General features: G+C 40.5%; 1 protein-coding gene and 2 pseudogenes across 1 annotated transcript; 2 read left to right on the top strand and 1 right to left on the bottom strand.

Annotated features, from left to right (window-relative positions):
* Positions 1-11,740: 11,740 nt before the first annotated feature.
* Positions 11,741-45,919, bottom strand: LOC127673217 (zinc finger protein 431-like; annotated as a pseudogene).
* A 7,133-nt stretch (positions 45,920-53,052) lies between these two features.
* On the top strand, positions 53,053-60,601 carry LOC127672667 (uncharacterized). Its single transcript, XM_052167967.1, has 2 exons — positions 53,053-54,038; positions 60,562-60,601. The coding sequence occupies exon 1, from the start codon at positions 53,059-53,061 to the stop codon at positions 53,947-53,949; it is 891 nt and encodes a 296-aa protein (XP_052023927.1). The 5' UTR covers positions 53,053-53,058; the 3' UTR covers positions 53,950-54,038; positions 60,562-60,601.
* A 4,909-nt stretch (positions 60,602-65,510) lies between these two features.
* LOC127673216 (E3 ubiquitin-protein ligase RBBP6-like) lies at positions 65,511-68,168 on the top strand (annotated as a pseudogene).
* The last annotated feature ends 3,921 nt before the right edge of the window (positions 68,169-72,089 follow it).

Genomic DNA, 72,089 nt, shown 5'->3' with positions numbered 1-72,089 from the left:
ACAAGGCTTGCAAAATTGCTTAGACTTAAATAGCATATGTTTATACTGTATCTTAGGGACAGAGTCCAAATGGTGACTGCATGGGAGCATGAGAAAAAAGCAGAAGGATCTGTTTCAATCACAACACAGTAGACACAAAGAAAATAATTATCTTGTCCAAAAGAAATGCAGGAGGACACATGGAGCAGAGACTGAGGGAATGCCCAAGGGAAACTTGCCTAATAGAAAAAATATCTTATGGGCAAGCTCCAATCCATGACATTATTATGGATACTCTGCTATGCTCACACAAATGAGCCTTGATAATTATCCATTGAGAGGATCCACTCAGCAATGGACTGAAACAGACGCCGAGATACAGAGTCAAATATTGAATGTACTGGTGGGACTCGTATGAAGGAGTCGGAGTAAGGAATGAAGGAGCTGAAGAAGATAGGAACTCCACAAGAAGACCAAAAATCTCAACTAACCTGGATTATTGGGGACACAGAGAGACAGAGACATCAACTAAATAGCACCCAAAAGCTGGATGAAGAGCTCCTCGCACATAAGTTGCAGAAGTTCAGGTTAGTCTCCATGAGGGTCCTCCAACAACTGGAACATGGGCTGCCCCTAAAGCTGCTGCATATCTTTGGTATCTGGTAACTGGACTCCAATGTGTATCCTTTAACTGTACTCCAAAATCTGGCCTCAGTGGGAGAGGATGCACTTAACCAGGCAGAAACTTGAAACCCCACGGTGTGGGTAACCCAGGGGACCCAATCAATTCCATTCTGATCCGGGATGCTATACACTTATGTTCATCCCTTGATGAAAATGCATTGAGTCTACAGTGATCCTAATAGTTTGCAGGAGCTCCTACACAGTTCAAATGCCAAAGTGTCAACTGACACTCAAGGCAATATCTCGAAAGTCAAATCTTATAAAATCAAAAAGCAAGTCATGTCTTTGTTAAGTACAATGGTTCAGAATACACCTTCGCCTTACATTAGCCAGGAATATACACTTCTTGTTCAAACATATGACATGCCTGCCAGGAAACAAGGTATGTTTCTATAAAATTTACAACACTATTTTTATCCCACATGCAATTTACACAGTTGTCCCTAACAAATGCCAGTGATAGCTTACCCTCTCTCCTGACTATGTCTCCTGGTGGATTGCTAAGATCATATCTTCCTGCCTGACACTTCTCCCAACTTTCAACATTATCAAGCATTCCCTCTTGAACATACCCACAAAACAGGTCAGTAAATGGGGAAACAAACAATCAAACAACATCCAGTAAAAATACAGAGAACAAAAAGTAACTCAGGAATAAGATTACCACCCAAACCAGACAAACCCAGAGGCCAGTATCTAGACCTATAATCGCCCCCAAACAAGGTACTTATACATCAGCATTGTAACATAATAAAGACAGGGAAATATGTCACTAAGTAATCCAATGTGTCCTGTCTCAGCAGATCTTCAAAAACTAAAGCATGCAAGAGATCTGATACAAAAAAGGTTGTTTTATGGAAAGGACAGGAGTGAGAACCTGGGGAAGGGATAGAGGTACACAAGAGGGCCTGCAGACTAGAACACAGATAAGGAGCAGAGAAAACATGATGAGAGTAGAGAAAGACTATAGATGGGGCTTGTGTAGAGAACAGAAACAGAGAATAAATATAGAGAGCAGCTGAAGTTAGTGCTCCATGTATATAAAGCACACCTGACAACTGCAGCAGTTAATGGAGGCAGGTAATGATTTAAGCAGGTGCTAAGTTCCTGAGTGCAGACCATTGAAATTGCTAGCACATGGAATACTACAGAGGCAAGTTTCACACACCCAACAGGGAAAGGAAGATAAATAGTGTAACTGTACTTATTGGTCAAAAGAATTTTTGGAATCTAAAAGATTCGAGGCAATAAATAACCAGGAGCACTGCAACAAACCAAAAGCAAATACTACAATTGACTGTAATAGAAAAATAATATCAGCTCAAAGGTCAAGAAAATAGTTGTAATGAAATCATAAATGAACAATTTCTAAACTAAAGACAAAGATTCCTATTAGGGTACATGAAACATCCAAAATATCAAATAGATTGAAACAACAACAACAACAAAAAAATAACCTTGCCACGCAATATTAAAAACACTATACATGAAAGAAATGTTAAAACTGCAAAAAAAAGCCACAGGTTAAAATGGGACTATTAGATTCATACCTGCCCTCTCAATGTGCCATGTAAAACACAAAATGTTTTGGACATGTGTTTCAGAATCAAAAAAAAAGCAGCCTTGATGTTTCTACAAGCAAACCAATGGTCCAACTGATTTGGGAAGATTTAGCCATGATAGTGAATATATTCAGAGGACACTGCCTTATTGAGAAAGTAAGAAGCATCACTAGAAACCTCACACTCAGTCACATCTAGCTTATGTTTCCCATCCAACCCCTGATAGGACCCTCCACCCCAGCACCCACTGCTCAGCCCCCTGTTCCTCTCCATTGTGGGCAGATATCCTGTGCTTACCATGTCTCGATTTCAGAGCTTCCTTGAGGTCCCCTCACAGCACAGCATGGAACAGAAGAGCTCAGAGCAGGAAACAGTGAACTATCCTGTCCTGCACAGCCACAGTGAACTTTCAGAAAGGTAACCGGAAGATCACGCGTTTTTCTGTGAATGGCAGATCTGTGTGGAGGTCTGGATTGGCCAGTAAGCCTTACCACTCCCCAAGGTTAAATTGTGCTTGTAGTCGAGGGCCAAACTTTTTTCCAAACCTTAGGAGTGGTTTGCATTCCTTTAGCATCTGTGCCTGCCTTACAAGAAGGCTTTCAAACCAACCAGCCCTAGGGGACAACCCACAACTCCAGCTCAGGCTGCTCACCTGACTGCTCCTCCCCTTGTAAGCAAGGAAGCTGCACTTCCCAGGACCTAAATTCAGACCTTGCTTGAGTTTTCCTCACAGCACCTGCCTTCCTCTTCCTGTAATCAAGGTGAATAGCTTGCATAGCCCATTCCTCAGGTGCAGTGGAGGAATCAGTCTGACCCACAAGGGGAAGGGTGCTCCGGCTATTAACTTTAAAGAGTATCTTTATGAAACAAGAGTTTTGTTTTCTGGCTTCATGGTGGGCTCAGGAAAATTGCAGCTTCTTTCCCCGAGAAGATAAGTCCTTGAATTGAAGTTTCTCTTGTCAGACAGCCATTATTTGAAGAAGAGGACAAATTTCTCTGGGACATTATAATAAATCCACTTTCTACACACACAGACAATTCACTCACTCTATGAGATCTGTTGATTTAGAGAACCTTTGCTACCACAACTGTGGGTTTTTCCGCCACATTGTCATTGAGAAAGAAGTGCTGACAAACTATAGTGCTCCACAGTGTTTCTCATCTGTTTCCTGGTTTTCTTCTGGGGTTCTTTCATACCTATCATCTGGTGGAAGGGACTTGTATGAAGCCACAAAGCAAAACATTTGTTTCCTAAAATCCCTCTTTAATGTTAAGAGCCTGGGCTCCTTCTACTGATGGGCCAGCTTTATACCTCCACTGCAATTCAAGTAACAGTTTATACACCTTGGTTTCAGAAGATGAAGGGGAAGTGCTGTGAGGAATTCTCAAGCAAGCTATGAAGACAGGTCGTGAGTGCAGGATCACTGCCCACAAAGGGGAGGAGAAAGCAGCTGAACAGATTCAGTTGCAATGGTGTGTCGTCCTCCAGTGCTGGGTGTGAGTACAAATGGAGAGGTTCTTGGAGGACAGGCACAAATGTGATAGGAGTGCAAACCTGACCATTATGGGCAGTGATCCTGTACTCATCATGTCTGGATTTCAGAGCTTCCCTGAGGTCCCCTCACAGCACCCAACAGCAGAGCTCAGAGCAGGACACAGAGAACAATTCAAGTTGCAATGCTACAGTGAACACACAGAAACACATCTGGGAGATCTCGTCTCTTTGTCTGGCTGGCAGGTCTGCCTGGCAGCCTGAATTGGCCAGTGAGTCTTAGCCATCCTCAGGATAAAGTGTGCTTCAGGTCTAGGGCCAGACCATTCCAAGATCTCACAAGTGGTTTTCACTCCATTAGCATTTGAAATAAGATTCCAAGATGAATCTCACCTCACCCAGTCCTGGGGGAGGACTCAACATTCCAAGACAGGCTGGTCATCTGCCTGTTCCTCCTCTCTGTGAGCCAGGAGACTGCACTTACCAGGGCCTTACTTCTGACCTTGCCTGAGCATTCCTCAAAGAACTTGTCTTCTTCCCATAATCACGGTGAACAGCTTGCAAAGCCCACTGCTAAAGGTGCATTGGAGGTATCAGTGTGACCCAGGAATGGATGATCCAGTGGATGACCCAGGCTATTAACATTAAGGAAGTATTTTTACTAAAAAGAGTTTTAGCCAGGCAGTGGTGGTGCATGCCTGTAATCCTTGCACTTGGGTGGCAGAGAGAGTGATAAACTGAGTTATACGCCAGCCTCGTCTACAAAGTGAGTTCCAGGAAAGCCAGGGGTATACAGAGAAAATCTGTCGCAAAACACACACACACACACACACACACCTCAAAGACTGTGGCACAGTTTTACATAAGGCTATCTGCACTGGGCACAGCCTAAAAAAAACCTTGTGCACTGCAGCAAACCTATCAGCCTCAGCAGACACTGCACATAAGGCTATCTGCTTTCCTAGACTCTCGACTTGCCCACAGTGCCTCACCCCGTAGTACAGAGCCTTCCCATTGGCTGCGAGTGGCGGGGGAGGTGGGGCCTTACTTACCTGTCACTGCGGTGAGCATGATAGGTGTTATGGTCCTTATATAGATCCATGCTAGAAATTGTAGTCTTTGAACCCCTAATGGCTGGGCGGGTGGTGGGGAGGGGAGAGATGCAGGCATGTTCCTCTGGACCGGAGGGCTTCTGGGAAGTGTGGTTTGCAGTATGGTTGCTGTTTTAACAGCTACTGTGACTCTGGGCAGTTGTAGTGAATGCCTTTAATTCCAGCACTTGGGAGGCAGAGGCAGGCAGATTTCTGAGTTTGAGACCAGCCTGGTTTACAGAGTGAGTTCCAGGGCAGGGCAGCCAGGGCTACACAGAGAAACCCTGTCTCAAAAAACAAAATAAAATAAAATAGAATAGAATAAAATAAAATAAAATAAAATAAAATAAAATAAAATAAAATAAAATGAAATGAAATGAAATGAAATGAAATGAAATGAAGTAAAAAGAACTGAAATGAAAATATCTAGTACTCACTTTTGATTGACTTATTAAACGGGTAGACAAAGAGACTCATTTCAAATATCCAAAGCATGTCTTGGTGTTTACTTAACCCATTGCAGGATTTAAGCTACTGTTGTGTAACATCAGTTTGCTTTCTGTCACCATCTCCTTCCTAGAGGCTGGAAGCGCGGGCTTCAAGCCGCACTTTGGATCTGCAGCTTTGGACGCCCTGGGAAAGGCCTCGGGTCTGGTGGTGTTCTTGTTATTGCTATGGTTTGAACAAATTGAATTTTTTTGCTTGCTTGTTTTGTTTTTTAAGACTCGGTCTCACTCTGGAACTCTGGCTGTCCTAGAACTCACTATGTAGACCAGACTGGACTGAAACTCACAGAGATCCACCTGCCTCAGACTCCCACCAGCTGAGTTAAAAGCGTGAGCCACCACTCCTGGCCTGTGTTGTTGCTTAAGGCAGATTCTAAAACACTGTGTGAACTTTGGTCCCCACACAATCTGAGTTGTTGCCCAGTGTGCAGTTTAACATGGATCTTTAGATCTTGAGTTCACTGTCCCAGGTACCCACACCTGCTCCAGTTTCTTTCCTTTTTGCCATCTGCCCCATGTAACAGACCCAGAAAACTGTACTGCATGCCAACTGCTTCCAGGCTTCTGGTGAGTTTGATCCATGGAGGACCCTGAAGAAAACAAAAATGGAGGACCTCTTAGATGCCTTAAAATTGAGGCTATTTAAGCCTCTGCAAAGAAAAAAAGCCATACTCTGCCAACTTCAGGTGACCTTTGTAGACCTGTGTACTGCATACTCAGACCAGGAGTCCTGGCGTTAGCCAATGGCCAATGTGTAAACAATTGGCACAAGCTAACAACCACTCCATTTAAACCTCAGTCACAATGGCTTCTGGGTAAAAATGATGCCAGAAGGACTCATTACCACTGACCCTTCTTGAATCTCCCCAGAGTATCTACTCAGCTGCCCTGCTGTTGGACCCTGACCTCGCTAGATGGGCCTCTGTATGACTGCTCACATAGATGTAGGGGTAACAGGGTTCACCAATGGAAACTGCCTCTTTCAGGATGGACAGGGGTAAGCTGGGGCAGTGGTGGTGTCAAATACCGAGATCACATGTGGAGGACCACACGTGGCAGCCCAGGAAGTTGAACTGGCAGCTCTGAAATGTCATTAGAGCTGAGAAAAGACAAGACACATATGGCTGGTGTGTTATTGTTACTTCTCATATCTATGGGGCCATTTGTAAGGAGAGGACTGATCTGATGGGGAAGGACTAAATTGCACCCCAGAGAGCAACAAGAAAGCCCAGTGGGTGGCCCCTAGAAATTGGATTCCTCATGTCCTTGATGGCACCAGACCCAGGAGTCCTCACACTCTGATGAGACAAAATATATGATCTGGGCCAAAAACCTGTTGATGTCTCAGTGTTGTAAAAGATGAGGGAGGACAGCTAACTGACTACAAACTAATGTTTGAGAGAAAATGGGTCTACACAGAAAAAAGGAAGAAATCAGAGACTTTCTAGAGTTGAATGGAAATGACTATGCAACATGCACAATCTCATGGAACACAAAGAAAATGAAAGTGGAGCTAAAAGAAAGTTCACAGCACAAAATGCCTACGTGAAAAAATTGGAGAACTCTCATGCAGGCAATTTAACAGCACGTTTTAAAGGTTACAACAGAAAGAAGTGAGGGAGCAAAGAAAACGAGGAGGAGGCATCAAGAAAGTTTCACGTTGGGGGATGAAATCAATAAAATAGAAAAAGAAAAATTCAAGGAATTAATGAAACATGGAGTTGGTCTTTTGATCCTTTTATTAGACAAGATAAATTAAAAGATTTATCTTATTAAAAGATAAATAATATACAAATTAATGAAATCTAAAATGAAATTGGTGATTATATAACAAAAAATGAAGAAATACAGAGAATGGTAAAGATATAGTTTTTAAAAGGGTCTACTCCATCAAATTGGAAACTATAAAAGAAATGGATAATTTCCTCAATAGATTCCACATACCCAAATTAAACTAAGAAAATCAACTAGAACAGACATAAACATAAAGGAAAACAGAATTCATTAAAAATACGCCACCAATGTGAGCCCACATCCGTGAGTTTTAGGGTAGAATCCTACCAGATTTCCAAAGAGGATTTAACAAGAATTCAGTGTATTCAAAAATAAAGAAACAAAATAAATATTAGTCAATTTATTTTCTGAACCACTGATTACTCATATATTCGGTCAGGAAAGACTGAGCAATTAAAGAGAATTACAGACCAATTATCCTTAAAACCACAGATGTAAAAATACTTAATAGACAAAACAAATAAAATATAAAACACACCATGATCAATGAGGAAGGCTTCATTCTAGAAATACAGTGATGGTTCAGCATACTGGGATTAATGTGTAAGAAAAAACAAGAATTGATCACCTCAGGAGATAAACAATTCTCTGAAAATATTCAACACCACTTTTTGATAAAATTCATGGAATGATTAAGGATATAAGAGACATGCCTAAACATAAAAATGTCACTTTACAGAAAGCCTAGAGCCAACATTAAATTAACTGGAGATAAATTCAAACTAATTCCACTAAATCCAAACTAGACAAGGTGGACCATTCTCTCTATAACTATCTATTCAATATATTATGTGAAAGTTTAGCTCGAGCAATAAAACTAAAGGAGAGGAAGGTGATATAAATTAGAATGGAGGAAGTAAAATTATCTTTCTTTGCAGATGTTATGATAGTTTGCATAAGTGAACCAAAACTTCACAAAGGCAGTTCCTAGAGCTGATGAATACTGTCAATAATGTTGTTGGATGCATGGTTAGCTAAAAAAGAAAATAAAAATTAGTGGTCTTTGTAGGTAAAAATGAGTTTGCAAATACAAATAAAATAGAGAGATATTATAAAATTTTAATTGATTTTTGACCCTTGTCACATTTTTCTACATGATAAATAACATTGAGTAACTCAATATAGGTGTGTTGGCAAAGAACTTACCAAAATCAATTTAGTCACAGATTACTTTTGGTATTCCTGGAAGTTCTCAAAATCTACTGTGATATGCAAAGGCTTTAATGATTAATTGCATGCTAAAGAGTTTACTCTTGTATAAAGATATTAGAAAGTAAAAATTTTAACACATTGCCTATGTTTATGAGGTTTCTCTGTATTATGGCTTTTCCTTATGGTTTCTATGAGAACTGCTACATGCAAAGTCTTTCTTTACAAAATGGCTTAGTCATAGCATTTCTCTCCAGGATGTATTTTATGCATTCATAGTTAACTATTGTAAAATATTTTATCACATTGATTGCAATTATAAGATTTCTCTTCAATATGTGTTCTGTTATATTTTCAAAGATGACTATGATATACAAATATTGGGAACAAGGAAAAAAACTTGCTCTAAGGACTGCCTTTTGGTTGCCAACCTCCATTTATTCATGAGTTGTAACCAAGTTCATGTACCAGGTCATAGGGGACCTGCATACTTAAAAATATTTGGCAAGGTTTCATCATTTGATTTATTCCCCAAAACATAATGACTGTTCTTAGCCATAATTTCTGTTATCCATGTTTTATTACTCAAAATAAAATTCCTGTTCCTAACTACGAAAAAACCAATGGGAGTGATAAGCTAAAAAATAAAACCTACATTCTGTATCATTTCACTTAGAGTAACAACAGAAGAAAATCCTGATTGGTGAGAAATATAGCTGTAACTTAGCATGGAAATTTGTGGTTTTCAGGTTTGAAATCTGTATCAAACTCTGGCTCAGGGTAGGGACAGAATGGGGTGTTTCATATAAGCTTCTTAATATATTTTTCAAGAATGCATTAATCAGTAATGATTTGACTACAAAAGCTTCTTATCATTTGCATTGACCTGGTGTATGAATTGTGTTGAAACTCAGTGAATCTCATAACATAGAGGCTTTACCACATTGCTGCCATTCATAGAATTTCTCTCCACTATAAATAGTTTCATAATGATGAAGACTATAGAGGTGTGCAAAGGTTTCATTATACTAAACACATTCATAAAGTTTCTCTCTAACACACATTCTTTCATGAAAATGAAGACTACAGAATTGTGCAAAGTCTTGACCACATTAAAAGAACTCACGGTGTTTCTGTCTTATCATGTCCATTGCTATGAGAAGTCATAATGAACAAGGCAACTCCTATAAAAGCAACCATTTAATTGAGGCTGGCTTATAGTTTGAGAGGTTTATTCCATTTTCATCATATAAGGAATGCAGAGAGTCATGATGCTGTAGAAGCTGAGAGTTCTCCATCTTTATCCAGTGGCAACTAGGAAGAGACTGTCTTCCAGGGACCTAATATGGGGGAGGGGGTCTCTGCAGCACTGGTAGGAATTCCAAAGCTCACCCCACAATGATGCCCTTCCCCAACAAGGCCACACCATGTCATAATGACCCTAACTTAGCTTAGCATATTTAAATTACTATATTCCACTGCCTGCCCCCCACATGATTGTACAAACACATGAGTGTATAGGGATCACAATTAAACATGAAGAATACATGAGCTCTTACTTCAAATGTCTCCATCCTCTAGAACAGTCTCAAAAAACGTTAAGAGTTCTAAGTTCAAAGACTCTTCTGAGATTAATTGATTCATATAATAGTAATCACATATATTTTCAAAAACAGAAACCACATCATATGTCTTCATATAAACAAGATACAGTTCACCATTCCTAATGGTCATTCTGTGGAAATCCTGTACCTAAAAGAGACCAAAAGCCAGCTGAGCAATCTCTAAACTCTGCAAGTCCAGGTATGAGGTCAAAGCATTATTCTGATCTATAACTCCTTTGTGCATTGTTTACTGAAGCACAAGTGTTTCACTTTGAGTGGTTTTATTCCCTTAAAGCAGTTTTCCTGAGCAGGTAACACACAGTTCTAACATCTCAAAATCTGGTCTCTGTCTCCATGGTTATTTCAATATCAAGTTTCTTGTTTAAATGTCTGGGATACACACATGATCATCTCTGGTCCTCTAAAGAGACTGGGTCACTTTTCCAGCTCTGCCCTCTGTATCACTCTAAGCTCTGGTTAACTCCACTCTCCTGTTCCTGCTGTTCTTGTTGCTCATCCCATGGTACTTGTATCTTTAGGATGCTGTGTTCTCCTCCTGCAAAAAATGCTTAACCCATAGCCTTCGTATGATCACTCAATGATGCCAAGCCTCAGCTGCTCTGCATGACAACTTGATGCATTCAAAACCAGTACATCTTGGGTGATTCTTATACATTAACAAGTCCAGCTGCACCACTAGGTCCAACCTTGATTATCTCTGGAACACACCCTCTTTTTCACTCAGAAAACTCTACCCAGAAGATTTTACCCCAGTCATGCTGATTTCTTCTCCATCACCTCTAATTCTTGAACTACAGCTACCCAGCATTAATTGTCTAATTAGTCCCTTCTATTCTTGCCTCTAAATCCAGATCTGCATAGACTAAGCTGCTGAGTTCTGTCACTTGATGTGGCTGAAACATGGTCCTTCCATTACATTATCACCCACATTCTATTTTTCAAAAACTTCACTGCCTAAGATTGGCAGTCCTGGAACTTGCTTAGTAGAATAACCTTGAACTCAGAGATCTCTAGGTCTCTGACTCGTGAACTCTTGGATAAAAGTCATGTAACACCATTCCTGGACCTAAGCTTTTCCTTTCAGATATTACAATGAAAACCCAGAATAGCAATCAAGTTCCCTTCTCAGTTTGACACATACTGGTATCATTATATCTCCACATGAAAACAATAGCCAGGTAATAATAATTCTTAACATGATATACTTCACATTCATATAACTGCAAATCCTTATGTTTAACTGGATGGAATCTTGCCCTATTGGAACCATTCCTTTAACACCATTGAATATCCTAGATCAGAGGATTTAGCTTCCTTCAACTTCCTGATGATGCCTTGCATTTTGAACCTTATGTTTTGTATTTTTCATTTCTTAGTTTTCTACACATGTTAAAAACTGTAAGGACAAATTCTATGTGGTGATTTTCATGACTTACTTTGCCAAAGCAATCTCTTTCACATAAACTCAAGGAACCTCTTCAGACAAGGGTAAAAGGCAGCAATCTTCTTTGCTAAGGCATCAAAAGGAACATCTCCAGAGTGGAAATAATCCCCAGCACCAATGTCTATCATAGTCCAATATGATAGCCCCTTAACTCCTACTTAATTCATTATTATATTCAGTAGATTTTCCTCCAGAACAGAGAATTTGCAGATATCTCCCTTCTGAATATACTTTACCACATTAATTACATTAATAAGGTTTCTGTCTGGTATGTGTTCTTTGATCATAGTGGAGATGAATGGGAGTTTCAATGTTTTTACCACATTGATTATATTTGTAAGGTTTCTCTCAAGTATGTGTTTTCTTATGTCTTTGGAGATTACTGTGACGTGAAAAGGCTTTAAAACATTGATTACATTCATAAGGTTTCTCTCCAGTATGTGTTCTTTTATGATTTTGGAGATTACTGGGTCTTGCAAAGGCTTTACCACATTTGTTACATTCATAAGGTTTCTTTCCAGTATGTGTCAGTTTATGTCTTTGGAGATCACTGTGACGTTAAAAGGCTTTAAAACATTGATTGCATTCATAAGGTTTCTCTCCAGTATGTGTTCTTTTATGATTTTGGAGATTACTGTGACATGCAAAGGCTTTACCACATTGATTACACTCATAGGGTTTCTCTCCAGTATGTGTTCTTTTATGATTTTGGAGATTACTGGGTCTTGCAAAGGCTTTACCACATTTGTTACATTCATAAGGTTTCTCTCCAGTATGTGTCAGTTTATGTCTTTGGAGATCACTGTGACGTGAAAAGGCTTTAAAACATTGATTACATTCATAAGGTTTCTCTCCAGTATGTGTTCTTTTATGATATTGGAGATGACAGGGTCTTGTAAAGGCTTTACCACATTGGTTACATTCATAAAGTTTCTTTCCAGTATGTGTTCTTTTATGATATTGGAGATGACAGGGTCTTGTAAAGGCTTTACCACATTGGTTACATTCATAAAGTTTCTCTCCAGTGTGTGTCAGTTTATGTCTTTGGAGATGACTGCGCTGTGCAAAGGCTTTACCACATTGATTACATTCAGAAGGCTTCTCTCCAGTATGTGTTCTTTTATGTCTTCGGAGATGACTGTGATATGAAAAGGCTTTACCACATTGATTACATTTATAAGGTTTCTCTCCAGTACATGTTCTTTTCTGATATTGCAAAGTACTGTGCTGTGCAAAGGCTTTACCACATTGATTACACTCATAGGGTTTCTCTCCACTATGACTTCTTACATGCCTGCAAAGATAATGAGCAAATGTGTAATCTTTAGTACATTCATTACTATGATCAATCATGTAATCAATATGAATTATGATTACAATTTGGTCTAATGGCAAGGAAGCATCAGATCTTAAGGTTTTAGCACTTTGTATGTTCATGGTGTTCTCTCTCATCATGAATTAGTCAAGACACATGTGATGGTTATTACATGACTCATATTTATAGCATCCTCTTTTAATATGGGATTTTTATATAATGTATTTCAGCTCTTTTAATAAACTTTGAACAACCTTGATCTTTATAACACTGACTGTATTCATAATTTTAACTGTACTGTGAAATACAACACATTTGACTGTGAACCAGGACCCACAGAATTTCCAAATTCCTACTACCCATCAACTTTTTCTACACTATGAGTTTGGGGCTGTTCCCCATAAAACTAGAAAAACAATTAATTGCAAATATATATCATATTCCTAATGTCTATCAAAAGAAGAATACTACATATATTCTCATTGCTTTAGGAAAAAAAAATTATGTTGCTTCTTACAATATCCCTATGCTCACATGGTTTCTATCCATCAGGACACATGATATACCTAATTAAAAAATGACAAATGAAAGGTTTACACATTGCATTTACACTATTTGGTTTTGTATTCCTCATAACATGTGCAATATAGATTAATGTTTCTCCACAACAAAATTCTTGATTCTCATAAAATGCCCTCTCACAAAACTTAATCATATTACTACAAGAATATGAGTATCACCAATTTTACTATGGACTATTTGTTTACTAGAATGTTTAGGATATAAATTTTCAATATTCAATGTGCAATATCTAAGTACTATGGGACTATATAGATTGCCAGGTCCACTGCACAGCTCTACCGTAGCTACTTATCAAAGGGATACACAAATCAGATATTGGATCTTATAATCATAGTTACACTTAAAGGACTGTTATTTCATACTCTTGCTTTTCGTTGGAGATTCCAAAAGATATGAAAAATTCCTCAGAGGCAAATTTGTATCATCTTTCACATGAAAATTACCTTTCATGTCTTGTACAACTTTGAAAATGTTCTTCAAGGTGATCGTCTTCCCCATTATAGCCTAAAACACAATATAAAAAAATTAAATGATATTCTATTGGAAATTAGGAAAAATTCAAGGTACTGTGAATTTTCACTGCACCATGAATGTTACAGTGAAAATTTAGTGAAATTAAATTTTTCAGCTCAATCTTCATTATTCACAATTAAAATAGTAAAAGACTATCAATATACAACAAACATTTGTTTCCTTTATAAAAAAAAATAAGTCTTACCAATAGCTTTGAGGTTCAGGTAGTTTTCCAACATCACATCTTTGTAGAGATTCTTCTGGGAAGGATCCAGCAAATTCCACTCTTCCTCAGTGAATTTCACATGTACATCATCAAAAGTCACTGCATCCTATATTTCCCATACATGTATACAACACAAAGTGTGGTACTAACATCAATGTAAAGGAAATACATGCTTTTTCAAAAAAATATTCATATAATTTTGGCAATTTCTGCACTTATTTTCGGACTCAGAATTTACAATCACTGTGCCATTTTAGAAGGAGCGTTAATTATAAGATTTACCTGTGTTGCTTTTGAACACATTGTATAGGATACAGCCTTGCCAGAGAAATGCCAAATGAGAGGGAGATACAGGATAAACAGATCCACAACACTGAGCACACATCTGAAAAATTGTATGAACATATACTAACTACAAGAGTGATGGGCAAGCTGGATGTATGTGCCCATGACTTCAATCACAGATATACAAACAGGTGTATGTCAGTGAGGTGGATGGCAGCATGTCATATGTATCATGTTCTAGGAGATCAAAAGTTATATATTAAGAACCTCAATCCCTACAAAAATCCACCAAGGAAATAAAAATGATAGAGAACGCAGAGTTCTATACTAAAACTTCCCATAACGAATTATACATTCACTTCAGATCCGTATCCATCTTGTAGAAGCATGAAGTGCAACAGTTTAAACTATAAAATTAATTAAATTTTACTAAAAGGGAATGCATGCTTAACCAGTTACAAATGAACAGATGAAAATATAGTAATTTAAATGTTGATCATAAATAAGCAATATAGGATAGGAGAGAGAGCTCAGCAATGGAAAGCTCTCATAATTCCACATTGTGGTTGTCAATTTCTCACATACAGATGGAGACCAACAACTCCTCATTACTTCAAGATCAAGAGTTCTGAGGTCATCTTATGACAACAGTAAAGAAGAGACATATGATATTCATATTCATACACATAGGAAAATACTATTTATTCAAACATTTCAGAACAATCACAAGTGTGAGGAAGTAGATCATATACCTGGAATCCAAGGACTCTGAAGGCCCAGGTAGTATTGATGTAATGAACATATATCAACTTGAGAAATAGAATAAACCTACATATTTGGCCAAATTTCAAAGTGACACATGAGAATTAAAAGTTCCACAAAAGCATATCCTTATTTTGCAAAACCATGTCAGGTGGCTTATGTGGTTCCTATATTGACTATCAGGAGAGTAAGGATTTCACAGAGAGATTTTGTCTTGAAAAACAAAAACAAAGCTATAATATTATAAAAAATATTAAACCACTGGGTTTGCAAAATAGCTTAGCATTAAATGCAAATGGGTTTAAAGCATTTTAGGTGCTTTATGGACAGAGTACAAATGTTGACTGTATGGGAGCATGTGAAGAATCCTGATGGATCAGTTTCAACTACAACACAGTAGACACATAGAACAAAATTTGTCCCATCTAAAAGAAAGGCAAGGGCACACCTGAAGCACAGAATGAGGGACTGCCCAATGAAAATTCGCCCAACTGGGGACCCACCTTATGGGCAATCTCCAATCCTTAACATTATCTTGGATATAAAGTTATGCTCCTAGACAGTAGACTTTCATAAGTGATCAATCAGAGGCTTCACCCAGCAGCTGACTGAAATGGATGCAGAGAACCACAGTAAAACAGAGGATAGACCTTGGAGATGTTTAAGGAAAAGTTGGGGAAATATTCAATGTCCTGAATATGGTAGGAACTCCACAGGTAGTCTAGCAGACTCAACTAACCTATAACCTTGGGGTCACTGAGAGACTGAGCCACCAACCAAATAGCAGACACAGGCTTGACTAAGGCCCCTGGCATATAAGTAGAAGATGTTCAGGTTAATCTTCATGAGGGTCCTCTAACAACTGGAACAGGCAGTGTCCCTAAAGCTGCTGCATATCTTTGGTATCTGTTCCTTTAACTGCACTCCAAAGTCTGGACTCAGTGGGAGAGGATGCACTTAACCCAGCAGAAACTTCAAGCCCCAGCCAGGGGACCCAATCAACTCCATTCTGACCCTGGATGCTATAGGCTCATGTTTATCCTGTAATGAAAATGCACTCAATCTACAGTGATCCTAATTGGCTGCTGGAGCTCCTACATGTTTCAAATGTCTAAGTGTCTTCTGACACTCAAGGCAATTATCTTGAACTTCAAATCGTTTAAAATCTCAAAGTAAGTCATATCTTTCTGACATACAATGATACAGAATACTCCTTCCTTTTCCAGTAGAAAGGAATATGTACTCCCTTTTCAACCACATGCCATTCCTACCAGGAGATAAAGTAGGCATTCTATGGATCTACCTCACTATTTGTTATCCCATATGCAATTTACACAGCTGTCCCTAACACTGTTCAAACACCAGAGATAGCTTACCCTTTCTCCTGACTATTGCTCTGGGTGGACTGCTAAGATCATATCTGACTGCCTGCCACTTCTCCTAGCTTTCAACATTCTCAAGCATTCCCTCTTATACATACCCGCCAAACAGGTCAATAAAAGAGGCAAAACGCAGCCAACATTCTCTGAAAATACAGACAGCAAACAGTAATTCAGGAATAAAATTACCACCCAAATAAGACAAGCCCAGAGACCAGAATCTAGACATATTATCACCACAAACCCAGATGTATACACACCAGAATAGGAATATAATGAAGATCAGCCAGGGAAATATGTCACCAAGAAATTCCAAGTGTCCTGTCACAGCATGTCCTCAAAAATTAAAACATGCAAGAGATCTGATACAAAAGAGGTTGTTTTGTGGAAAGGACAGGAGAACCTACAAACTGGAATACCTATATGGAGCAGACAGAACATGATGAGAGAAGAGAAAGACTATAGAAGGGGCATGTGTAGAGAACAGAAACAGGGAAGAAATATGGAGAGCAGCTGAAGCTAGTGCTCCATGTATCTAAAGCACACCTGACAACAGCAGCAGTTGATGGAGGCAGGTAATGATTTAAGCAGGAGCTAAGTCCCTGAGAGCAGGCCTTTGAAATTGCCTGCACGTTAACTACTACAGAGGCAAGGTTCACATAACAAACAGGAAAGGAGGATTAAATGAATAAATGGACTAATTGATCAAAAATATTTGTAGTCTAAAAGTTTCCTGATACTAAATAAACAGGAACAGTGCAACATATAGAAAGCAAATACTAGAAATGACTGTAATAGAAGATGAATATTATCTCAAAGACAAGGAAGTACTTTTAATGAAATCCTAAATGAATAATTTCTAAACTAAAACTATGATTCCTATTAAGGTATAAGAAGCATCCAAAATATGAAATAGATTGGAATAAAAAAAAAAAGTCCCCTCGCCACACTATATTCAAAACACTGTACATTTAAAGAAATAGGAATAGTGCAAAAAAAGAAGAAAATAATAAAGAAAAGAAAACAGAAACCAGTCACATGTAATATAAAGCTATTAGATTCATATCAGCCCTCTCACTAAATAGTGTAAAACAAAACAAACAAAAAAAAGTTTTGGAAACATGCTGCAGAATTAAAAGAAAAAGCAGCCATGATATTTCTAAAATAAACTCAATGGTCCAAATAATTTAGAAAGATTCAGCCATGACAGGGAAGATATTCAGAGGTCAGTGCCTGATTTAGCAAGTAAGAACCAGTAGAAACCTCACACATAGTCAAATCTAGCTGATGTTTCCCATCTAACTCCTGATAGGACCCTCCACCCCAGCACCCACTGCTCAACCACCTGTCCTCCCCTTTGTGGGCAGATATCCTGTGCTTACCATGTCTCGAATTCAGAGCTTCCCTGAGGTCCCCTCACAGCACAGCACGGAACAGCAGATTTCAGAGCAGGAAATAGTGAACTATTCTGGCCTGCGCAGCCACAGTGAACTTGCAGAGAGGTACCCGGAACTACTCAGCTGCCTGCTCCTCTCCTTGTAAGCGATGACCCTGCACTTACCAGGACCTAAATTCAAACCTTGCCTGAGCTTCCCTCACAGCACTTGCCTTCCCCTTCCTGTAATCAAGGTGAATTGCTTGCATAGCTCATTCCTCAGGTGCAGTGGGGGAGTCAATCTGAACCACAAGGGGATGGGTTCCCAGGCTATTAACTTTAATGGATGACTTTAGGAAACAAGTGTTTTGTATTCTGGCTTCATGCTGGGCTCAGGGAATTGCTGCTCCTTTCCCCCAGAAGATAAGTTCTTGATTTTGAAGATTCCCTTGTCAGACAATCATTATTTGAAGAAGAGTACAATTGTCTCTGAGACATTATAATAAATCTTCTTTCTACATACACAGAAAAATTCACTCTCTATTTGAGATATGTTGATATAGAAAACATGTGCTAACACAACTGTGGGTGTTTCTACACCTTGACATTGAAAAAGATCTGCTGACTAACAACAGTGATCCACAGTGTTTGTCATCTGTTTCCTGGTTTTCTTCAGGGATTGTTTCATGCCTATCATCTGATGGAAAGGAATTGTATGAAGACGCAAACCAAAACACCTGTTTACTAAAATCCCTCTTTAATGTTAAAAGCCTGCAAATCCTTCCACTGATGGGCCAGCTTTATATCACCCATGCAAGTCAAGTAATAGGCTATCCACCTTGATTTTAGAAAGAAGAAGAAGCGGAAGTGCTGTGATGAATTCTCAAGCAAGCTATGAAGTCAGGTCATGAGGAGTGTAGGATCACTGCCCACAAAGGGAGGAGAAAGCAGCTGAACAGCCTCAGTTGCAATGGTGTGTCCTCCTCCAGTGCTAGGTGGGTTTCTAGGAGGACAGGCACAAATGCTATGGGAGTGCGAACCTGACCTAAGATATGTGAAAGTCTGGCCCAGGACTGGAAGCTCACTCTAGCCTTGAGGAGGGGTTGTGTTAATGTTGATGCATTTTAAATCCATTCTGCATCCCATTTTGTGAGGAGAATTGACAGATGTGAAGGATTTAGCACATCTACATGCACTCAATTGTCTTTTTGGAAATATCATTTTCTAGGAGGCAGCATAATCAAAGCACCTGGCGCCCATTATATCTTCTAGAATTTTTGAGTCAAGGACGTCATTCAGAACTCCACGCCAAGGGCAGACTCTCAGAAAAATTAACTACAAGCCTATATCAGTAGTTTTACCAATCCCTTCCATACATTCATTATAATAGCATGTTCACATATCTACATGTTTATTTTATTCTATTCTTTTAATTATTTAATCTTTATTATTTAAAATTATGTAGTTATCGCCCTCCTCATTTTCCCCCTGACTCTTCCTCTTCCCATACCTCCTCCCCCATCTCCAACAGGATATCCACACCTCACAACTCTCAGACCTTCACAATTCCTGGGTCCTACCAATTCTCAGGGGGTCAATGTGTCTTCTCCCACTGAGGTCAAACCAGGACGTCCTATACCATATATGTGAGGGCCTCATGTCAGCTGGTTTATGCTGCCTGGTTAGTGGCATAGTGTGTGAGAGATTTTGGTTGTCTGGGGTAGTTGAGATTGTTGGTCTTCCTATGGGTCACCCTATCCGTCAGCCTATTCCAGCTATTCCATAATTCAACCACTGGGGTCCACAGCTTCTGCACATTGTTGGATATAATATTTTTGTACTTTAGAGCAGAAAAAGAAATTTTCTGCCTCAGAGTATGGCCAATATATTGAACAATAGATGAAAAAACAGGCAGTGCACTGTCATATATGTGCTCCAACTGGAAATAAGTAGTGTTCTTATTTCATCTATGTAGATTATTTAGTTAATTTATGTTTGATTTGATACATGGTTTCTATTTGTAGCTATGTCTGTTCTGTTACTCACTTTCTATACAAGGTCATAGATACAACTCTCTTATCAAATTTTCTTGGAAGATACCAGGGGAGAGATATCCACAAAAGCAATATGACGAATACATTTGTAATAAGGATTTGAGAATTTTATTTCTTCCAGAGGAAACAAAGCAAGTAAAGGGGTAAAGATTTTATGGAGAATGTACAAATGATTGTCAGATATGATACTTCTAGTCATCAATAGAGGAGCCAGTGAGAGTGATTTCAAAACTAGATACATGCACTGTGATCCAGTAATTGATAGGTTTGTGTCAACATTTGATAAAGTTCCTGAATTATTTATTCAAAAATATGATTTCTCCCTGATCTTTTGGATAGAATTTCTGTCAGGTCTTATTAAAATGATGTAGACCTTGGGTACAAAGATGCATACAAGCATCCCTGCACTGGATGCCAAGATGGAGAAGATCTCCTGTCGCGCGCCTATCATCTCTCACGAACGACGCACGGCAATAGGATTCTTCTGCAGGATTCTTCTGCGGACATTCTTTACTGTACAGCTTTTTGGTACCACTCCTGAGGCTGAGAGTTCTGAACCTTCCCCGGAAGGGCCACCAACTGTCGGCGCCTAACCTCGTCCCGCAAGAAAAGACGCAACACAACCAGGTTCTTCTCTGCAGCACTTTATTTAGGATCTTCCTTTTCTACTTCTACACGGGGCCCCGAACCTGTCTTTTGCCGCCTTTATATAGTCCAGCAGCCCTCGCTTAGGGGCATGTTGCATTGTGATAGGAGAACTAAGGTTCACCTCATTAGCATGCCAATGTTGAGTCATAGCAAAGCCATACTGCACGTGTGTTAAAGTTGTTTACCAACTGCACGTGTGTTAAAGTTGTTTACCAACTGCACGTGTGTCAAAGTTGTTTGCATGGACTAAATATTTCCTACCAGCACCGTCTTGCAACAGCGCGGGATAAAGTGGCTTCCCACAAAGCATTGCATCGCCAGACTGGGAAGAATTTTGGCCTCTATTAGGCAATGCAAATAGATGCTATTATTGTGGGTTTAACACCCAATATTCCACAGTGTAATGCTCAGGAGGGTATAATTAACTAACTGGAGATTTCTCTGTATTTGAAGGTCAAGGACTTGCCCTCAGCGTTCCATGGATAACCTGAAGGTTCCGAGGGAGTGCCGTCTAAGTTTTGTCAAAAACACAGCAGATTCCGAAGAGCATGGACTGCCTAGTGCATGTGATTTGCCAGCCCTGACTATAAGATCTTCCACGTCTGAGCCATGTTCTGTGGAGAGTCAAGCCACTGCTCTGAGGAAGGCTGGTGTGCAGATTGGGATCTGTACTCCTTTTGTGTATTTGAGAGCGTGGACTACCTGAGATATGACCGAAGATTGAACTGTGCCATGAAGAAGAGCACAGAGATCTCCCCTATTGAGAATCAGAGGGAGACATGTGTGGCCTCAGGAGATGTAAACAGCAACAACCTAGACAAAGATATAGAGGAGGTAGACCAACCCTCACCAAGCTTGCTGAGGGACAAAGGGCTAGAACTTGAGACCTATGATGGTGGAGACTGCCCTGACCAGAATCCTGCTTCTTACAGTCTCAGGAACCTAGGATGCTGGGCATGGCTTCAAAAGGCTTTTGACCCAAAGAACAAAAAGAAGTAAACAAGCCACCCAGAACTCTCTTTGGGGGCCAGGAGCCCTGATTCCTGCTAAGACTTGCAATTAGGGGATCTTCTGTCAGCTCCTCTATTAAAGCAAAGGCACACACAAGGCAGCCATCTGGAGTTTGTTTGCTTGTTTCTTTACATCTTTCTTAATAAAAGTGTTAAAAATCTGGAAATTTGTGTTCTTATTGAAATGACTCTAGTGAAAATATGGGGGCTAGAGTGGACCCAGATGAGGATATTCTATTCTTTCCAACTTTTGGCTACAGGAGTAACTGGTTGTTTGTCTTAAAGGAAGTCCTTAGGAGAATTTAGCATCCTGGTTTTCATGGGTGTTGGGACATAAAAGAATCAAAACACAGGGAGTAGCCTTGAGCACTTTTGGAAACCTCTCTGCTTAATCAACATGGTTGAGGAGTGATCCGCCCACGTGCTTCCTTAACAAATTAATCTAGGGGCCACCTACAACTTCCATTTTACCCCTTTTTCCTTCTGTGTAGACTAGACTAGCCCTGAACTCAGATTTACTTTGCCTTGTCTCTCTAGTATGGGGATTAGTGGCCTGTGCCATCACTTCTGCACAGGAGAATCTGTATTTTTAGCAATTTTCTTTGGAAATTTCTGCTTCACAATGGAGCTCACCTGGAGAAACAGTTGGACTAAGTTGGAAGGTCAGGGCTTTGCTGGCCCTGACACAGAAAAGCCAGCTCACTGGCCTCGAGAGGGTGTCTTTTAAGTGCTTCCACTCTTGGAAGAACTTCATGTTTTACAAGCCTTACTTCTACTGTTGGTCTTCCTTACAGTTTAATCCCTCAGTAGATTAAGCCATGTACCAGGCTAAAGAATGATTGCACAGCTCTTAATGTCAAAAGATCAATTATGTATCATTTCTTACATTTAGCTCTCTGAACTTCATTTCTCAGGAAGCGTATGTAGGAAATAAAATAAACACTGCACAGAAATACTGACCAGCATGTTTTCCTTTGAATATTCAATATTTTCTTTCATTCACATCACTGAGAACGTACAACAGAGGTGGGAAGTCTCAGGTAATACACATTGCATTCACTGAGAGAATGACACATCTTTGGGCACCAGGCTGTTCTGTCAGCATTAGTAGCTCGCCCTGGGTTCGAATCAAGTCCCATTGCAGCTTGCTGGGCATATTCTGATTTGGTGGTGAAAATGAAAGCACCAAGAAACAAAATCACAGACACAGTTCGAAATGATTTCAGCTCACACAAGCTAACAGCCAAGAAAAACTTGGCTGTGTGGGAAATTCGCAGTTAGTAGAGCCCTGAGCTTCCAAAGATGTGCACTGACCATTAGCATTCCTCTATGGAGGAAGAGCAGCCCCACAGCGACCCCTGCTGTGAAGAAGTGGCAGCACCTGGACCTCAGAGGCTGAGCTGTGGATCTAGGGAGCTTAGGATCTTCTGGCTCCTTCCTTGTTCCCTGCTCCAGCCGTGGCCTCTATAAGTGTGGACAAGCCAACAGGGCGACTAACTATGGACCTGCCCTGCCAGGATTGCAAGACTCACACAAAACTCAGGGTTTTTGAGTGAGTCAATTGTGGCTGTCCTGCGTTTTCCCTGTCAAGTGGACTCTTGGGCCATGGCCCCAAGGCAACAGGGAAACTACATCTTGATGGAAAGTCCAGCTGAGAAGGAATACCAGTTGAGTACTTGTCTGTGCCATCTGGAAAATCTTAGAAGAACAGAAAGAAACCAGCTGTAAGGAGATTTATGTTTGCACTGAGCTTGTTGCATTGCATGAGGGGGTGTGTGTCACAAGTCTTAGCACACTTGTAGGGCCAAATGGGTCTTTACCTAAGGTAGACAGTATGAAGTCTGCTTTTCGAAATGTCAGGAGGTTTAGCAGGACAGAAAACAAACCGAACCCGTGGCACTTGCAATGCATCACCATTCTTGATCAAACGTGCCAGGGGTTTTTGTGAGCCTTTTGGAGCTCACCTTCCATAATCAGAGCTCCTGCAGAATTGCACCTCTGTTCTCCTGGCAGAGCATAATCCTGTCAGCACAGTGAATGTTCGGAGGAACAAAAACACATATGTGGTTTCAAATCACCTGGGGAAAACAACTCGGGCCTGCTGACAGCCTAAGGAAGATGGCTTGAGGGACAAGTCATAGCTATTAGAGAAGCGGGTTCACAGGAGGAGCACTGAGGTCCCCATCACCTGGAACTCCAGTGCCGCAGCACCCTCTGTGGTGAAGAACTTTCTGGACTGCAGCTCTGTAGGAGGACTGAGGGTCTGCACATGGAGACTTTAGCCTTCTTGCCAGGCCTCATTCCTTGACTCTGGTTCCTGCATTGCCCTCAACCACCACAACGATCGTGCATGAGAGTGGTTCCTTGGAGGGGACCAAGATAACTCGAATAAAATAAAATAAAATAAAATAAAATAAAATAAAATAACAACCATAATATAAGTTACACCAGTTCGGCTCCTGTCTGTTATTTTGTAGATCACTAACATTTCCCTAGCACCACAAATCTCTTCTCACCTCGATGGAACTCAGTTTGTAGAACAGGCTACTCACAAGTAGCTGTTTCTTCCTGTGTGGCCCTGACCCCACACCTTTCTAAACAGTCTCACAGGGTCAGGAGAATCCTCCTCAACAAATCTTCTCAGGGCATCTGCTTTCTGTACACACCCCGATGGAAACACAAGGTGAGCTCTTGAATATTTGTCAGCAGAGAGGCCTCAAGAATCACACATCTCATGAGTGTGAAGTCCCACAGAAAGACTCTGTAGTCAGAATGCTTTGAGTGAAAGCCATTCTGGATACACAATCAACACACAATGGGACTTACTCGTTACATTGTGACCAGGTTCCCCTCCTGCAGAAGAAAGGTCCCTGCGGCCACACAGGCTTGACCCTTGGCCGACCTTAAAGCACAGTTCAGTCAGCAACACTGCCTGGTCTGTTCCAAGGTGGGAAAAGATTGCATTCCAGAACTCATGGCCCTGGCATGATAAATTGGCTGGCTCTCAGTCCAGAGCTACTTTTCTGAGGCTGTGTTCCAAGGCTGTCGCCAACACCTCCACAGCAACCACACCTGTTGAGAAGTCCTATCAGGGCAGAGAGGGGCGGAGACCAGTACAAGCTGCCGTCATGGTGACAGCCATGTCTGAAACACCACCAGTTCTGATTGAATGATTGAATGGGATGTCAATCCCTTAAGAAGGCCAACAATATCAAGTACCCCAGACCCCTGGGAGCTCAGAGACTAAGCCGTCAACCTAAAAGCATGGGCTGGCCATGACATACGTAGCAGAGGAAGGCATTGTCTGTACGCAATGGGACACCATTTGTCTAATCTTGAATAGACAGGCTGTCCCAGGGAAGGAAAATGGGGGAGGTGAACTGGTGGTGGATGGGTGGATGAGAGGAGTGGAGGTGGGGGTGATGGAGCACACTCTCAAAGGCAAAAGGGAGGGGCAGTAGAGTAAAGAACCCTGGGAGAGGGTACTGGGTACTGAGGCTACATATGGAATATAAGTAAATAAAACAATTAAAGAGACAGACAGAGAGAGACAGACATAGAGCAGAGAGAGAATGTGAGTGAGTGAGAGAGAGAAAGAGAGAGAGAGAGAGGGAGAGAGAGACAGAGAGAGAGAGAGACAGAGAGAGAGAGAGAGAGAGAGTGAGGGAGGGAGAGTTGTATGGAGGGCTAGCCTTATCCAGCAAGTCTTTCCATGAGACCCTCATAGATGGAGAATGACATAGCTCCTTCTCAAACTCAGGAACATATTTGGCAGAGACAATAACAGCCTGGGGCCTAGCCCTTGGCATATTTGCTCTGGCTAGGATTTTGAGTACTATATTGAACAGATATAGACAGAGCAGGCAGCCTTGTCTGGTCCCTGATTTCACTGGGATTGTTTCAAGTTTCTCACCATTTATATTCGATGTAAGTTTTCTATTTTATGAGAAAATATTTCTATTTAACATTTGAAATAGTTTTAGAAGTGCTTTCTGTGTCTACCATTTTTTATGTATTATTTTCCATGAAAATCTTTGCTTTTAATACATTTTCTATCATTCTTCAATTTAATCAGAAATATTTACCATCAAATTCTTCAATATATTAGAAATGTTTCCTATGTGTTTGGTCCATTAGTAAAGATATATATGAAAAAATGGAAAAAAGAGTTAAACTTGCATAATTTATTGGAAAATACTAATGGTAAAATAATAAACATATATACATACACACACACACACACACACACACACACACATATATATATATATATATATATATATATACATATATATATATATATATATATATATATATATATATATATATATATATACACACACACACACATGCACATACATACATGCATACACACACACACACACACACACATATATATATATATATATCATTAGTATCCCTATTAAACAAAGAAATGTCAGGGTTGGGTAAGTCTCAGGATTAGCTTAAAGAATTTGTGTGTTGTTTTTTGTTAACTCAGTTAATAACAATTTTTATGTATTATTTTCCATTAAAATCTTTGCTTTTAATACATTTTCTATAATTCTTCAACTTTATCAGAAATATTTACCATCAAATTCTTCAATATATTAGAAATGGTTCCTATGTGTTTGGTCCATTAGTAAAGATATATTTGAAAAAATGGAAAAATGAGTTAAACTTGCAGAATTTATTGGAAAATATTAATGGTAAAATAATAAACATTATATAGATAATATATACACATACATATACATACATACACACACACACACACACACACACATATATATAAACAAAAAAAGTCAGGGTTGGGTAAGTCTCAGGATTAGGTTAAAGAATTTGTGTGTTGTTTTATGTGAACTCAGCTTCTATCTTTTCTCTCATATGCCTTCCTAATGCTCGTTTTCATGATATCAAAATCTTCTTTCTTGTGCCCAAAGAAATAGGTCAGTGAGTTATCCATGAACCTAGAATTCCCAGATGGGAACTATCTTTACATTATTATGGGGCCCAGTTCACATACAACAGAAGAATAAATATGACTCACATCATTGCTTTTCTGGTGTGTTGGGGGTATCCAGGGCAGGCTGTGGTGGGAGAACTAGAATTTGATGATACCAATTTGCCTTGGGTTCTGTTGCTTTTATTTTTGCCCTTGTGTCTCACTCTCTGGTTGTCTCTGGTGTTAGCTTATTTGTCTGTGACTGAGGTTTCTCTCTCCTGCAAGCCTGTGTCTCAGTACTCCTGAGAACCGTTCTCTCCAGGAGGAATTTTGGTATGGGGATAATTTGCACATAGTCAGGCAGCTCCTAGGTGGAGCTCCAGAAGTATCCTGTCCCCAGCTGTGACTTGGTTTCTGTGTCTTGATGGCTCTGGGTGGATCCCTCTTGGGCCTGGAATTTTAAGTGGAGTCTTACCTATGTTTGCAGGTGTGGTGTTACTCCTGGGAAATCAGCTCCCTCCCCACAGTATTTGGATATGGAGCACTGTGGCACAGGATCAGCTCTGGGTGCAGGAGGATAATGGAAGGGTCATGTCCCAGGCTGCTCCTCAGTTTTTTGACCTGAGTTCTCTGCGGGGGTCCTTTTGTGCAGATGTGGTAGTCTTAACTGTACTCACAGGATTACCGTCACTCTTGGAAGACCCTCTCTTGGGGATGGAGAACTGTGGTACAGAATTAGCTCTCACATTTAGAGTTTTGATAATATGTGACAAGAGAATTTTATTTTTGTTCTAAATTATTTGGGGTGCTATAGGCTTCTTGGATATTTATGGCCATCCTCTTACTTAGGTTTGAGAAGGTTTTTATTTAAATGATTTTATTGAAATTTTTTTTTCTAGTAGTTTGAATGGGTGTTGAGGGATTGAAACATGCTGTTAGAGAGACAGGGATAGAGGAATGGGATGGGCATTTTTGGGATTTTGTACCATGAGAGAGGTAAGAACTAGACAAAAATATGAAAGTAATAAAAGAGTTAAAAGGTAAACAAAAAACAAGACTGAAAGATCTCCCATGTTCAAGAATATATAGATTTAACATAATATGATGACAACAAACCAAAAGCAGCAGTCATCAGATATAATACAAGCCCCCTTAAATTCTCAGCTCAATTTTTAGCAGACATTTCAAAGACAAATAATACAGATAACATCAAGGAAAAGTGTTCTAACAGCACTGTGGATACAGATCTCAGATGAACAGCTATGTTCTGCTATTCTATCCTTAAAATATGGTCGGTTTTGACTCTAAGGAAGATGGTTCCAAGGATGTCCACAGCTGCGCCTAAATCCAGACCAGAAAGAGTCCATTTTAACTCGCCCTGACTGTGCTCTGTCTCGGAGCTAAGGCAGGACTATAGTGAATTCATTTTTAGTGTCATTTTTTATTTTATGTGCTTGGATGTGTTTCCTGCGTATATCTTTGTGTGGTTCCTGCAAGGCCGGAGGAGCATCAGATCCCTTGGGACTGTATTTACAGGAGTGGATCACCTACCAAGTTGTTCTGGGAATAAAACTTATTTTCTTTCAGTTCACAGTGTTCTTCACTAGCATGCTGTCTGTCTACCTGCATTTTTACTGAAAAATTATTCTAACTTTTAATTAAAGTATATTTTTGTTATGTCTTCTGCTCTCTCATTGCCTTCACTACATCTACCAAGTCAATCATTTTCAGTATGTTTCAGAAAGTATGTACAAATATAAGAATACAATATACTGAGTGCATTTCTGTTGGTTGTGTGTATATGGTCCAGGGATGAACAATTAGGTGAAGACTTGCATAGGATAAGCAATTTGAAAAGTCTCTCTGCCTCAGGCTAATTCTCCCACTTGAGAGACACTTGCTGTGTTTCCACTTTCATGGTCAAACCACATCCCTCTGGAATAATAAAACAAATTAAACTTATTTTAGAAGTGGCCTTAGACATTATATTTTATCATTACTACGTAAAAGGCATTAGTACACAGCCATAGTTTTTTACACCTGCAAAAGTTCCTTCATGTAACTTAAGGGAATTGTGAAATGCGAAAAGGATTTCTTCATGTGTCTTTTCTCAATGCATGTTTACAAGTGCAAATAAAATCGAGGGGCATCATAAAGTCTAAATTGATTCTTGACACTTGTCACAGTTTTTTTTTTTTTTTTTTTTTTTTTTTTTTTTTTTTTTAACAAAAATAATCTTGCGTGAAACAATGTAAGTGTGTTGCTTCAGATCTGGCCAAATTCTTTGTAGTCACAGAATACATTTGGTATTCTTGATTGTTTTCAAAGACTATTGTAGTATGTAAGGGCTTTAATAGATTGATTGCATACCAAAGAGTTTCCTCTTGTACAAGGATACCACAAAGTGCAAAATATTAACTCATTGTCTATGTTTATGGGGTTTATCTGAATTATGACTTTTTCTTATGACTTTTTCATAGTCTTTTTCTAAGACTACTGTTACATACTTTAACACATTGCTTAAGCACAGCGTTTCTCTCCAGGATGTGTTCATTTATATATTTATAGATAAATGTGTTGTGAAAATGTCTTATCACACTTATTGCATTTGTAAGATGTGTTCTGTTGTACATTTGATATGATGACTTACATATGTATGTGTATATATGACTTACGTATATATGTATGACTATAATATATACATGTTGGGAACAAGCAAAAAGAAATTTGTTCTAAGGACTGCCTTTTTGTTAACAACATTCATTTAAACGTAAGTTCAAACTAAATTTAAGTGCCAGGTTATAGTTGACTTTAGTACTTAACAATATCTAGGGAGCTTTCATTATTCATGTTCTGTTCCCCAAAACCTAACAACTATTCATAACTGTAATTTTCATTACTCCTGTTTTATTCCTCAAAATATAATGCCTGTCCCTTTCCACAAAAGAACATATGATTATGATAGGCAAGAACATAATATCTATATTCTGTATCAGTTGAAATACATTAAGAATAGAAAAATGTAGTAATTGAGGGGAAAATGTAGATATAACTTGTCACTGGTATTTGTGGATTTCAAGAATCGAAGCTATATAACTTTCAGACTCTGTGTGGATAGGAGTAGAATATTTCAAATAAGCATGGGAGTGTATTTTTCTCGCCCAGATTTATCAGTACTGACTTGATTACAATAATTTAATATCATTTCCATTCTTCTGATGGTTGAGTTGTGATGGACTTCAGGGGACACACAACATAAATGCTATACCACATTGCTGTATTCCCTATATTTTCTCTCCAGCATGCATAATTTCATAATGATAAAGACTACAGATTTTTGCAAAGCCTTCACCATACCAAATATATTCAAAAGGATTATCTGCAGTACTAATTCTTACATGATGAAGATTGAAGAATTGTGTAGAAGCTTCAACAATCAAAATTCACTCACTTTGTTCTAAATTAAATTTTAATTGCTAAGAACAGATGAAATGATCAATGCAAACTTTATAAAAGCAAGCATTTAATTGGGGCCGTCTTTCAGTTTCAGAAGTTTAGAACATTTTCCTCATAGGAGGAAACATGGTACGCATACAGGCAAAAATAATCCTGGAGAAGCATATAAGAGTTCTGCATCTTGATCCAAAGAAAGTTAGGAAGAGACATCTTCCACGGTGGTAAAAGGGGGGTTTCTTCAGCACATGGAGGATTCCCAAAGCCCACCCTAATACAGTTAAACTTTCTTCCAAAAAACCACATCTCCTATTATTTCCACTCCCTCCCCCACATAAATCATAACTACCACATTCCACTGCCTGGCCCCATATGATTGTTCAAACACAAGAGTGTATGACATCCATACTTAAAGAAAGCATATTGCAAAATCCCTGATCTCCAAGATCAAAAGGCACCATCATCTATCAAAATCTCAAATATGTTAAAAGTCCAAAGGTCAAAGACTCTTCTGTGATTAATCCTATCATGCAAGAGAAATCCGCTATATTTTTGGAAACAATAAAGCACACCATATACCTTGAAATTCACAGGATATTCTTTATTAATCGTAAAGGTAATCATGAGGAAATACTGAACCTAAGGAAGTCCAAAGCCAGCAGAGCAATCTCCAAACTCTGCATCTCCATGTCTGATGTCAAAGTGTTCTTCAGGTCTCCAACTCCTTTCTGCTTTGTTCACTGAAGCATAATTCGTTCTCTTTGCTTTTACCCAATTCCTGAGCAGGTATCATACAGTTCTAACGTCTCAAAAACTTGGAGTCTCTAAGATAACTTCAATTTCACGGGTTCTTGTTTCAATGTCCTGGATCCACACATGATCTTCTCAGCTCCTCCAAAGAGATTGGGTCACTTTTCCAGCTCTGCCCTCTGTATCACTTTAAGCACTGGTTGACTGCATTCTCCTGCTCCTGTTGTTCTTGCTGTTCATCCCATGGTACTTCCATCTTCAAGATCCTGGGTTCTTCTGCTAGAACAAGTCTTGACCCCATAGCGTCCCTTATGCTTGCTCAATGGTGCCAAGCCTCTGCTGTTCTGCATGACAAGTTCATGAACTCGAAGGCAGTACCACCTGGGTTATTCTTACACATGATCAAGCCCAGCTGCACCATTAAGTCCAATCTTGGTGAGCTCTAGAAAGCACCTTTTTGGTCACTCAGAAAATACCAGTCAGTTTTCACCAAAGTGATGCTGATTTCTTCTTCATCACCTCTAATTACTAGCCAGCCAGCATCAATTGTCTCAGTATTATTACCATTTAAGACCGAGCTGCTGAGTTCTGCTGCTTACTGGGGCTGGAACATGGCTCCTTCTATTCCATTATCAGTAGCTTCCAATATTTCAAATACATCACTGCCTAATCTTGGCTTTTCTGGAACTTGCTTAGAGATCTATCTTGATCTCAAAGATCTGCATGACTCTTGTGTCGTGAATGGTGGGTTAAAAAGCATGTAACACCATGCCTGGAACTAAGATTTTCTGTTTGTATTTTAAAATCAGAACCCAGAATCCAAATCTATCCCTTGGCAATTTGACACATACTTATATGTTCATATGTCTACATCAAAACAATAACCTGATAGTAATAATTCCTAACATGATACAGTTCTCTTTCATACAACTGCAAATCCATATGTTTAGCTGAATGTAATCTTGTCCTAATGTAACCATTCCTTTAATGCTATTGAATATCCTTGATCAGAAGATTAAACTTCACTCAACTTCCTGATAAAGCCTTGTATTTTGAACCTTTCTTTTTTTATTTTTCCTTTCTTAGTTTCTATGTTTGTTAAAAATTTTCATGCCTAATTCTATGCGGTGATTTTTGTGACTTACTTTGTCAATACAATTAATGTAAACATCTTTACCTTAACCTCAAGGAAACTCTTCAGACGAGGGCAGCAAACTTCTTTGCAAAAGCATAAAAATAATAATAATAAAAAAAAAAATCTCCAGAGTGAAAATAATCCCAAGCACCCATGTCTATCATATCCTACTTTATGATACCCTCCTAACTCCCACTTAATTCATAAACATATCCATTAATTTTCTCTCAAGCACACAGAATTTGGGGACTTATCCCTGGTGAAAACACTTTACCACATTGATTACATTAATATGGTTTCTGTCCGGTGTGTGTTCTTTTATGATACTGGAGATGACTGGGTCTTGCAAAGTCTTTACCACATTGTTTACATTCATAAGGTTTCTCTCCAGTATGTGTTCTTTTATGATATTGGAGATTACTGTGACATGCAAAGGCTTTGCCACATTGTTTACATTCATATGATTTCTCTCCAGTATGTGTTCTTTTATGATATTGGAGATTACTGTGATGTGTAAAGGTTTTACAACATTGATTACACTCATAAGGTTTCTCTCCAGTATGTGTTCTTTTATGAATTTGGAGATGACCATGACCTGCAAAGGCTTTACCACATTGTTTACATTCATAAGGTTTCTCTCCAGTATGTGTTCTTTTATGATATTGGAGATTACTGTGATGTGTAAAGGCTTTACAACATTGATTACACTCATAAGGTTTCTCTCCAGTATGTGTTCTTTTATGAATTTGGAGATGACCATGACCTGCAAAGGCTTTACCACATTGTTTACATTCATAAGGTTTCTCTCCAGTATGGGTTCTTTTATGATATTGGAGATGAATGCGCTGTGCAAAGGCTTTACCACATTGATTACATTCATAAGGTTTCTCTCCAGTATGTGTCATTTTATGTCTTTGGAGATGAATGCGCTGTGCAAAGGCTTTACCACATTGATTACATTCATAAGGTTTCTCTCCAGTATGTGTCATTTTATGTCTTTGGAGATAACTATGAAATGCAAAGGCTTTACCACATTGATTACATTCAAAAGGTTTCTCTCCAGTATGTGTTCTTTTATGATATTGGAAAGTATTGTGATGTGCAAAAGTTTTACCACATTTATTACATTTATAAGGTTTCTCCCCTGTATGTGATCTTTTATGTCTTTGTAGATAACTGTGAGCTGTAAAGGCTTTACCACATTGATTACATTCATAAAGTTTCTCTCCAGTATGTGTCATTTTATGTTTTTGGAAATCACGGGGTCTTACAAAGGCTTTACCACATTGATTACATTCATCAGGTTTCTCTCCAGTATGTGCTATTTTATGATATTGGAGATGACTAGATCTTGTAAAGGCTTTACCACATATATGACACTCATAGAGTTTCACTCCAGTATATCTTCTTACATGCCTGCAACAATAATTAGCACATGTGAAATCTTTACCACATTCATAACTCTGATCAATTATGTAATCAATATGAATTATGTTTAGAATTTGTCTAATGGTAAAGAAGCAGCAGATCTTAAGGTTTTAGCAATTTATATGTTCATGGTGTTCTCCCTCATCATGATAAGTTCAAGACCCCTTTGATAGTTATTACATGGCTCATACTTATAACACCCTCTTTTATATGATGTATTTTAGCTATCTGAAGAAAGTAATAAAAACTCTGATCTTTATAACAGTGATTGTATTCATATTTTTCCTCTACTGTGAATTGCAACACTTTTGACTGGGAACCAGGACACAAAGAAAAATTTCCAAATTCCTATTGCCCATAAAGATTTTCTACATTTTCAGTTTAGGGATATTCCATGTAAAACTAAAAAAAACCAAGTAATTGCAAATGTCTTTCATATTTCTAATTACTTTCAAAGACAGAATACTACATATCTTATTTCAGAACAAAATTTTATGTTTCCTCTTTCAATATGCCTATGCTCACATGATTATTATTCATTATGACACAAGATATACCTAATAAAAAGAATAATAAGTGAAAGGTTTACACATTACATTCACACTGTTTGAATTTTTATTTCTTATAACATGTGCAATATGAACTAATGTTTCTCCACAACAACATTGTTGATTCTCATAAAATGCCCTCTCACCAAACTTTACCATATTACTACAAGAATATGAGTATCACCAAATTTTCTGTGGACAATTTACTTTTTAAAATGTTTTGGATATAAATTTATCACTATTCAATGTGCAGTTTCTAAATACTATGAGACACTACAGATTGGCAGGGCCACAGCATAGCTCTAAAGAAGCTACTTATCAAATGGATACACAAATCAGGTATCGGACCTTGAGGTACATGGTTTTGTAAGAATATTATAATCATAGCTACAGTTAAAGGACTGTTATTTTACACTCTTGTTTTTGCTGGAGATTCCTTAAGATATTAAAAGTTCCTCAGAGACAAATTTGTATCAGTTTGCACATGAAAATTACCTTTCATGTCTTCTAATACTTTGAAAATGTTCTTTAAGATGATGGTCTTCCCAATTATAGCCTAAAATACAGTACCAGAAATGAATGATATATTATGGGAAATTAGGAAAAAAATCAAGGTACAGTGAATTTTCACTGCACCATGAAATTTACAGTGAAAATTTAGTGAAACTGAATTATTCAGCTCAATCTTCACTATTCACAATTAAAATGATAGATCATCAATAACCAATAAACATTTGTTTCATTTAGAAAAAATAACAGTCTTACCTATAGCATTGAGGTTCAGGTAGGTTTCCAACATCACATCTTTGTAGAGATTCTTCTGGGAAGGATCCAGCAAATTCCACTCTTCCTCAGTGAAGTTCACATGCACATCATCCAAAGTCACTACATCCTAAATATCCCATACAAGTACAGCATCAATGTAAAGAAAACACATGTTTTCTCGAAAACATATTCATATATTTTTGGCACTTGCTCCACTTATATTTTGACTCAGAATTTACAATCACTGTGTCATTTTAGAAGGAGCTTGAATTATAAAATTCATGTGTGTTGCTTTTGAACAATTTGAATAACATACAGCCCTGACAGGGAAATTCCAATTGAGAGGGAAATGCACAGGAAACATCCACAATACTGATCAGATATCTGAAAAATTGTATGAACAATTACTAACTACAAGTCTGATGGGTAAACTGGGTGTATTTGCACATGTCCTTAGTCATAGAGGTACAGGCAGGTGTATGTCACACAGCTGGATGCTGGCATGGCCTATGTAATATGTTCTATGAGACCAAAAGTTATATATTAAGACCCTAAATCCCTACAAAAATCAACCAAGGAAACAAAAATGATAGAGAACTCACAGTTCTTTACTAAAAGTCCCTACCAAGAACTAAACATTCACTTCAGATCTGTACTCATATTGTACAAGCATGAAGTGCAACAGATTAAACTATAACATTAATAAAATTTTACTAGAAGGGAATGCATGCTTAAACAGTTACAAATGAACAGATGAAAATATAGTAATATAAATTTTGATCATAAATAAGCAGTGTAAGACAGGATAAAGAGCAGTGGAAAGCTCTAGCTGGTCTTCCACATTGTGTTTGTCAATTTCTCAGATACACATGGCGACTATCAACTACTAATTATTTCAAGATCACGAATTCTGAGGCCATCTTATGACAAGTGTAAAGAAGAGACATATGATATACATATTCCTATACATAGGCAAAATATTATTTACTCAAACATTTCAGAACAATCACAAGTGTGAAGAAGTACATCATACACCTGGAATCCAAGGACTCTGAATTCAGGTAGTATTGATATAATGAACACATATCAACTTGAGAAATAGAATATAACCTATCTATTTGGCCAAATTTCAAAGTGAAACATGAGGATTAAAAGTTCCACAAAAGCATATCCTTATTTTGCAAATCCATGTCAGGTGGCTTATGTGGTTCCTATATCGACTATCAGGACAGTAAGGATTTCACAGAGAGATTTTCGTCTTGAAAAAAAAAAACAGAGAATAATATTTTTTAAAAAAATATTAAACAACTGGGTCTGCAAAATAGCTTAGCATTAAATGCAAATGGGTTTAAAGCATTTTATGTGATTTATGGACAGGGTACAAATGTTGACTGTATGGGAACATGTGAAGAAACCTGATGGATCTGTTTCAACTACAGCACAGTAGACACATAGAACAAAATTTTTCCCATCTAAAAGAAAGGCAAGGGCACACCTGAAGCACAGAATGAGGGAATGCCCAATGAAAACTCGCCAAACTGGAGACCCACCTTATGGGCAAACTCCAATCCATTACATCATTATGTATATAATGTTATGCTCCCAGTCAGGAGACTTTCATAAGTGACCAATGAGAGGCTTCACCCAGCAGCTGACTGAAAAGGATGCAGAGAACCACAGTGAAACATGGGATGGAGCTTGGAGATTTCTAAAAAAGAGTTGGGGAAATATTCAATGCCCTGAAGATTTTAGGATCTCCACAGGGAATCTAGCAGACTCAATGAACCTTTAATCATGGGGATACTGAGAGACTGAGCCACCAACCAAATAGCATACACAGGCTGGACTAAGGCCCCTGGCACATAAGTAGCAGAAGTTCAGGTTAGTCTCCATGACAGTCCTCCAACAACTGGAACAGGCACTGTCCCTAAAGCTGCTGCCTATCTTTGGTAACTGTTCCTTTTACTGGACTCCAAAGTCTGGCCTCAGTGGGAGAGGATGCACTTAACCCAGCAGAAACTTGAAGCCCCAAAGTGTGGGGATATCCAGGGGACCCAATCAACTCCATTCTGACCCTGGATGCTATAGGCTCATGTTTATCCTGTGATGGAAATGCATTTGGTCTACAGTGATCCTAATAGTCTGCATGAGCTCCTACACGGTTCAAATGTCTAAAGTGTCAAATGTCTGACACTCAAAGTAATATATTGATAGTCGAATCTTTTAAAATCAGAAAGTAAGTCCTATCTTTCCATCATACAAGGGTACCGAATACCCCTTCCTCTTCCAGTAGAAAGGAATGTACACTTCTTTTTCAACCATATGCCATGCCTGCCAGGAGACAAAGTAGGATTTCTATAAGATTTACCACACTATTTATTATCCCACATGCAATTTACACAGCTCTCCCTAACAGTATACAAACACCAGAGACAGCTTAACCTTTCTCCTGACTATGTCTCCTGGTGGATTGCTAAGACAATTTCTTCCTGCATGCCACTTCTTCAAACTTTCAACATTAGCAAGCATTCCCTCTTGAACATACCTACAAAACAGGTCAGTAAAAGGGGCTATACTCAGCCAACTTCCAGTGAAAATACAGACAAAAAAAGTAACTCAGGAATAAAATTACCACCCAAACAAGACAAACCCAGAGACCAGTATCTAGACCTATTATCACCTCAAATCCAGGTACTTATACATCAGCATTGGAACATAATGAAGAAAAGCCAGGGAAATATTTCACCAAGAAATCCAATTTATCCTATCACAGCAGGTCTACAAAAGTTAAAACATGCAAGACATCTGATACAAAAGAGGTTGTTTTTTGAAAAGGACAGGAGTGAGAACCTGGGGAAGGGATAGAGGTACACAAGAGGACCTACAGACTGTAACACATATAGGGAGCAGAGAGAGTGGGGTGAGAGTAGAGAAAGACTATAGAGGGGGCTTGTGTAGAGAACAGAAACAGGGAACAAATATAGAAAGCAGCTGAAGCTAGTGCTCAATGTATATAAACCACACCTGACAACAGCAGCAATTGATGGAGGCAGGTACTGATTTAAGCAGGTGCTAAGTCCCTGAGATCAGGCCATTGAAATTACCTGTGCTGATACCACTACTGAGGCAAGGTTTACGTACCAAACAGGAAAGGAGATAAATAGAATAAATGGACATATTGGTCATAAAATATTTGGAGTCTAAAAGTTTCCTTGCACTCAATAACCAGGAACACTGCAACATATCAAAAGCAAATTCTATATTTGACTGTTATAGAAGATGAATATCATCTCAGAGGACACAGAAGTAGTTTTAATGAAATCCTAAATGAATAGCTTCTAAACTAAAACTTTGATTCCTATTAAGGTACAAAAAGAATCCAAAATACCGAACAGATTGGAACAAAAAATGTCCCCATGCCACCCAACATTCAAAAAACTATACATGGAAAGAAATAGGAATAGTGCAAAACAAAACAAAACAAAAACCAGGCACATATTAAAATAAACCTATTAGATTCATATCAGCCCTGTCAGTGTGTAGTGTTTTACACAAAATGTTTTGGAAATGTGCTGCAGAATATATATATATAGCATCCATGATATTTCTAAAATGAAACCAATGGTCCAAATGATTTGGGAAGAGTCAGCCCTAATAGGGAAGATATTCAGAGGTCACTGCTTGTTTTAGCAAGTAAAAAGCACCACTAGAAACCTCACACAGTCATATGTAGCTAAAATTTCCCATCCAACCCCTGGTAGGACCTTCCACCTCAGCACCCACTGCTCAGCTGCCTGTCCTTTCCCATTGTGGGCAGATATTTTGTGCTTACCATGTCTCGATTTCAGAGCTTCCCTGAGGTCCCCTCACAGCACAGCACAGAACAGCAGATTTCAGAGCAAGGAACAGCGACCTATTCAGGCCTGCACAGCCACAGGGAACTTGCAGAAAATTTCCTGAACGATCCCTCCACTTTCTTTGATTGACAGTGGTCTGGATTAGCCAGTAAGCCTTACCACTCCTCAAGGATAAAATGTGCTTCTAGTTCAGGCCCAAACTCTTTTCCAGATCTTAGGAGTGGTTTGCACTCCCTTAGCATTTGTGCCTGCCTTGCAAGCAGACTCTCACAGCACCGAGGCTCAGGGGAGAACCTACAATTCCAGCACAGGCTACTCAGATGCCTGTTCCTCTCCTTGCGAGCAATGACCCTGCACCTTTCAGGACCTAAATTTAGACCTTGCCTGAGCTTTCCTCACAGCACCTGCCTGCCTCTTCCTGTAATCAAGGTGAATAGCTTGCATAGCCCCATTCCTCAGGTGCAGTGGAAGTATCAATCTGACCCACAAGGGGAAGGGTGCCCGAGCTATTAACTTTAAAGAGTGACTTTAGGAAACATGAGTTTTGTTTTCTGGCTTCATGCTCGGCTCAGGGAAATTGTAGCTTCTTTCTCCCAGAAGATAAGTCCTTGATTTGAAGTTTCTCTTGCCAGACAGCCATTATTTGAAGAAGAGGACAACTGTCTCTGGGACATTATAATAAATCTTTCTACATACTCAGAAAAAAATCACTCTATGGGATATGTTGATTTAGAGAACCTGTGCTAACACAGTTGTGTATTCCCCCCAGCTTGCCATTGAGAAAGATGTACTGACTAACAATAGTGCTCCGCAGGGTTTGTCATCTGCTTCCTGGTTTTCTCCCAGGTTTGTTTCATGCCTATCATCTGGTGGAAGGGAATTGTATCAAGCCACAAAGCAAAACACGCATTTCCTAAAATCCCTCTTTAATGTTAAAAGCCTGGACATCGTTCTGCTGATGGGCCAGCTTTATACTGCTCATGCAAGTCAAGTAACAGGTTATCCACGTTGATTTCAGGAAAAATAAGAAGGGGAAGTGCTGTGAGGAATTCTCAAGCAAGCAATGAAGTCAGGTCATGATGAGTGCAGGATCACTGCCCACAAATTGGAGGAAAAAGCAGCTGAACAACCCCTCACAGCCTCGGTTGCAATGGTGTGTCCTCCTCCAGGGCTGGGTGGGAGTGCAGATGGATGAGGTTCTTGGAGGACAGGCACAAATGCTATGTGAGTGCAAACCTAACCTGAGATATATGAAAGGTCTGGACCATGACTGGAAGCACACTCTAACCTTGAGGAGGGGTAAGACTCACTGGCCAATCAAGGACACTAGGTAGACCTGCCAGTCAGACTAAGAGGAGGATTCTTCCTGATGCCATGATGAAGTTTGTTTTGGCTTAACAGGCTTGAACAGTTCTCTGTGCCCTGACTTGAATGCTGCTCTTGGGTACTGTGTGGTGACCTCAAGTAAGTTCTGTTTTTGAAACATATTGAGCACAAGGTCTCTGCCCATAATGAGGCGTATGTGGACGAGGACTGGAGCTGGGGTGGTGGATCCTCCCTGGGGCTGGATGGGAAGCATCGGTCACATGTAGCCAGATGTGGCCACCTGTGAGGTCCCTAGTGATACTCCACATTTGGTACATCAGGTGTTGACCTCTGAATAACCTCACTACCAGGGCTGAATCTGCTCAAAACATTTGGACCAGGGGCTTGCTTGTAGAAATGTCATGGGCAGGATGCTAAACTTGGACAGCCCCAGTTTCTCTTGATTCTTATACAAGTTCTGCTCTCAGCATTTACCACTTATGTATAAGATCAACCTGCAGTTAATTTTGTTAAGCTGTTAAAAGGCATCTCAAATACGGATACAACTAGAAACTATCATACAGACTGAGAAAATCCAAACACAAATGGAAAAACATGTATGTACTCACTAAGAAGTGAATTATTAACCATAAAGTACATGATATCCACACTTCTCTTCCTTGACCAAAAGAAGGTAATCAAGAAGGAAGACCCAAGTGAGCATGGTTCAATCTCAGAGGGGGAATAAAGCAGTCATACGAAGCAGATGGAAGAGAGAGAACTGGATAAGAGAGCAGGTAATAAAGGGGAAGTGGAAGCTGGGGGGGGGGGGTTGGCACACACCTTTAATCCCAGCATTTGGGAGGCAGAGGCAGGCAGATTTCTGAGTTCGAGGCCAGCCTGATCTACAGAGTGAGTTCCAGGACAGAGAAACCCTGTCTGGAAAACTAAAAGGAAGGTAGAGAGAACAGGAACAAGTGTGTGAAAAAACAGAGGAACAGAGGCCAGGAAAAGGAATTCAAACCTACAGTGGGGGTAGAAGGGTGGGGTATCTTTAGGAAGTGCCAGAGATGACAAATTGGAGGGCACCAAGGAGTCTATGGGGCGGTAATCTTAGCAGAAATGCATGAAAAGATGGAGCAGAGAATGAGGGAATGGCCTAATGATACCCTGCCCTACTTGAGACCCATCAAATGGGCAAGCACCAATCCCTGACATTACTGAGGGTATATTTTCTTACTCTTCCAGAGAGTACCTTAGCATAATTTTCCTCTGAGAGTCTCTACCCAACACCTGACTGAAACAGATGCAGAGGCCCACAGCTTAACATTGAGCTGAACACGGAATCTTTTAGAAGAGATGGGGAAAGGATTGAGGGCCTTTGAAGGAACAGGAAGTCCACAAGAAGACCCTCAGTGTCAACTAGCCTGGACACTGGGAGACTCTCAGGGACTGAATCGCCAACTAAAGAGCATGCACAGGATGGACTGAGTCTCCTACCATGAATGTTTTACACAGTCTCAATAATTTATCTCTCTCTCTCTCTCTCTCTCTCTCTCTCTCTCTATATATATATATATATATATATATATATATATATATATATATATATACAAATATAGACATATCAGTAATAATTAATGAGATAAGATTAGGAGTGCAAGGCATGGTACAAAGGGTGTTTTGGAGACAGGAAATATAAACAAAAAGAAACTGAATTACAATGTCAAAAATACACTACAAAATAATATTTAGAAAACAAAGCCGCAAGCAGTGCTTTGAGAGAAAAATGACACTGACCTTCATCACCTGATTTATAGAAATAATGTTTATGTGTTTATACATACATGTTTGTGTGTGTAATAATAAAGTGAAATTGTCTGTAGTACAAACATAGTAATAACATTTATGATGAGACCTTTCATCTAGAGTGATTTATATGTTCATCAAATTCACTGATCCTATTGTCGTAAAGGTTATGTGTGTGACATTTCCATTAGTGACTTTACTTCCCTCAGTAAAACTTTCATTTCATCATGAACATGTCTTTTTCATAAATTGACAGAGTCCTAAATTCCCTCCGCCATTTCCCAATCTCTCCCCTTCCCCTTCCCTGTCCTGCTGCTCCCCAACATTGCTGTGTCACACCTTTCCAGGGGCTGGGCCGTCTCCTTCCTTCTTCGGAGTCATTGAGATGTGAGTTGTGTGTTCTGTGTTCAGAGCTTCTGGGCTAATATCCACTTATCCGTGACCACATTCCATGTGTGTTCTTTTGTGATTGTGTCACCTCACGTAGGACGATAGTCTCCGTTTCCAGCCATTTGCCTAAGTGTTGGGAACCAGCCTGGGCAGGAGTGAGATATCCCGACTTCTTGTTGTTCTGACCCTTGCTGTGGCACAGAGACACGGGTGTCACTCACGCCCTGCCGCCATTGCAGCGCGGCCGCTCTCCCCCACAGCTGTACCTTCTTTATCCTTAAAGGAACAGTGGATGGAGCTGGAGGCCATCATCCTAAGTGAGGTAACCCAGTCTCAGAAGATCAATCACGGTGTGCACTCACTGATGAGAATACACAACACACAACTCACACATCAAAGGAGGCCCAAGAAGAAGGAAGGAGTGGCCCCTGGTCCTGGAGGCCATCATCCTGAGTGAGGTAACCCAGTCTCAGAAGATCAATCACGGTGTGCACGCACTGATGTGAATACACAACACACACCTCACACATCAAAGGAGGCCCAAGAAGAAGGAAGGAGTGGTCCCTGGTCCTGGAAAAACTCAGTGCAGCAATGTCGGGGACACCAGGACAGGGGAGTGCAAAGGGGTGGGTGGGGGAGCAGGGGGAGGGGAGAGGGCTTATGGGACTTTCCAAGATGGCGATCCAGGGAAGGGGAAATCATTTAAAATGTAAATAAAGAATATATCAAAAGACTATCAAAGGCCACGGGGAGGGGGAAGTCAGATTTTATGTATATATTATTATATATTATAAATATATGTTATATTATTATATTATTATTATATATTACATAAAGGCCATCAATGGCCGCGGGGAGCAGTGGTCACATTTTATGTATAGGGAGCGGGAAGGGGTGGATTGGGGAACAGAGGGAGAAAAGAGGGCTTATGAGACTTTCGGGGAGGGGGGATCCAAAAAGGGGAAGTCACTTGAAATGTAAATAAAGAATATATAGAATAAGTAAAAATAAAATGTTACTTTAAGTCAAAAAATATAAATATAAAGAAAGCCCCAATTTTCCTTCGTTCTACACTCCATATGCACTGTAGGTTGTATCATATGTACCGTGAGATTTTTGGGTTAGTATCACTTATTAGTGAGTGCCTGACACGTGTGTTCTTTTGTGTCTGCATTACCTCACGCAGGATGATACATATGTTCTTGTTTCATCCACTTGCTTGCAAATTTCAAGAATTCATTGTTTCTAATTGCTGAGTCGGACGCCTTTGTGTGAATGTGACACATTTTCTGTATCCATTCCTCTGTTGAGGGACATCTGGGTTCTTTCCGGTTTCTGTATTATATAATGTTTAACTCTAGACAATTGCATCCAGAGTGATAGGATGTTAATTTGAGAAGCTTCACTCCTTTCTTGTTTGCTTGTTTGGATATTTTAGCCTAGGTTTAGCCTGTGTAGCCCTAGCTGTCTTGAAACTAGGTCTGACTACCAGGTTGGCCTTGAGATCAGAGATGCAACTGCTTCTACTTCTATCCCCAATCTGCTTCTTTCCTATAGGTGCTGAGACTAAAGAATTGCATCGCCAGACTGGGCAGAATTTTGCCTCTATTAGGCAATGCAAATAGATGCTATTATTGTGGGTTTAACACCCAATATTCCACAGTGTAATGCTCAGGAGGGTATAATTAACTAACTGGAGATTTCTTTGTATTTGAAGGTCAAGGACTTGCCCTCAGCGTTCCATGGATAACCTGAAGGTTCTGATGGTGTTCCGTCTAAATTTTGTCAAAACCACAGCAGATTCCAAAGAGTATGGACTGCTGAGTGGATGTGATTTGCCAGCCCTGACTACAAGATCTTCCACGTCTGAGCCATGTTGTTTCTCTGGAGAGTCAAGCCACTGCTCTGAGGATGGCTGGTTTGCAGATTGTGATCTATACTCCTTTTGTGTATTTGAGATCGTGGACTACCTGAGATACTACCAAAGATTGAACTGTGCCATGAAGAAGAGCACAGAGGTCTCCCCTGTTGACAGTCAGAAGGAGACACGTGTGGCTTCAGCAGATGTAAACAACAACAACCAAGGCAAAGATATAGAGGAGGTAGACCAACCCTCACCAAGCTTGCTCAGGGACAAAGGACTAGAACTTGAGACCTGTGATGGTGGAGACTGCCCTGACCAGCATCCTGCTTCTGACAGTCCCAGGAACCTAGGATGCTGGGCGTGGCTTCAAAAGGCTTTTGGCCAAAAGAAGAAAAAGAAGTGAACAAGCCACCCAGATCTCTCTTTGGGGTCCAGGAGCCCTGATGCCTGCTAAGACTTGCAATTAGGGGATCTTCTGTCAGCTCTTCTATTAAAGCAAAAGTACACACAAGGCAGTTGTTTCTTTGCAGCCACCTTGTCTTAAAATACGAAAAATTCTTTTTGTGTTAGGTAGAGAGATTTGCTGAAAAGAGTTCCAGATGCTTTGTTTCTTTAATCATCTGAGAACTCCCAAGGGTGTTAGGTGGAGTCTGTATGCAGACAGATGGTGAAGATAAGTAGCTACTCTCACGTCAATGGCGTGAATCCCCTGTGTAATAGATTTTAGAGGAAAGGTCTCTGAGCTGGGCAGATCAGAAAAGTAATTGCAGTAACTGGGACAGCTAATCATCCTGTCCCACTCTAGGACATCCGTGAGTTCCACATCCATAGATGAGAAACAGCCTAGGGAAGTTGTCAGACAGGATGTAGATGTGGATAAAACCTCTGCAACAGCAGCCTCTGGGGTTTCACAGTTCAGAGATGCCTGACTTGGAAGGGGAGTAGAACTCTAAGGACTATGGTGGCTCAGGTGAGATCTGCATACCTGAGGAGGGTAAGTTTTCTTTTCTTTTTGTATTTGTTTGTGTTTTATCTGTGTATCCTAGGTTGTCCTGCCCAATGGGTAAAACCTCCTCCCCCCTTCACTCTGTGTTCTAGATGGATGGATGTCCACAAGAAGTTTCAGTGCTAAAGTGTCCTGCTAAGCTGGAAAGCCCTTACTTCCTGTTCTCCTGAGTTGGGAAGGTAAAGGGATGCTGTACCTCATGCTGAGACTGGTCCTTGATCTCCAGGGTGTCTTTTTTGTTTTTTTTTGTTTTGTTTTGTTTTGTTTTGTTTTGATTTGATTTGTTTTTAAGGATTTGGTTTTTGTCAAGACATGGCTTCTCTGTATAGCCCTGTCTGTCCTGGAACTTAACTCTGTAGACCAGGCTGGTCTCAAACTCAGAAATCCACCTGTCTCTGCCTCTCAGAGTACTGGGATTGCAGGCATGTGCCACCACTGCCCAGGTTGAGAATTTGAGTATGGAGAACTGTGGCACAGGATCAGCACTCACATTTAGTGTTTTGAATTTTGTGTGACAAGAAAATTTCATTTTTCAGTCTAAATTGTTTGGGGATCTATAGGCTTCGTGTATATTTATGGCCATCACATTTTTCAAGTTGGAGAAGGAATTTTTAATGATTTTATAGAAGATCTTTTTCTAGTACATTGAACTGTGTGTTGGAGGGTTGAGACATGCTATTGGAGACAGTGGGGAAGAGGAATGTGATGCGGAATTCTGGGATAGTGTGTAGGGAGAGAAGTAACAACTGGACTGGAAAAAATGAAAGTAATAAATGTGGCAAGCCCCCTGACCAGCAGGGGAAGAAGACCACCGACACGAGGATTCTTCTCTGATCACACTTTATTGGAGCGCTTCTTGGTTGTGGGAGAGCTGGAGGCAAGGAGCGAGGGAGGAGGAGAGGGAGCGGCATACATAGGCAGGGCAGGGACTTCCCCCTGTTGATAAGCTAGTCAGGCTGGGATAGGTTGCAGCTGTTGCTGGGCAGACTCGTGCTGGAACATGGGCCAAAATAAAGGTGTTTACTGCACTCCTCGGCGCCATCTTGTAATGGCGAATGGTGTTAATCGCCACACTTCCCCCTTTTCTTTTGTATAAACAAGGTACTGGGCAAGAGGGCCAGACCGAAAATATATGTAGCCATCTCTGTCTTAGGATCGACCTCTCTAGTCCCTCAGCCTTACCCGTCATCGGATCACCTTGTCATCCTCAAGGTTCCATGTCTTAGGTTGGTCAGGGGACAGAGGAAGTTGCCCGTCTCTGAAACGGCTACTTAGGGTCAGCTCCCTCTATAATTGTGCTCAGGGATGAATAGTTGAGTGTCGTGCAAAGCCTCATAGATCTTTGTAGAGGCTAATCCAGGCTTGAGGGGACTGGCCAGCCTCCAGAGCTGCAAAAGCTCGAGCAATGATAACCTTTTCCGTGTTCCTGACAGCTCGCATTTTGCAGAGAAGCAATAGGGTTAAAAGTAATCCTGCCAGGCAAAACGCGCCAAACATGCCAACTCCGATCCACTCCTTAAAATAGGAAAAAGTTTTCACCATCCAGGTGCGAGAAAAAGACCAAAAATAATTTTCACTGGCATGCATCAGGTGAGTCAGCCACCACAGCATCGTTATTCTTCTCCACATTTTCATCGCTGAGATTCGCATCCTCCTCTCTTGGGCTTTCAACTCGGCGGGTCAGCCTCTCTGGAACCCAATTCGGGTCAGTTCGGTCCTGTGGAAAGACACAAACAGCTCCCCTGGATCTCTGAATCACAGGATCCGGTCCGTACCAGTTATTGTCCAGCACATCCTTCCACATGACGTGCATGCGAGGAGATGGAACTGAGTTTACGTGCCTGTCAGCAGCAGTTGTATTGGACTCATTAAGGTTTAAAAAGTTAAGTGTAAAAAGAGCTAGAGATGTTCTTTCTCGTGGGGTAGCGTGTTCAGCTATTCTCCCTTTTTGTTTTTGCAGAATCTCCTTGATAGTTCTATTGGCTCTTTCAATAATGCCTTGTCCTTGAGGATTGTAGGGTAATCCCAGATGATGAGAGACCTCAAGGCGTGCACAAAATGCTTGAAAACCACGGGAGGTGTAAGCTGGGCCATTATCTGTTTTTATGGCATGCGGCTTACCCCAGGCCGCCCAAGCCTCCAGGCAATGAGTTTTTACATGGGGAACAGGCTCACCTGCCATAGGCGTGGCGTGAATAATGCCTGAGCACGTGTCTACAGATACATGGAGATATTTAAGCCTCCCAAAATCGGGTACATGTGTCACGTCCATTTGCCAGAGGGATAAAGGCTTAAGGCCTTTTGGATTCACCCCGATATGAGGCGGGTGATGAAAAGGAACACACGATTGGCAATTCTTAACTGTGAGGGGCTGCCTATTGTTCCTGCAAACGCCATTACAAGATGGCGCCGAGGAGTGCAGTAAACATCTCATTTTGGCCTTTGTCCCAGCACAAGTCTGCCCGGCAACAGCAAGCAGCCTATCCCAACCCGACTAGCTTATCTACAAGGGAAAGTCCCTGTCCTGCCTATATATGCCGCTCCCTTTCCTTCTCCCTCGCCCCTCATCTTCAACTCTCCATTAACTAATCGGTACTCCAATAAAAGAGTGATCAGAGAAGAATCCTCATGTCGGTGGTCTTCTTCCCTGCTGGTCAGGGGGCTCGCCACAGCTGGTGCTGAAACCCGGGAAGTAGGTCCAGTGGACACGCCTGAGGGGCCGAAGAAGGATTCAGAACTCTACACATGGAGTGAGTAAGTCTCCCCAGGTAAGTAGTATGTGGCTCGGCTACCCTGCTGACCCTTTGATGTTTGCTGGATTTTTTCTCTGTGCAGTCGTGGTGATTCTTCTGTGTTACTGAAGATATCACCGCGTACAGTAGAAACCATAGTGTAGGATATTGATAAGGCAGCGCCGTGGTTCGCTGTTTCGGGCGATCTTAACCTCGGCTGCTGGGAAAAGCTAGGAAAAGACCTTGAAAGGGCAAAGCAGGAGGATAGAATTGGCCGAGGATCAATTCCCTTATGGAAGCTGGTCCATTCGTGCCTCAAGGACAGTAAGAACATGGAGCTGATTAAGCAGGGGCCCAAAGTCTTGGCTTCGCACCAGGATAGTCTATCAGAAGCCGAATCAAAAAAAGGGAGGAAGACAGGCCTGAAAAATATAAAAAGGAGAAAAAAAAAGGAAAAGAAAAAGAAAATAAAACCAGGGGAAGGTAAAAAGGAACCCCTGTATCCAGTACTGGAAAAGTTTTCTAACTTAGAAAAACACAAAAAGGGAAGCGCGCAAAAAGAAAAAAGTTGTAAAAGTAAAAGTAAAAGAGATACAAAAAGAGGAAAATATGTGGACAAAAGAAAAAGCAGTTGTGCCCCGGGAGACGAAGTACAAGTCACCCGGAGAGGATACTTTATATCCTTTAAAAGCAGTTGTGCCCCGGGGGATGAAGTACAAGTCACCCGGAGAGAATACTTTGTATATGTTTAAAGAAAATAAATAACCTTAGATCTGGCTAGCAATGACTCTGAGCAGGAGTTGTCAGAGTTGGGAGGAGGAAGAGTTAAAAGAGGAAGCAGCTAAATAGGAAAAATGATATGGGCCTCGGTGGATAGCCACCGTCCCTGCCTTATACTAAGGAGAGTGTGGCTAGTTAGCCTCGCCCTGCAGATTAAGGCAGACCAGGGGTGGGGAAGTTCGCAAAAGGAAAGAGGATTTACATAGTAATAAACAAAAAACAAACTTCACAGTTAAGTGGGAATTACAAGAAAGTTCACAACCCTACTTTTAAAGCAGCCTATTGCTAGCCTGCGTGGTTATTTGGGAAAGCAAGAGCTTGCTTTAAGTATAGCTCTCTCAAAGGAGCTCCACGGAGAGCTAGATCACACCTGAGGAATTTATGCAGCCTACTCGAGCTAAATTCTCTAGAAGAAAAAGTTATACTTTAAAAGTCAGAGACAGTTAAAAACGGCCGGACAAAGAAAATCCTGGGCTCTCCTCCCCTCCTACCTCTCTCTACAAGGTCACTGTGCTTTTCTCTACAAGGTCACTGTGTTTTCTTCCCTTCTCTGGCAGAACTCCCAGAAGAAAAAGAAGATAAGAAGTTAACTCTTAAACAAGAGAAAAAGCAGGTTTCTGAAAAGCAGGTTTTCCATGTACAAGACATGGTATTAAAAAGTATAATAATAATAATAATAATAATAATAATGGTTAAAAGCTAATTTTAAAACTCTCCAGGAAACATAAGAAAATGGGAGACGTCCTATTTTCTCTCTGAATCCTAATGGAGATATTCTTAGTTCTGGGTAAGTTATTTGTATCTTTTTGGGGACATTAAGTTCCATTTCTGTCTGTTGCCTATTTTTGGTGCACCAAAAACTTGTCTATATGTGTGTCAATTTATGTTGTCTATTGTTTGAGTGGCTGAATGATTGTTGTGTTTATGTTATGTGTTAAAAAGGAAACATAAAATGGTAAAAAGGGGGCGTTATTTACTGGCAGTCCTGCCAGTCTGCAATTTACACAGAAGAAGATGATTAAAGGAGCTTCACATTCTTAACTATGAGTTAAACACTGCTGGAGAAAAAAGCTACTTTTAAGAAGCCAGCAGTCTCAAACTTAATGGTTAATTCTCCTGAAAAAAAATTTCTACCGTGGTGATGGTTGGGTTCAAGGTGTTTTATTCCCCTGAAATTACAGCTGGAAAATTATATATATATTTGGTTTAAATTAATGAGATTTGTGTAATTGCTTCATCCTTATTTCTAATTGGTCTTAAAGGTATAAATGTTTTACATGCCTTGATTATAGAGTATTGACTCATAAGTTATTGGACATGATTCAAAATAAAATATAATGGTAACAAAAGGTAAGTTTTAAACTGATAATTTAGGGTTAAAGCTATCTTAAGCAACATGTGGCATGACAGAAGCCAAGAAATACAGGTTTCTAAGATATTTCTAAATTGATATAATGTTTTATGTGATTCTTATCCTAGAACTCAGATTTATAAAAATAAAATTTAAAATAATGTCTCTTCAATAAGTTACACTGTCATACAATCAAACACACAAGCTGATGGACAAACTTTGCAATATGAAAATAATGTGTTTGCTATTATTTTAAAGAGAAAAGATTGTTTAAAACTGGGTTTTGCTTTCAAAATTGTAGTTATGCTTTAATATTACAAGTTCCTTTTGTTATTTGACCTTCATACAATGGGGTCTAGTTACAGGCTATTCCTTGCAAGATTGCTGGGTGTAAGTCTGGCCTTATCTTACAGGCTTCACATAGAGAGTTTTGGCCAAAAGAATATTTTTAACAGATTCACACAGATATGGTTCAAAATAAAGTTTCAAACTTAGATCTATAAGGCATTAAAATTCGGTCTTGGATTCACACCAAATATTAACACAAGAGGCTAGAGTAGCCCTCAACAGAGTAAAACAAGGCTTACAAGACACAGTGTTGTTTCGCTACAAAGAAAAGGAGAAAATTGCTTTATGCATTTTGTCTACCTTTTTGCAGCCTACAGGCCTGCTATGGCAAGAAGGTCCCTTGTTGTGGGTACATCCTAAAGCCTCACCAGCAAAATCTATTGATCATTACTCTACTGCAATTGCTAAATTGGCCCTTCTAGAGATACAACAATGCCTACAGTTTTTTGAGAAGAATCTTACATCACTGATTATTCCCTATACTGCCTCTCAGGTGCAGATTTTGTGCAGAACAATTAATGATTGGGTCATATTGCATTGCTGTTTTGATGGATTAATAGATAATCATTATCCTAGACATCCTTTGCTTTCATTTTTTAAGGAACATCCTCTGGTGTTTCCAAAAGTAACTGCACAAGCACCCTTGCCAGGTGCCCCCAATATATTTACAGATGGATCAAAAACAGGTTGTGGAGCTCATATGATCGAGCACAATGAGCCCGTTTTGTGCCAATATCAGCCTGGCTCCTCACAGGTGGTTAAATTACAAATTATGTTAAAAGTTTTTCAAATAATGCTCCTTTCAATTTAATTTACTTTCAGATACTTCTTATGTGGTGAATGCTGTTAGGTACACAACATCCTAATTCTTTGATTGTGCCGTATACTGCAGCACAAGTTCAAAATTTTGGCAGCTACACCAATGATTGGGCGATTTTAGTTACCTCCTTTGCTGGACAGATTGACAATCATTGTCCAAAGCATCCAATTTTGCAATTTGCCCTGAGTCAGGCTGTAGTATTTCCACAAGTGACAGCCAGAAATTCACTCCCAGATGGAATCGTGGTATATACTGATGGATCAAAAATTGGTATAGGTGCTTATATAGTTAATAGCGAGGTAGTATCTAAACAATATAATGAAACCTCACCTCAAATTGTGGAATGTTTAGTAGTACTAGAGGTTCTTGAGACCTTCCCAGGACCGCTTAATATTGTGTCTGACTCTTCTTATGTAGTTAATGCAATTAACCTTCTTGAGAAAGCTGGGGTAATAAAGTCCTCCAGCAAAGTTGCTAATATTTTTCAACAAATACAATTTGTATTAGTGAATAGAAGATTCCCTGTTTATATTACTCATGGCAGAGCACACTCCGGCCTCCCTGGTCCTATGTCACTAGGAAATGAATTGGCGGATAAAGCCACCAAGATCGTGGCTGTTGCACTGTCTTCCCAGACAGAAGCTGCAAAAGAATTTCATAAGCACTTTCATGTGACGGCTGAAACATTACGTCGCTGTTTTTCATTGATTAGAAAAGGAGCTAGAGAAATAGTTACCCAATGTCAAAATTGTTGTCAATTTTTGCCTGTGCCTCACATGGGAATTATCCCACGGGGAATTCGACCACTACAAGTATGGCAGATGGATGTCACTCACATCCCTTCCTTTAGAATATTTCAATATTTGCATGTTTCTATTGATACATGCTCTGGCATTATGTATGCTACACCTCTAACAGGAGAAATGTCCTCACATGTTATTCAACATTGCCTCGAAGCATGGGATGCTTGGGGCAAACCCAGACTCCTTAAGACAGACAATGGACCAGCATATACTTCTCAAAAATTTCGACAGTTTTGCAGTCAAATGGATGTGATTCATTTAACTGGCCTCCCATATAATCCCCAAGGGCAAGGTATTGTGAAACGCGCCCACCACACTCTTAAATCTTACATAATTAAGCAAAAAGGGGGAATAGCTGAACATGCTACCCCACGAGAAAGAACATCTCTAGCACTCTTTATACTTAATTCTTAAATCTTAATGAGTCCAATACAACTGCCGCTGACAGGCACGTAAATTCAGTTCTATCTCCTCGCGTGCACGTCATGTGGAAGGATGTGCTGGACAATAACTGGTACGGACCGGATCCTATTTTAATAGGATCCAGGGGAGCTGTTTGTGTCTTTCCACAGGACCGAGCTGACCCGATCTGGGTTCCAGAGAGGCTGACCCGCTGAGTTGAAAGCCCAAGAGAGGAGGATGCGAATCCCAACAACGAAAATGTGGAAGAGAATAACGATGCTGTGGTGGCTGATTCGCCTGATACATGCCAGTGAAAATTATTTTTGGTCTTTTTCTCGCACTTGGCCAATACCGGTGCCCGTGCATAATGAGTCTAATGTTTTTCCTCAATTTTACTCCACCCGATGCCATTATGGGGTACCTTGTAAATCTAAAGATCAGACCGAACTGAAGATGCAAGTTTTTAACCAGACTCGAGTTCCATTGGCAGGAACACTTTGTTTTTCCAATTCTTCTCAGTCCCCATGTATCCGAATCCAGAGTCAAACACTGGCAGCTTTTGATGATCCACTTAGATACCTGCAGCCAGGCCTTTCAGTCAGGATGCTGACTGAGGCGTTATCCAGCATCAACAATGGCATACAGTCAGGCTCGGGCGATGGTGGCCATGGCTCAGATGCAGTTAACACTTATACCTTTTGGATGAATATGACATCACTGATACCCATGATCTTTAAGGGCAATGGTAGCGGAACATATAATGGGTCTATACCTACTCATCCGTGTCCAAATCTCCTCCCTGATTACCCACCTGAGTTTTTACACTGCAGGGGACACTTTGATAAAGTGTTCCCCATCTCACCTGGGCTCTGGTTTGCAACTGAACTAGACAGATACAGGTATCTTAACAAATCCACAAAGAGAGGATGGCCTTTATCATCCTGGACCCTTATTAACTCTAAGGGTGCAGTCTGTGATCTCTCGCCTATAGTCAATTTGGAAAATAGTAAGGTAGATCTGTTCAATGTTTCTGGAGTCCTAAACTCCACTACTATTAGGCTTGTAGTTAATAGTCTTCATAAGCAACATAATATGACATTCTCTAGAGGTCGCATGTGTGTAGATCCTCCATTTTTGTTTTTGCTGTTTAACTATTCCTCTCCCATAGTGGATTGCAAGAATCAAAGTTGTTACATCAGTCAGTGTTGGAGTAACAGAAAATATGATTCAGCACTAGTAATGGGCATGCCTACCCTAGTACCTATCCCCGTTAGGGTTGATCCAAATGAATTTCCCTTGGTTACCTTGTTTAGACAGAAAAGAGATTTTGGCATCACGGCCGCAATAGTCACTGCAATAGCGGTTTCTGCAGCTGCGGCGGTCACTGCAGGGGTTGCCATGGCTAATCAGGTACAAACAGTTACTCAAATTAATGAAATAGTACAGAAGACCTCTACTGCCTTTTCCTCACAAGAGAAAATAAATGCTCATTTTGCATCAGGAATCTTAATGCTCAATAAGAGAATAGACCTCTTAGAGGTAGCCTTACAAGATTTATTTGATGTCATCTCTACAAGCTGTGTAGACAGAACTCCCCACATCTGCGTAACACCCTACTCTGCGACCCTCAATGAGTCTAAGCAGTTGTCTAATATTCTGAGTGGAAATTGGTCCAGAGAATTCGAGCAATTACAAGCTAATTTCAGTTATCGCATTCATGTGCTTAACAGCACCAAGGTAGAATTGGTCACTATAGGACAATTTTCAGATTGGATGGTAAAAACCTTTTCCTATTTTAAGGAGTGGATAGGAGTTGGCATGTTTGGCGCGTTTTGTCTGGCAGGACTATTTTTAACTCTATTCCTTTTCTGCAAAATGCGAGCAGTTCAGAACAGGGAAAAGGTTGTCATTGCTCGAGCCTTGACAGCTCTGGAAGCCGGCCAGTCTCCTCAAGCCTGGATCAGCCTCTACAAAGATCTCTGAGGCTTTATTACTCAGGCATTTGCAGCCCTGGAATTATGCTCAAGCATTTAGATAGCTGACCGGACAGCTCTTGCACGCCCGGAACTCAGGTTCATTACACTGGGCAGAGTGTCCAACACAGCACCCAAGGAGGGTTGATGAACAAGGTATCGCACAGAGGGCCACTATCCCTCTGAGAGACATGTCGTTCCACATAAGGGTTGCCTGCCCAAGTATCCCTTTCCCAGAAAAACGGCAGAGGACAGGTCGAGAGTATCTCGGGCTCCAGAATAGGCCTAGGGATTACTCCCATACATGGTCTGATAAAAGGCTGGGAGGTACGACCACTGTCTCTACTCTCTCAATTGGGAGATATATTTGCTGCATAACAAAACAAAAGGAGGGAGATGTGAGGGGCTGCCTATTGTTCCTGCAAACGCCATTACAAGATGGCGCCGAGGAGTGCAGTAAACATCTCATTTTGGCCTTTGTCCCAGCACAAGTCTGCCCGGCAACAGCAAGCAGCCTATCCCAACCCGACTAGCTTATCTACAAAGGAAAGTCCCTGTCCTGCCTATATATGGCGCTCCCTTTCCTTCTCCCTCGCCCCTCATCTTCAACTCTCCATTAACCAATCGGTACTCCAATAAAAGTGTGATCAGAGAAGAATCCTCGTGTCGGTGGTCTTCTTCCCTGCTGGTCAGGGGGCTCGCTACACTTAACTATATCTCTTGCCATATTTCTGGTATTATGAAACTTTAGTCTTAAAGTATTTGCTGGGACATGATATAAGTCATGAAAATGTTTTGCAGATTCAAAAGGATCTATAGCCACCATAATTGTTTGGCGTGTTGCTCTATCCACGATATCATTCATGGTGCTCAATGGTCCTGGCAGAAGGGAATGGGCTCTAATATGACCAATATAAAAGGGATGTCTCCTTTGTAAAATACAGTTCTGAATTTGTACCAAAATAGGAGCCACCATACTAGAGGGATGGATAGCAGCGGCTACTTCTAAAGTTGAAACTGCATTGACAACATAAAGCGAATCTGAAAACAAATTAAAAGGTTCTTCAAAGTGTTTAAACACTTCCAGGTTCTTAATGACAAAAATTGGAGTATTCCAAGGAGAGGTAGAAGGCTCGATGTAGCCCAAAGATAGTTGTTCCTTCACTAAGGTCTCAGCTGCTAGGAGTTTTTCTTGGGATAGGGGCCACTGAGGCACCCAAACAGCCTGTTTTGTAGTCCAAGGAATAGCTAATTTTTCCTCAGCGGCCCCTAGGAAAAACCCAGCCCTTTTCTATCTTGCTTCTGATTAGTCTTGATTGGGGATCTCCTGCCTTGCAATCTAGCCCCAAGACCTTCTCCTGGTATATATCCTTGTTTTCTCATCATATGTCTGCTGGCCTTGGAGTAGTCATTAGTTAATATTAGGTTCATTTGTTGTTGAATGTCTCGTCCCCAGAGATTAATGGGGAGATCAACAACGAAAGGCATGACTCTTCCTTGTTGATCCTCAGTTCTCCAATGTAGTTCCCTAGCGCTAATAGAGGGCGCTTGTGCATACCCCGGGCCTTGCAACGTATGAGAGGAAGTCTGCAGAGGCCAATGCTTGGGCCAATCTCGGAGCTTCATGACACTCTGATCTGCACCTGCATCTAAGAGGCCTGAAAAGGTCTTCCCTTCGATCTCTAAGTTCAGGATAGGTCTATCATTTAACTCGACTGAGAGGCAAGCCAAATCAATTCCAGTAGAGCCAAAACCCTTCCCCTGGCGCTCCTGTGCGTTAGCAGGAAATCTATCATGTAAAGATGGCAGGACGAGCAACTGAGTGATCCTGTCTCCCGGGGCTATGGAAATGATGCCAAAGGGAGCATGACACATTACTTTAATGGTTCCCGTATAGTCAGAATCTATCACCCCGGGGAGGACGAAAAGCCCTCTCATAGTCGAGGACGGGCGTCCCAAGATAACGCCGACCGTTCCTTTTTCTAGAGGTCCGGTCATGTCTGTGCTTACTGCTTGCACACCCATCTTTTTTGTCAATACCAGTCTGGCGGTGGCACGGAGGTCCAACCCTGCGGAACCTGGTGTTGCTCTCCTGGGGGTAATGGAGGTCTCATATTGGGTTCCTGAACTGCCCCAAAGATTTTTGGGCCCTGGGGACGGGGGCCCCCGCTTCCCGTTTTTTGTCTGGAATGCGTTCTGGTGGATGGGCTGCCCATTAATGTCCTTTGCTGATCGGCACTCATTAGCCCAATGTTTTCCCTTTTTGCATTTTGGACAGGTTCCAGGTGCCCGAGTCGTGCTGTGACTAACTTGTGGGCGTTGTTTCTTAAAGTGACCAGTCCGACCGCAACCAAAACAAGCATCTGTCCCTTTTCCTTGAGTCCTATGAGTTGCCGCTACGACCGCAGCAGCCAATCCCGCATTAGTCAAGGGTCCACTGATCTCCCTACATGCTTTCAGCCAGGTGTCAATCCCCCTTCCTTTCCAGGGCGTGATCGCCCGTCTACACTCTTTAGTGCATTGTTCATACACAAGCTGTTTAACCAAGGGTGCAGCTGTTTCTGAATCTCCAAAAACCTTCTCCGCGGCTTCCATCATCCTGGCCACGAACTCCGAGAATGGCTCATTAGGTCCTTGCAATATCTTTGTTAGATTTCCAGCCACCTCACCCTTTTTTGGCAAGGCTTTCCATGCTCTCTGATAGATATCATTAATTTGAGCATAGACCTCTATTGGGAATTGTGTTTGATTTGCTGCCCATCGGCCTATTCCCAAAAGCATGTCAGCATCCCATTGGGAGTGCTGATTCTGTGCATTTATTCGGGCCTGGGCTTGGGCTGCATCTGCAACTAGGGACTTATAGTCCAGGTATTGTCCGGTGGACAGACTTGCTCTGGCGACCTCGGACCAATCTGATGGAGTGAGAGGCTGACCTGCCAATCTGCTCAACAATGTATGAATATAACTGGCATTTGCTCCATAAGTCTTTGCCGCGTCAACAAGATCTTTCAATTGTTTATAAGGTATAGGCTCATAGTATCTATCATTAGTTTGTGGATTTTGAAAAACAGGAAAAGCAGACGCGAGGCGTTCCCACGTTCTTTTTCCTATAAAGTGCCACCCCCCACCAGAAGGGTGATACGGGGGTGGAGCCAGGGTTGCGCACGGGGCCGAGGGCGCCACTGGTCCCGTGCCTGTTCTGGCTTTATTCAAATTTGGTTGCCGCCCATAACGGTCGCTCTCATATTCTGCGGCAGCTTCCTCAAGCTCCTCTTCTTCCTCCTCTGACAATCTCTCCTCTTCTGATTCCTCTAATATTTCTAAGTTAGCAAACTCTTCCAGTACTGGATATAGGGGTTCCTTTTTACCTTCCCCTTGTTTTATTTTTCTTTTCTTTTCCTTTTTATCCTTTTTGTATTTTGCAGGCCTGTCTTCCTCCCCCTCTTTTGATTCGGCTTCTGATAGACTATCCTGGTGTGTAGCCAAGGCTTTACGCCCTTGCTTAATCAGCTCCATGTTTTTACTGTCCTTAAGGCACGAATGGACCAGTTTCCATAAGGGAATCGATCCTCGGCCGATCCTATCCTCCTGCTTTGCCCTCTCAAGATCTTTTCCTAGTTTATCCCAGCAGCCGAGGCTAAGATCGCCCGAAACGGCAAACCAAGGTGCTGCCTTATCAATATCCTTCACTATGGTTTCTACTGTGCGCGGTGATACCTTCAGTCCTCGCTGTTTTAGCAGACCAGGTATAGGGGCCTCAAAGTCACAGGTGCCAGGTCCGGCCCCCAAGTTATTACCCATACTGCCCACTTATCTACGAGGGACTTACAGTACAGCAAGAAACGCCGCTTTATCTACAGCGGTCTTACTTTCGTTTCAAGCCCAACAAAGGCACTCAGCACCAGGTTTGTGACAGCGAAGCCAAAATCAGCACAAAAGAGTTACCACGACTGCACAGAGAAAATTCCGGCGATCACCAAAGTGTCAACAGGATAGCCGAACCACATACCTGGGGAGACCTACCGACATCGCCGCTCCGTGTGTAGAGATCTCAATCCTTCTTCGGCCCCTCACTTGGGTCCGCTGGGAGCAAGAATTCCCGGGTTTCGGCACCAGCTGTGGTGAGCCCCCTGACCAGCAGGGTAAGAAGACCACTGACACGAGGATTCTTCTCTGATCACACTTTATTGGAGCGCTTCTTGGTTGTGGGAGAGCTGGAGGCAAGGGGCGAGGGAGGAGGAGAGGGAGCGGCATATATAGGCAGGGCAGGGACTTCCCCCTGTTGATAAGCTAGTCAGGCTAGGATAGGTTGCAGCTGTTGCCGGGCAGACTCATGCTGGAACATGGGCCAAAATAAAGGTGTTTACTGCACTCCTCGGCGCCATCTTGTAATGGCGAATGGTGTGGATCGCCACAAATAAAAACGTAAATAAATAAATAAATAAAACTGAAAGATCTCCCATGTTCAAGAATATGTAAACTTAACATAATATGAGGTCAGCAAACTAAAAGCAATCAGCAGATTTAATACAAGCCCCCTCAGAATTTCAACTCAAATTTTTGTAGATTTTTTTAAGGACCATACTCAATTTCATAGGTAAAAACAAACAAACAAGCAAACAAATACCTCTAGGATAACTATAACATTCCTGGACTATATATAAATGAATTCCTGGAAATAAGACCATCTTTTCTTTTAAGTTTTCTCATGTCCCTGAATGGATCTTTAAAAAATGATGCAGTTCAGATTGAATGTCTACATGTCGGAATGATGCAAACATGTGTATGATACTAAATTAATCTGAAGTCTATGTGGTTCAAAGATCTTAACAGCAATGTGGTAGAATAAAAAGTGGAGAACAAACTTCCACTCACTGCCACAGGAAAGCAGCTTCTGAACAGAACACTAAGACTGCAGGCACTAAGAACACACACAAGCAAGTCCTCTTACTCTGCTCTGAAGGCAGAAACCATGCTCCACATGCAAATCCTTCTCCCATGACCAGTTTATATAATTCGATAGGAAAATGAGTGCTGACACAACCATTTAATCTAAGAATTTATTTAGTTTAATTAATATAAATGCACGGTCATTGACCTAGGGGACAAAATTGTGGCATCAAGGCCTCCTGAGCCAGCCAAACATAGGACAACTTGTCTCAGATTCATTTTTCTAAACTGCTGCAGGTATAGCTGTTCTAGAATAATATCCCTACTCAAGTAGAAATCACTGCATGGTGGCTTGTGCTTTTAATCTCAGAAGGAGGGAGTCAAAGAAACGGAGACCTTTGAAGTGAGTAACCTTGGTCTACAAAGTGATTTTCAGAACAGCCAGGGTTACACAGAGTAACACTATGTGGTCGCTATTCTTTGTTGTCAACTTGATTAAATCTCAATTTAAGCAAAATCCACAACTTGAGGACACACATTCAAGGGATTTTGTTTAATTTATAGAAAGTTATCAGTGGGGCTAGAGAGTTGGCTCAATGGTTAAGAGCACTGACTGCTTTAATAAAGGTCCTGAGTTGAAATCCCAGCAACCAGATGGTGGCTCACAACCATCTGTAACGAGATCTGACACCCTCTGCTGGAGTGTCTGAAGACAGCTACAGTGTACTTACATATAATAATAAATAAATCTTAAAAAAAAGCAAGAACGTTATTAGTGTCTTTGAAGTAGGAAGACTTGACTTAATGCAGATATTTTTGAGCTTGAAAGAAAGAGACCTTAATCTGGATATAGAGCAAGAAAGCCACAGATTTTTGTTATTATGGTTATTGTTGTTGTTGTGGTGGTGGTGGTTGTTGTTATTGCTATGAGCCAGTATTTGTCTGTAAATACCACTGGCTCTCCAAGAACTCACTTTGTAGACCAGGCTATTCACAGAGATCCACCTGCATTATTCACTCCCATAATGATTGGATTAAAGGTCTGAGTCACCACACCCAGCAAAAGAAATTCATCTTTAATCCAGAGATTGAATCTGAACACACACCTTTAGGTTGGCCATGCCTTCTTCTTGAGAACTATATAAAAACACAGAGGTAGAAAGTTTTCACATTGCCTGCTTCATCTCTTCTAGGTAGCAAGTCTTATTACTTTGTTGGCATTCATTAGAGTTATTTGTATGTGATTCCATCTTCTACTGAAGACCAGTTGAGATGTCCAGGCTCTGGGACTGATAACTTCAGGATTCTTGGATTTTGCTTCCCATCCAACTGTTGTGGAATAAGGCAGACTGCATCCTGTAAGTCATTCTTATATAATCCCCTATCAGAAAAAAGACACTGAGTGAGAGACCATTCTACATGATCTTTTAATCTCTAAAACAAGCCCTCCAAGTAGATCAACTCCACATGTCTTGCTGTCATCTTGGAACTCTCTGGCTGTCTCCTATTTCAAAGAATGGGTGGGGGTTGGATTGTTTGGCATGGCCGTCTGCTGTGGACTGGTGTTTCTCCTATGAAGGGTGTGCAGACTCAGAACCCAAAATAAGAGAGACAAGGTGATTATTACCCAGGCGCTTGCAGCCCTGGAACATGGGGCTTCCACTGATGTATGGTTAACTATGCTCAAGCAATAGATCGCTGACCGGACAGCTCTTGCACACCCGGAACTCAGGTTCATTGCACTGGGCAGAGTGTCCAACACAGCACCCAAGTAGGGTTGCCTGCCCAAGTCTCCCTTTCCCAGAAAAACGGCAGAGGACAGGTCGAGAGTATCTCGGGCTCCAGAATAGGCCTAGGGATAACTCCCGCAAATGGTCTGATCAATATTTTTGGCTGGGAGGTGCGACCACTGTCTCTACACTCTCTACTGGGAGATCTATTTGCTGCATAATAAAACAAAAAGAGAGAGATGTGAGGGGCCGCCCGTTGCTCCTGCAAACTCCATTACAAGATGGCGTTCACATCTAGCTAAAATGTATCATTAACCGGCGAACAAATCAGTGCGCATGCCTGAAGTGATTTAATGTCCTTCGGTCTCTGCCTACCTCGTGGTGTAATATGGGCTGATGAGCAGCAACCAATTCGGAAGTGCCACGTCCTAGGCGGGCTTACCAGCCTATATAAGGGACGGGTTTTCAGACCGTTGGAATCTCCGTTGTTGTAAGCTTATGCTATCCCTCTCAAGATGCATTAAAAGCTTTCTACAGAAGGATCCTGAGTGTGCCGCGTCGTTTTGCTGGCAAGACGGTAGCGCGGGACAGGGATTTTGATGGGTATTGCATTGAATCTGTAGATTTCTTTTCGAAGGATGGCCATTTTTATTATTAATCCTGCCAATCCAAGAGCAACGAAAAACTTTCCACCTTCTGAGGTCTTCTTCAATTTCTTTCTTCAAAGGCTTACAGTTCCTGTCATACAGATCTTTCACTTGTTTGGTTAGAGTCACACCAAGATACTTTATATTGTTTGTGGCTATTGTGAAGGGTGTCATTTCCATAATTTATTCTCAGACTGTTTATCCTTTAAATATATGAAGTGTACTGATTTGCTTGAGTTCATTTTATAACCAGCCCATTTGCTGAAGATTCATTTCAGCTGTACGAGTTCTCTGGTGGAGTTTTTTAGGTCACTTAAGTATACTATCCTATCATCTGCAAATAGTGATAGCTTGACAACTTCCTTTCCAATCTGTATCCCTTTGACCTCCATGTGTGGTCTAATTGCTCTAGCTAGAACTTCAAGTACCATATTGAATAAATATGGAAAGAGAGAAAGGGCAGCCTTGTCTAGTCCCTGATTTTAGTGGGATTGCTTCAAGTTTCTCTGCATTTAGTTTGATGTTGGCTACTGGTTTGCTGTATATTCCTTTTATTATGTTTAGGTATGGGCCTTGAATTCCTGTTCTTTCCAAAACCTTTAACAAGAATGGATGCTGACTTTTATCAAATGCTTTTTCAGCATCTAATAAAATGACCATGTGGGTTTTTCCCTTTGAGTTTGTTTATATAGAGGATTGCTGTATTGATGGATTTCCACATATTGAACCATCACAGCATCCCTGGGATGAAGCCTACTAGATGATGCTGAATGACTGTTTTGATGTGTTCTTGGAATCGGTTGGCAAGAATTTTGTTGAGGATATTTCCATCGATATTCATAAGGGAAATTGGTCTAAGGTTCTCTTTTTTTTGTTGGATCTTTGTGTGGTTGTGGTATTACCTAAATTGTGGCTTCAGAGAACGAGTCAGGTAATGTTCCTTCTCTTTCTACTTTATGGATTAGTTTGAAGAGTATTGGCATTAGGTCTCCTTTGAATGTCTGGTAGAATCCTGCACTAAAGTCAATCTGGTCCTGTACTTTTCTGTGTTGGGAGAATATCAATGACGACTTCTATATCTTTAGGGGTTATGGGTCCTTTTAGATGGTCTATCTGATACTGATAAAATTTTGGTTATTGATATCTGTCTAGGAAATTGTTCATTTCATCCAGATTTTCCAGTTTTCTTGAGTATAGGCCTTTATGGTAGGATATGATAATTTTTTCAATTTCCTCTGTTTCTGTTGTTATATCACCCTTTTCATTTCTGATTTTGCTAATTTGTGTACTGTCTCTTTGCCCTCTGGGTAGTCCGGCTAAAGGTTTTTCTATCTTGTTGATTTTCTCAAAGAACCAGCTCCTACTTTTGTTTATTCTGTGTATAGTCCTTTTGGTTCAACGTTGTTGATTTCAGCCCTGAGTTCTTGATTTCCTGCCTTCTACTGCTCTTGGGTGTACTAGCCTCTTCTTGTTCTAATGCTTTCAGGTGTTCTGTTCATCTGCTAGTCTATGTTCTCCAAAGTTTTTTTTTTGTGTGTGTGTGTGTAGGCAATAATAGTTATGAGATTTTCTCATAGCACTGATTTCATTTTTTCCCATAAATAAGAGTTTGTTGTACCTTCATTTTCATTAAGTTCTAAAAAGTCTTTGATTTTGTTTCCTTATTTCTTCCTTGACCAAGGTATCATTGAAAAGAGAATTGTTAAGCTTCCATGTGTATGTGGGCTTTTTGTTGTTTTTGTTGGTATTGAAGACAACCTTTATTCCAAAGTGATCTGATAGGAGGCATGGAAGAAGTTCCATCTTCTGATATCTGTTGAGGTCTGTTTTGTGACCAACTATATAGCCAGTAATGGAGAAGGTGCCCTGCGGTGGCTAGAAGAAGGTATATCCTTTTGATTTAGGATGAAATGTTCTATAGATATCTGTTAAGACCATTTGGTCCAAAACTTCTGTTAGTTTCACTGTGACTCTGTTTAGTTTGAGATTCCCTGATTGTCCACTGGAGAGAGTTGGGTGGTTAAGTCCCCCACAATTATTGTGTGGCCTGTGATGTATGCTTTAAGCTTTAGTAAGGTTTCTATTATGAAAGCAGGTACCCGTGTATTTGAGGCATAGATGTTCAAAATTGAGAGTTCTTCCTGGTAGATTTTGCCTTTGATGAGCATAAAGTGGCATTCTGTATCCTTTTTGATGACTTTTGGTTGAAAGTCTATTTTATCTGATATTAGAATGACTAGTCCAGCTTGTTTCCTAGGAACAAATGCTTGGAGAACTGTTTTCCAGCCTTTTACTCTTAGGTAGTGTTTGTCTTTGGCACTGAGATGTGTTTCCTGTATGCAACAAAATGTTGGGTCTTGTTTACATTCCAGTGTTTTATTCTAAGTCTTTTTATTGGGGAATTGAGTCCACTGATGTTCAGAGATATTAAGGAATAGTGATTGTTGCATCCTGCTGTTTTTGATGTATTTTTTATGTTTTTGTGGTTAACTTCTTTTGGGTTTGGTGAAAGGAGGTTACTTCCTTGCTTTTTCTTGTGTGTTGCTTCCCTCCCTTTGTTGGTGTTTTCCATTCATTATCCTTTGAAGTGCTGGGTTTGTGGAAAGATACTGTGTACATTTGTTTTTGTCATGAAAAACCTTGGCTTCTGCATTTATGGTGATTGATGGCTTTGCTGGATATAGCAGTTGGGTTTGGCATTTGGGTTTCTTTAGGTTTTGCATGACTTCTGACTTTCCTAGTCTCTGGTGGAAATCCGGTGTAATTTTGATAGGTCTCCCTTTATATGTTACCTGATCTTTTTCCCTTACTGCTTTTAATATCCTTTCTTTGATTAGTACATTTGGTGTTTTAATTATTATATGACAGGATGATTTTCTTTTCTTGTTGAAACTATTTGGAGTTCTGTCGGCTTCTTGTTTGTTCATGGGCATCAGTTTTTTTTTGGTTGGAGAAGATTTCTTCTGTAATTTGGTTGAAGACAATTCCTGGCCCTTTCAGTTGGAGATCTTCTATCTTCTATGCCTATAATCTTTCAGTTTGGTCTTTTCCTTTTGTCCTGGATTTCCTGGATAATTTAAGACAGGAGCCTTTTGCATTTTTCATTTTCATTGACTGTTGTATCGATGCTTTCTATAGTATCTTCTTCAACTCAGATTCTCTCTTCCAGCACTTGTATTCTGTTGTTGATGCTTGGATCCATGAATCCTGACTTCTTTTCTAGGTTTTCTATGTCTTGAGGTTTTCTGCATTTTGATTTCATTATTGTTTCTCCCTCCTTCTTTAGATCCTGGATGGCTATGTTTAATTCCTGGACTGGTTTTGTTGTGTTTTCCCTTAGTTCTTAAAAGGCTTCTTGCTGTTTACATGTGTACTCTTGTATTTTTTAAGGGAGTTATTTATGTCCTTTTTGAAACCCTCCATGATGCCTTTCATCAGCAACATGACCTGTGATTTTAAATACAAATCTGACTTTCCTGTTGTGTTGGGGTATCAAAGATTTCTTGTTGTGGGAGAATTGGGTTAGAATGGTGCCATATTCCCATGATTTCTATTGGAAACATTCCCACATTTGCCGTTTAAAATCAGGTTATCTCTGGTGTCAGTTGGTCTTGCCTTTGCATTCAGGATCTTGCCCCTCCTGTGTGTGAGCCAGTAGGCCTATCTCAGCAACTTTAGGTGAGCTGCTTTGTCCTGGCACAAATTGCTGTGGTGCTGCAGAGTTCCTGTGTGTAGTTAGAGTCCTGGTGTGATGTGTCCCAAGTGATCCTCTACTCTGGTAGAACCTGCCTACTACCAATCTCTTGCACAGTCAAGAAGCAAAGATGACATGGGAGACCCACTTACTTGTAGTCGCAGTTAGGTATATACCTCTGCGGCTCTGACCAGCTCTGGATGCAGGCTGTACAGGCAGATCCTCTACTCTGCAGGGCTGATTCACCAGGGCAAGCTGCCTCTTCCTAGCTGGCCTCTGGGTGTATAGCTGGCTTCCTGCACTGCTTCAAGCCTTGGATTTCCAAAAGGAATTAACTATGGTGTGTAGAGAGAGCATTGAATCAGGGATCTAAATGAGTGAATCTGCCAAACTTTAATGAGCCCCATGCATTGAGGCACCAATATGCCAGGTGTGGTCTTAAATTTGGAAATATGTTCATGGATTTAATCTATAGTGACCCAGCAAATCCTTTATTCTCTTCCAGCCTCTTTAGTAGACCTGAGTCCCTTCCAACTCAGAATATTGTCCTCGAGAATTTGGCAAATTCAGAGGTCAGATTGGTAACTAGCACAAGGAATCCTTTGCCACAATGTCCTGTGTGTACTATAAATTTTCCTCTAAACTCACCTCTGACATCATCAAATTTGATGGGCTCCATATCTCCCTGTGCAACTTAAAGAAGCAGATTATGTGGAGAGAAAAGCTGACAGCTGCCAATAGCGATCTGCAGATCATCAACCCAGACACCAAAGAAGAATACACTGATGATAATGCGCTCATTCCTAAATATTCAACTGTGATTGTCAGAAGAATTCCTAGCAGAGGTGTTAAATCTACAAGCAAGACATATGTTCAATGGAGAACTGAACCAGGCATGGCAAGTCGAAAAGCAATTGATGACTCTTCTGAATCTATTTCTCTGGTACAGCTTACAAAGACTGCCAATCTGGCTGAAGCCAATGCTTCCGAGGAAGACAAAATTAAAGCAATGATGCTGCAATCTGTCCGTGACTATGACCCAGTCAATTACATGAAGAAAACTCTGGTAGGTGTGCCACCTCCATCTTACATCTGCCTTCGTTGTGGTAAACCTGGTCACTCTATTAAGAATTGCCCAACAAATAGGGATAAGAACTTGGAATCTGGTCGCAGGATCAAAAAGTGCAGTGGAATTCCTAGGAGTTTTTTGATGGAAGTGAAAGATCTGAACATGAAAGGCGCAATGCTTACAAACACTGGGAAATATGTAATACCGACTATAGATGCAGAGGCTTATGCAATTGGGAAGAAAGAGAAACCACCCTTCTTACCAGAGGAACCATCACCACCTTCAGAACAAGGTGATCCTATCCCAGAGGAGCTCTTGTGCCTCATCTGCAAAGACATCATGACTGATGCAGTGCTCATCCCTTGCTGTGGAAACAGTTACTGTGATGAATGTGTAAGAACAGCACTCCTGGAGTCAGATGAACATACATGTCCGACATGTCAGCAAAACGATGTTTCTCCTGATGCTTTAGTTGCCAACAAGTTTTTAAGACAGGCTGTTAATAACTTTCAAAATGGAACTGGCTATCCAAAAAGACTACGAAAACACTTACCTCCAACCACACCCCCAATACCACCATCAAGGCCACTCTTTCAACAGAACCTGCAGCCTAGGTTGAGGTTTCCCCTATCAGGACAGCAGGATCCTCTGATTCCAGTGACATCTTCCTCAGCTCACCCAACTAGCTCCATATCTTCATTAACTTCAAATCCATCTTCCTTGGCTCCTTCTGTGCCTGGAAATACATCTTCTCCCCTGGCTCCAGTACCTGATATAACTGCAATAGTATCAACATCAGTCCATTCAGAAAAATTTGATGGACCCCTTCTGGATTCTGATAGTAAATCATTACAGGATCCTGCACTTACATCAGGGCATTCCAAAGGTGCATCTTCAACTGCTATTGTGGAAGAAAAGCTTTGCCAGGTGCCAGTCCTTTCATCTGGAACAGTAAGAAGAAAGGCTGGTTCAGGTCTTGGTCGACCAGGTTGGGAACATTCCCACAAGCTTAGGTACCTAGTTTCTCCACCACAACAAATTAGAAGAGGAGAAAGAAGCTTTTACAGACAAATAAACCAAAGGAAACATAACAGTGAAAGATCACAGAGGACTCAAGGCCCATCACTACCAGGAACTCCAGGCTTTTTGCCTGTTCCACAAGCCCCTTTGTACCTGCCTCCTCCACAGACACTACCTCTTCCTCCAGGTGTACCTCACCCAAAGTTTTCTCTTCAGTTTCCTCCTGGTCAGCCTCCACGAGCAGGATACAGTGTGCCTCGTCCAGCGTTTCCCCCAGCTTCTGCCAATACAAAAGGAGTGCAGACTCCCCATTCAAATATTGTCCTACAAGACAGGCACCTCCTTTGTCCAGAGAAGAATTCTATAGAGTGCAAGGACTACTAAAGGAAGAGTCTAAATATCAGTATAAAGGGTCATCATATTTAAGAAGTTCACACATGTACACGAAGTCAAGGTCTGGCTCAACAGGCTCAACTTCTTGCTCTAGGTCCTTCAGATTCTCACATTCTAGCTCCTCTTCAAGGTCACCCCAATACCCCAGGAGGGGGATGGAAGAGATCATCAATTACTGTTCACCGTCCAGAACTCATGGATACCACAGATCTAGGTCAAGGTCACCTCTATATAGTCCATACCACTCAGAGTCTAGATTGCCTCAAACATTTAGGGGACTGTCTCCCACTAAAAGCAAATTACCTCAAGGTGAAAAAGGGGGGTGATTGTTTTCCTAGATATAGGGACGTTACATCCCCTTATGAATGACATCAAAGAGTAATGTGGGCAGAGTGTCAGTTTTACAGACTCATTTGAGAAAGAACACTACCAGGAATGGGAGAGGACATTCCTTGAGTGGTATGACAAGTACCAAATGGTATGCAATGGATGTGCAGCTTAGACCCTCTGCAAACTGAGAATTCTTTTCTCTGGAGAGACGTTTACCTACCTCAATATCAGAAATTCACCCTTCACAAGAAGGCGCAGAGAAGACTATGCTATTGCAAAAAGTCAAGGAAAGAGACAGCTAGGTGGCAACTATCCAGACAGCTTTCAAGAAGAGACAATCACAATCCAAAAGATAATCCAAAATCAAGAGACAAGGGCTGTGAGAATGTTCATGGGAACAGTAAAGGGAACAATTGTATGCTGATCATCAGTGGGAGGAGAGGCTCTCAGGCATGAGAATGTTCCATTTTCTAGTGTAAGGGAATGGCAGGGTGGGAGAATGGGAATGGATGTGTTGGGGTGCACCTCCTAAAGTCAAGGGAAGTGGGGATGGTATGGGGGAGACCTGGAACGGGGAAAACATTTGAAAGATAAATAAAGAAAATATCCAAAAAAATACTTTTAGGCCTGCCATTCAATATCGATAATGTTTCTGAGATATCAACTGTGAATTCAAGTCCAAGTATGATAAAATCAGATCATCTATGCTAGTTTATTTGTGCCTCAATAAAGGATCTTACACTTCTTTACTTTAATGTATAGATTCATTTTCTAATATGTACTCACACATAAATCTCAGACTCTTAGTTTTTCAATAGTCCTCAGCATATTTTGAGGTTTGAGAAATAAATTTTATTTTTCATATATGCATATATTATATGTTCAGTCAATTATATTTAAATTCACATTCAATTATTTTTAAATCCACATTTGGTGGAAAGAAAATTGAAGAAAATTATTTCATCTCAATGACATTTATAAAACTGTCTTGATCTTTATTTTAACTAATGAAATCACTGCAAATATTTTTATATATAATCTAATTATTTACATATAAGTACACTTAAACAGATACATATATATGACAGTTTTAATGGCCTAATGACACCATTCCAAACCATTTTCTCAGGTAAACAATTCGTCCATTTTCAGCTCTACCAGACCCTTTCCAAATTAAAGATAATTGCCCTTTTATCGCCAGTAAAGAGTTAATGTATTTAACCAACAATTGTTTGAAAATATGTTCCCTGTTTTTATTTTTATACTAAATACATTTGTCCATGGAGCCTTTTTCCTGACAGTAGTAATGAATTTGATTATTTTAATGATTTCCTTAAGATCTGAAAATAAGGAGAAGTTCTTTACCAATCCTACATCTGAAAGAGGGCTTATATCCAATATATACAAAGAATACATGAAGTTAGACTCCAGAGAAAAGGATAACACCATTTAAAAGTGGGGCATAGAACTAAACAAAAAATTCTCATTTGAGGAATATCAAATGCCTGAAAAGCACCTAAAGAAATGTTCACCATCCTTAGTCATGAGGGAAATGAAAATCCAAACAAACCTGAGATCTCACCTCAATAATTCAGGAGATGGCAGTTTATGCACTGATGGTGGAGAAAGAGGAAGACTCCTCCACTACTGATGAGATTGCAAGTGGTTTAAGAAAATAAAATCCAACCGCTCAGTAAAGCAGTCTAGTGGTTCCTCAGAAAACTAGTCATAATACTACTGGAGGACCCAGCTATACCACTCCTGGGCATATACCCAGAGGATTATCGTGCATTTCATGAGGACACATGCTCCACTAGGTTTATAGCAGCCCTATTAATAATTGTCAGAAACTCAAAAGAGGCCTGATGTCCCTCAGTGGAGGAATAAATACCGAAATTGTGGTGTATATATATATATATATATATATATATATATATATATATATATATATATATACACACACATACATGCATGCATACATACGTACACGAAGGAGTACTATTCAGCTATTAAAAATAATGAATTCATGAAATTTTTAAACAAATGAATGGAACTGGAGACTATGATCCTGAGTGAGCCAGCCCAGTCACAAAAGAACACTCATGGTATTCACTAACTGATAAGTGGATATTAGCGAAGAAGCTTTGCATACCCAAGACACAATTCACACATCAAATGATGCCCAAGAAGGAGGAAGTGACTGGCAGGTAGATCAATGGAATAGAATTGAAGACCCAGAAATGTACCCACACACCCATGATCACTTGATCTATGAAAAAGGAGCTAAAACCACCCAGAGGAAAATTGATAGATAGCATTTTCTGACAAATGGTGCTGTTTTAACTGGAGATGAGCATGCAGAAAAATGCAAATGGATCCATTCTTATCTCCTTGTACTAAGCTCAACTCCAAGTGGATCAAGGCCCTCCACATAAATGCAGACACACTGAAACTAATAGAAAAGAAAGTGAGGAAGAACCATGAGGACACGGGCATAGGGGGAAAGTTCCTTAACAGAACACCAAAAGCTTAAGCGCTAAGACCAAGAATTAACAAATGGGACCTCATAAATTTACAAAGTTTTTATAAGGGAAAGGACACTGTCAATCAGATAAAATGTCACCCAACAAATTGGGAAAAGATCTTCACCAAACCTACTACCGACAGAGGGCTAATATCCAATATATTCAAAGAACTTAAGAAGCTAGTCTCTAGAGAGCCAAATAACCCCAGTAAAAATGGGATACAGAGCTAAGCAAAAAATTTTCATGTGAACTCTTTCAAATGGCTGAAAATCACCTTAAGAAATACTCAACATCCTTAGTCATTAGGGAAATGCAAATCAAAACAGCTCTGTGATTTCATCTCACAGAATGGCTAAGATTAAAAACTCAGGAGACAGCAGGTGTTGGTGAGGAAGTGGAGTAAGAGGAACACTCCTCCACTTCTGGTTGGATTGCAAGCTGGTACAACCACTCTGGAAATCAGTCTGGAAAACAGGTCATGACACTTCAGGAGGAATTGGCTATCCCACTCCTGGTCATAAACCCAGTGGATTCCCCCAGATTGCGGTAAGGACGCATGCTCCACTATGTTCATGGCAGCCTTATTTATAATAGCCAGAAGCTGGAAAGAAAGCAAGTTTCCCTCGATGGAGGAATGAATTTAGAAAATATGATGTATTTACACAATGGAATACTACTCAGCAATTCAAAACAATGAACTCATGAAAATCTTAGTCAAATGTTTGTAACTGGAGGATATCACCCTAAGAGAGGTAACCCAATCACAACAGAACATACATCGAATGCAATGACTGATAAGTGGATATTAGCCCAGAAGCTCAAATCCCCAAGACACAATTAACATATCAATTGATTCCCAAGCAGAAGGAAGGAAAGGACCCTGGTCTTGGAAAGGCTTGATGCAACAATTTTGGGGAAGGTTTACCAAAACAGAGAAGTGGGAGAGAGCTCATTGGGGAATAGGCAGAGAGAAGAGGGCTTATGGGATTTATGGGGAGGAGAGAACCTAGGAAGGGGAAATCATTTGGAATGTAAAAAAAGGATGTAGAGAGGAGCAAAAAAAGGATTGAAATATCAGTCAACTCTTATACAATTACATTATCAGAATGTCAATTACTATAGACAGTAAAGAGAACATATTGGAGATTCCTAGGAAATAACAACAAATCAAAACAGACAAACAAAAGAAGAAAAAATAAACAACAACAAAAACAAAAACATAGAAATGACCTTGAATCTTTTGGAAATGAATGCATAAGAAAATGTAGCAGTAGGCAGGTGTTGGTGTCACAGGCCTTTAATCCTAGCACTTGGGAGGCAGAGTTAGGGGTATTTGTGAGTTGGACAGCCAGCGTGGTCTAAAGAGTGAGTTCCAGGAAAGCCAGAACTATACAGAGAAATCCTGTCTCCAAACACAAACAAACAAACAAATAATAGTATGCACTAATAGCCACATTGCCAGATTCATTGCATCTTTTCCCTTTTTATTAATTAATACATGTATTTCTTTACACTCCTTAATTTATTCTCCATACAGTTCATCCTCTGACTCTTCCACATTCTATACCTCCACCAAATCCCCCTCTCCATGTGGATGTCCCCACCCCCTCCACCCCCTCCACAGCTGTCCTCTAAACTCCACGGGGATTCCAGTCTTTGGAGGGTTAGGTACATTATCTCTGAATAAACAACAACTGGGCAGTTCTCTACTGCATGTGAGTTGAGGGTCTCATATCAGCTGGTGTATGCAGCCTGTTTGGTGGGTCACTGTTTGAGAACACTTAGAGATCCAGATTGAGTGTGCCGGTCCTCCTACAGGATTGCCATTCTCTTCAGTTTATTTCAGCCTTCT

Source organism: Apodemus sylvaticus, chromosome 22 (genome assembly GCF_947179515.1).
Source record: "Apodemus sylvaticus chromosome 22, mApoSyl1.1, whole genome shotgun sequence".
NCBI lineage: Eukaryota > Metazoa > Chordata > Mammalia > Rodentia > Muridae > Apodemus > Apodemus sylvaticus.
This window is presented reverse-complemented; position numbering and strand designations above follow the sequence as displayed.

Bases quoted from the DNA above. Each gene is read 5' to 3' on its own strand.
- LOC127672667 (XM_052167967.1), top strand. From the start codon at position 53,059: ATGACATTCTCTAGAGGTCGCATGTGTGTAGATCCTCCATTTTTGTTT.